Source organism: Chaetodon auriga, chromosome 21 (assembly GCF_051107435.1).
Source record: "Chaetodon auriga isolate fChaAug3 chromosome 21, fChaAug3.hap1, whole genome shotgun sequence".
NCBI classification, from domain to species: Eukaryota; Metazoa; Chordata; class Actinopteri; order Chaetodontiformes; family Chaetodontidae; genus Chaetodon; species Chaetodon auriga.
This window is the reverse complement of record NC_135094.1, coordinates 21,297,651-21,369,739: the sequence shown is the minus strand read 5'-3', so window position 1 is coordinate 21,369,739 and position 72,089 is coordinate 21,297,651. Positions and strand designations below refer to the sequence as shown.

The 72,089-nt window shown below is 42.2% G+C and overlaps 1 protein-coding gene across 1 annotated transcript; it reads right to left on the bottom strand.

The window, feature by feature from the left end:
* Positions 1-39,063: 39,063 nt before the first annotated feature.
* Positions 39,064-70,722, bottom strand: cnn3a (calponin 3, acidic a). The gene is made up of 7 exons (XM_076721464.1): positions 70,477-70,722; positions 44,875-44,996; positions 44,675-44,741; positions 44,120-44,257; positions 43,886-44,002; positions 43,471-43,617; positions 39,064-40,193 (listed from the first exon to the last, which is right to left on the bottom strand). Exons 1-7 carry the CDS (start codon positions 70,531-70,533, stop codon positions 39,852-39,854), a joined length of 990 nt encoding a protein of 329 aa, XP_076577579.1. The 5' UTR covers positions 70,534-70,722; the 3' UTR covers positions 39,064-39,851.
* Between the last annotated feature and the right edge of the window lie 1,367 nt (positions 70,723-72,089).

Here is a 72,089-nt window from a genome sequence, read left to right as displayed (position 1 = left end):
AATGGCACAGCATCAGGGATACTTCGACATGCAGACTGCCAAGGCCAGGGATTGAACCAGTGACCTTTCTTTATGTATGCTTCCTGTTACGGTTCGAGCAACGATAAACACGGCCAGGACCCAGGTTGCAGTGAACGAGTAACAGAGTTTATTTTACAAAAACAAAGTGCAAACAAAGGGCAATGAAAATCACCGCTAGAGGAAAAAGGCAATGTAGGCTGCAAAAGACAAAAACTCAAAATCACCACGATGGGGAAAAAACTAGAAATTCTCCAGAAACAAAAACTCACCTTCTCAGGGAAATACTATGAATAAACAAAGAACTAAATAAACTCGTGAAGACGCTGGAGCAGGGAGCGAGGAAGGAGGCAAGGCAGACAGCGTGGTGTGACACGTGTGAGCAGACCAAGGAAATCTTCCAGCACTGAGCAGGTGGAAGAGGTGGTTGAAGTAGCCAGCAGCTGATGAGCTGATGCCACTCAGGTGTGTCTCCAAAGTGGCCAGGAGATCGACCACGCCTCCTTCCACACTCCAGCACTGCAGAGAGGGAGAGCAAGAGGGGAAGGGAGAAAACAGAGGGAGGAGGACAAACACAGGCAGGGCAAGAGACAAAACAGTGCACAAAATCGAGACCACAACACATCCCTTCTAACAATTATTCACATTATGTTGTTTATTCTTCTCATTCCTGTTCTTGGTTTTTAGGAGGTGGAGTTTTATCAGCATTGAGTGTATAAAACACCCCTATACAATTGAGCATATGTCTTACTTTCCCTTCTAAAGAATAATCGTGTATGGATTTGTGATTCATCGATATAGTTACCAAAATGTAATAAAATAATTGGTCACAGCAAAAAATGAGACAAACACTTTAATTAAGCATATTTCTGTAAAAGCAATATGGTCCACTGAATGGATAGTAGAAATCCAGGCTTTACCTTGTGTTCTTCCTTCAGCACTTAAACAGAAGGCAGGAAGGGGTTTGGGGGGTTGGGAGTGGATGTCTGAAAGACAAAGGCCTGTGAGACTTGGCGTCATCCAAAACTTCCTGTTTTGCTACCTTGTTAGTTATGGTATACTTACTGAGAGCCAGAGCAGCATTCTCTATGAAAGAGTGTGGACATCTCAGCGCTCTGTGCAGATGAATTTGTAAGTCACTGCACTGGTTTTGCTTTTAGAGTTAAGAAAAAGGTTGGATGAGTTCAATACATGTATAACCTGTATAAATCAGAGATATAATTAAGGTTGGGTGCATGTTGGGAAATAGTAGAATGTGAGAAATTACATGAAAAAAATTATATATCTCCCCTAGTGACCTCCAGCAAGGGAAAGCGCTTATTTCAAATGAGGTTTTTTTTTCATAATTTTTAGTTAACCCACATTACGCCTCTCTGATTGGCCATTTCCTCCAACATTCCTAGGAATTTTATTTGGATTTTCACTGCCTCTCAAAAAAGATTGTTTGGGCTAATTACACTAAGTATGAATGGGAAGGAGAATGAATGGCTTGGGTTTTCAATCCAAATGAAACATGAAAATCAAACAATATACACAAAAAATATAGTGTATATAGTGTGCATCCAATAAAATGTAACAGGCAGGTGCCTTGGAAATATGCATTTTGTGAGCTGGAGCCAGCTGGGAGTCAATCAGCTGCCAGAAATAGTGTTTACAGTCAGCCTACTTATCAGCCACCTTAGATAACAGCTAAACACTGGGTACATTCCTATGATAGAATATAGCTCGAACACAAATAAAGCAGCCACTCATACAGTACAGGAAAACTTTTTATAGCCATCTTCATTGGCCACAATTTGGGGTGTACAGATTGATCTGGCCATGATGGCTGAGAGTTCAATGCAGAGACAAAGATGCAAATTGACAAAATCCAAGCAAATGAAGAAAACCCCTTTTGTTCAGAGTGGGTGAGCATGTAAAATCCATTCTATAAATTGTATTTTGCATTCCATTGCAGACTGTATCTTTTTTAAAAAACACGATTATAATATACTTCTAACTTTAGCTAAGTGTCTTAGTCACTTACTGTACTTGTGATCATTTATTTAGTATAACCACAAGTTTCCTGTAAAGTTAGATGTAAAGCTGTGCATTAAGGGGTTACCACATAGATATGGAGCCCAGGCATATGGCCACTGTAGGTTACATAGTAACTTACTTCTGCCTCAAAAATTCTACATTGCTACATTTCGGGGCATAGGAAGCTGAACATGATGCAAGAGAGATAAGATAAAACTGTATTTATCCAGAGGCAAATTTTTGTGCAGCTATTGCAGTACATTGTCAGAAAGAGTGTTAATACCTTTAGTACAAATAACATACACATTATCCATAAGGTGCGGACCAAGTGTACACAATGTCCAAAATGTAAGCAAGTTAACTGGACATAATATAAATATAAACTGGTTAATGGTAAAGTGAAAAGCTGAACTATATATTCAGTGCCAAAGAAACAAGTTAACAGTAATGGTCACAAAAAGTGAGCAGGTTTACGGTGAGGTGCAGATCCAGGAATACAGACTATGAAAATGTGCAGAGATTGATAATAGGTAGCATGGGCTCTATTTTCGTCCCCGCCGCTGGCGAAGCGCAGGTTGCGCACCCCGCGCAGTGGTATTTTCGTGCAGCGCAGGCGGGCGCGCAGCGCACTCGGTATTTCGGTTAACCGAGGCGCACAGAGGTACGCCAGGATGGGCGTTGCGGCGCAGTAGGGGGAGGTGTCGGCAGGATAAGCCGGCGGATTTGGATTTTCGGTCCACGCCGGTGGCGTCAAAGTGCGCTGAAAGCTCGCCACTCCAGACCTGGTTTAACTCTGTGCACCGAGGATTTACCATCTAAGGACCTCATATTTAGACATGAGTGAGTAGGAGTGCAGGTGGGCCACGAGAATAATGCCTTCGAGGATGACTGAGCCCGCAGGCTCCACGGCCTCCTCCTCCTCCTCCTCAAAGCAATGATGTACTCGATCTTTGTAGATAACGTTAAGCATTACAATGATAACATTTGAGTTTGGAATGAAATGACGCGGGTAATAGCGGACAACGATCATCACTTACGTTATTTCCGTGTGTCTGTCTCTGGAGTGCTCTGAGATAGATGCAGGATGCCACGGCTGTTTCTGGTTGGCACAGCGTCGTTAATTGATAAGTTTGCATCCCTGTTTCACCTGTGTACATTCGGTCAGGTTGAGTGACCATTACGCGTGCCGAATGCGCTTGCGATGTGGTCAGATGAGATACTGATCAAAATATATAAATTTACATCTGAGTATATGTACTATTGATCGCAGTGAAATGCCAGACACTGTGGAAACCTGCCTGTGTGGTATTGGTGACGTGGGCGAAAATCCACTCGCGCAGGAGCGCGCCGCTGGCGCATAGAGTTGACCAGGTTTGGGTGTGGCGAGCTTTTAGCGCACTTTTACGCCGCCGGCGTGGACCGAAAATCCAAATCTGCGGCTGATCCTGGCGTACCTCTGTGCGCCTTGGTTTACCAAAATACTAAGTGCGGGGCGCAGTGTGCGCACCCCGCCAGCGGCGGGGACGAAAATAGAGCCCATTGTGTATATGCTAAGCGAAGACTTTGGGAGGAAGACAGAAATATTTTCAGTTTCAATATCAACACTGGGGCGGCACGGTGGCGCAGCAGGTAGTGCACGTGCCTCACAGCAAGAAGGTTGCTGGTTCGGGCAGGGCCTTTCTGTGTGAAGTTTGCATGTTCTTCCCGTGCATGCGTGGGTTCTCTCCGGGCACTCCGGCTTCCTCCCACAGACCAAAAACATGCTCATTAGGTTAATTGGTCTCTAAATTGTCCGTAGGTGTGAGTGTGTGAGTTGTCTGTCTGTGTGTCTGTATATGTAGCCCTGCGATCGGCTGGCGACCGGTTCAGGGTGTACCCCGCCTCTCGCCCATTGCTAGCTGGGATAGGCTCCAGACCCCCGCAACCCCGAAATGGGATGCGCGGGTAAAGAAGATGAATGAATGAATATCAACACTCCACTGCAAATACAGTTATAAAGGTAAGTGTCGACAGGACATTAAAAACTGAGAACAGAAATAATAAAACATTCCATTTAGAAATCCTGGTTAAAAAAAAAAAAAATCAAAATGGCACTATGAATTGGGGTAAGTACATTTGTTACTTCTGGTTGTTTAACAGTCAGGACATGTTAAAGGAGACATGGCTGATTTCCTGAGATTTAAACCAGATGGTGGTTTCAGTGATATCATATTTTATGAAATGAACAAGTCTCATGTACCTTTGAGCAGTGGCTTTGTTAGGGTCTCTTGGGGCTAATTGTCGTAAATAAGTGGCCGGGGGCTCCAAGCAACTGTCTGGCTTGCCTGTCCGCAAGCCCCGCCCCTGCCTTTGAGGACAAAGCCCTGCCCCTCACGGAAGAGTGCTCTTTGTGATCTGAGTGGTCTCTCAGATGCTCTCTCTCTTTAATACTCTGTATATAGGGGACACAGGACAGCGCTTCAGGAGAGATAAGGAGGGATATTGATTCTGTATTTAATTAATGTGAATTTGGTAAGACTACAGCAAACAACCCCAGAATGCAAATGTTGCATGTAAAAGGAGAGAAGGTGGCAGGTGAACACCAGCAGTGACTACGTTTACATGCAGTCAATATTCGGGTTATGGTCAATATTCTGGTTTCTGAAACATTCGGAATAACCTGCTTACATGCGTGAGCAAACAGGGTTAGTCCCGATCCCGATCAAAACAGCGACGCACGGACAACGTGTTGACGCACGGATGCGCGTCATTTCAGCTTCGTTACTTTTCGCTCACCTTCTTGTATATCCTGCTATCCCGGTACTTTCTACCGTATACATAAGATATGATATTCATGTCTTTCACCACACTTACGAGGTGACTTGTCTCCTCCTCACTCCAAAAGTGTGGTGTCCTCCGTTTCACCAATATTCAATATTCGGGTTAGAAAAGGAGTAACCCAGGGGTCATATTCAAGGTGTTTACATGGCCGTGCGCAACCCGGTTATTGCTGATATTCCGGTTATGAAAGGATTACTGACTGCATGTAAACGTAGTCAGTCAGTCTGAAAAAATGTGTAAGAATGTTATTTCTTTATGTGTTCTTAGATTAGGAAATTCATTGCAAATAATGCAACCAATGCCTCCATGTGTCTGACTGTGCAGTTACAACGGCTGGAACTTAACAGGTTGGCAGAGCTCTGACTAATAAAGCACCTATGTGGCACTCTCATCATCCATTAACTTCCACAGAACAGAGAAGTATGGTGCTGCTACTGCAGAGCTTTTAACCTACAGGGAATGGTTACAGACAGCAATGCTCCACAAAATCAAGCCCTATTCCTGTGAAGCTGGAAGTGCTGATGTGTTAGATTCCCTACATAGTGATAATGACTGAATGACGAGCTGCTACCAGCTGAAGTTTAAGAGCAGAGGGGTCACCAATCAGATAAACTGTGTGGGAGGCCTCATGTACATCTCCCACGCTGGAATGAATACATCCACTTTGAGGTAATTAGGTTCTGTTTCCAGCCGACTACACATATTTGCATGACATTTTATTGTCATTTTCTGTCCATGCTTTGGGAATAGTGTCAGTTCATTCAGTAGTTTTGGACTTTGTGTTGTCCTTCACTCATTTTGATTTTCCCAGGTTTAGAAAAAAGAAAAATTGTCACAATACCATCTGGCTATGTGCCTGAATATTCTTACACATATGCATATAGGCTTGCATGTGAACAGGGTGGACAACATTAGGAACACCTCAATATAATGCAGTCCAGTCTAATATCATCACTAACTACCACCTCAGTAATAACAGAATGCTCACCTCTGTGTCAAAAACTGTTTAAAAAGTGTATTACAGAGTTAATAAAAGTATTTAACTCTATTTTACTTTTTGGGTAAAACCAGGGATTTCATTAAGCACAGTGTCAGAACGGGGGCTTCTTCAAGTCGCTGGGATGTTGGGCTGGCTGGGCTTCCTGCTGTGTTTATAGGTCAGGCTTCCTCTTTGTGATTTCAGCCTCCACCCATGCATGTAAACACAGCCAGGAAGAAAGTGATCTTCTCTGAGGGACCAGAATCTGAGGCCACACATTCAGTAATACTGATACGTAGTTTACATCAGTTGCTATCAGTTAGTCAATTTAATCACATCATCTAACCTCCACAAATTTCAAGAAGCTCATCTTGGTCTTAACTGATGGATTGTATTAAGAACATCATACATAATGAGACACCATGATTCAAAGGAAAATGTGTGTTTCAATTTACTTGGAGTTCTTTAAACAGTTTTAGTCGCTCTTCTTATCACAGAAAGTGTGGGTGTATTTGTCACCGTCACCAAAACAGCAGTAAAGTCAAGTTCATGAGGTTATGGTACTCATGTGTTAGTCAAACACCCCTTTCCTGTTAGGTTTTGCATAATTTCCTCTTTTGACACTGGACAGCCACTGTTGGTACTATTTATACTTCCATTATACACTATTTATACTTCCATTACACACTACCCATGCTATTTTGCATCGGTGCTGTACACTAGTATTAATAGGTAGAGATGAATTAATCAGAATCAGAATCAGAATCAGTAACAGTAAAGGTAATGAGTTTCATGCAGACAACGCTTCCTGTAATAACACTTTGTACTGAAAACATACCTGGGTAACGATCCTGTCCCATTCTCCTGCCAGTTCAATTAGCAGGCAATTGTACTCATGAAATGCTACTAACAAATTACTGCAAGTGTTGTTTCAAGGGGGTGACTGTGTTATTTAAATACAGTATGTTCTGTGCTGAGGTCCAAGGCTGGCACAGCATTTATTCTGCTGGTCATCACCACTTGAGTGTTGGGAACATACTTAAGGAAACAATAGCTTATGTTAACCGAATGGTCTTATGCACAACGGCTCTTTGTAGTCATGACTCACATGGAACAGTGTGAGAAACTATAGCACCAAAAAGGACCAGTGAATTTCCACTGTCACAGACTGTATTGGTGTATGATGCCTCAGCTTGCCCAGGAATGTTGGGAAGGGTGTTTGGTATGTTCATATGAAGGATGTTGCGAGAGTAGATGTGGGATATTCACCTGTTGGAACACGACTCTGCACCTTATTTCCATGAAAGCAAGAATAGGATCAGATAGAGAGATAGGTTTGTCCTCTAGCATGACTGGGCAGAGCACTGGCATCTGTAGACCCTGTAGTTAAAAAGAGTTCACCCAAACATGCTCAACAACTACAGTGCCCAAATATGCTTCAGGGTAATTCCAGCTTATTACAACATAGGTCTTATTTTCATAGTTTTGTCCATCATATCTATTGTTGCTCTCACCAAGTTAATACTTGAGATCTGGGAATACAGAGACATCAGGAGTCTGATGGGTCAAGAAACATGAGCAGTCAGATGATCCGATAGGTTGGAAAAACCAACAGGTTAGAAAAACTTATTTGGAAAAGAAAACAGTAGTACTTTAGATTACGGCTTGCAATGTACAGCATAATTCTTCCCAATTTACAGTATAATTACTTGTGCTAAAAGTGTACCAGTACAGTACAAACTGATGCATACCTGTAGGTACAAGGGAACAAGGTGTGAAGTTAGGGTTAGAATTAGGGTTAGTTTGTCGGTGGTAACAATCTGGGAAATTGAAAAGAATTCATACTGTAAGTGTTATAAACTACCGTGTATCTTGCGCCTAATATTATGGCTTACAGTATGACCATTACTGAGCAACAAAGCTCAAAGTTTTGGGGAAGATGAAATAGTTAGTTCTGTAGCATTAAATCTACTGTGATTTATTAAAATAGACTACATACCAACACTGGAGGGGTAAAGATTAAAATAAAATGAGGATGGGCAAATTACATAGTTCCTGGGAAATTTGCATTTTTACACTGAATAAACAGGTGTTCAAGGAAGTATACATTGTAAGGAACACACTATTGGCCTATAGGCTTTATGTAAGGAATAATGCCCAACAAGGTGCCCATTTCCAGGAATGAATGGATGACAGGGGGGCCAGAACTACCCAGAGTCCATTAATTCCTGAGCCATTAGTCATTTCATTACTTTCAAACTCAGCAAATCTCTTTCAAACCAACTTCAAACAATTTCAACTTGCATCCAAAACTTGGCAGACCTAGGGCTCTATTTTCATCCCCACCGCTGGCGGAGCGCAGGGTTTCGTGCAGCTCAGACGGGCGCGCAGTGCAATTGGTATTTTGGCGCACAGAGGTACACCAGGATGGGCGTTGTGGCGCAGTAGGGGGAGGTGTCAGCATGATCAGCTGGCAGATTTGGATTTTCGGTCCATTTCGGTCCACGCCGGCAGTGTAAAAGTGCACTGAAAGCTCGGCACCCCAGACCTGGTCAATTCTGTGAGCCAGCAGCACGCCGCTGGGCAAGTGGATTTTCGTAAACCAGCGGAGTCGTGCGCCCACGTCACCAATACCTCACAGGCAATTTTCCACAGTGTCTGGCATTTCACTGCGACCAATAATTAGCAACAGCCACGATTCAGGGCAACTACCTGAGTCAGCTCAGACAGTCAGACCTAAATTTATACCAACCTGACCGAATGTACACAGGTGAAACAGGGATGCAAACTAACTAATCAATTAACGTCGCTGTGCCAACCAGAAACAGCCGTGGCAACCTACAGAGCGTATATACTGCATATATCTCAGAGCACTCCAGAGACAGAGAGAGACGGACACACGGAAAAAACGTAAGTGATGATCGTTGTCCGCTATTACCCACGTCATTTCATTTCTAATACAAATGCTATCATTGTAATGCTTAACGTTATCTACAAAGGCCACTGCGAGCCTGGACCTCCCGGACCAAAACGTCAGTCTCTTCCTGGGAGAAGTTTGGGCGTCGGACAGTTTCCTGCGTGGGCTCAGTCATCCTCGAAACTTGCCATGCGCCTCGCCAGCAGCGTTTTTAAAGGTGAAGCGAGGAGCTGGTGTGATTGGTGAAGATTGGACTCGGCAGTGTCAAACCCACTCCACGCCTTCTCCCCTCCCTCCTTCCAAGTTGCGCCGCTGGGTGGGACTGAGATGAGAGAGGGAATATTTTCGCCCGCAGCGCAGTGCACGAAAATACCAAAGTCTGCGCCACCACGCCCCATCGGCGAAGCGCACCTGGCTTTGCGCCACACCTCTGCCACGCCGGTGGTGGAAACGAAAATAGAGCCCCTAATGTCAAAACCACAGGCAGGAGTGATACAAAATATGTTTATCCCTTAACAACAGTTTCACACACTTCATTAGCAAATTTTGTGGACACTCATTCATGACCTGTGTGCATCTCTCAAGGATGGTCATACTCATATTAGAATAGGTACCTGGTGGCTAAAAATACTCAGTATAGAATTTCCTCTTTCCTTCCTCCGACTGTTGATCATAGGTCTTACTGTACCCCATGATAATAGTAACCCATCAGTTCAAAAATACAATATTTTTAAGTTTCCATACTGTTACACCCTAACTGTCCTGTCTAACTTCACAACTTGTTCCCTTGCACCTACATGTATGTATTGATATGTACTGTACTGGTATATTGTTAGTACAAATAATACGATAATCCAATTACCGTGAGCACATGCAGATAAGAAACCCAAATGCATGCAGAAACACTGATAATGGATTAAACTGACTAATCTAAAAAGTTCAAGAGAAAACAAAAGTGAACAGTAAAATTATGACCCGGCAGGCATGACCCCCCAGGCATTTTAGGACATGACAAAAAACAACATATAAGCACATGTTCAAGTGCCGAAGCCCTCTACTGGCCATAGGAATATGACTCTTGTCTGTCAGGAGCAAAGGTGATGTTGTCGAGCAACAAAATCTGCGTAGGGAGGATGTCGGAGTGAATGGAAGGGTCAACAAAATGTCAGACATCAGATTTCAACACCAGAGATCGCTCAACAGAGTAGCTGTTATTGTATCTATGACAACAAACCTTTTCAAATTAGTCATATTAATCCAAAACAAGATGTTTTCTGAGTGTAATTAAATGTGTATTATAACTGCTGACATGACTTTTTGTTGAGAATAATGACTCAAAAACAAATAATTTGAACAGAACTCCCTGTGCTGTGACATGTAATGCCACTAGTTTAATTACAGCATGCTTTAAAAGTCAGCTTGCAGAAAGCACAGACTTTCTTAAGATAGATAAGCTGTTACAGTGAACATTGTGTTGCTGAATCAAGTTTCTTGGTGTTACATCTATTTGCTTTCTCAGGGATGGACTTATTGATTTGGGGGAACAAAGAATTTACGGTAATACTATACACATTAGAAAATAAGGGCTGATCCTGTAGACACTTACTTTGTCTATTAAATGAATACATAATAAGGAAAATATTCTTGTCTATATGTGGGTATATATACCCACATTTTTCATTGGGCCTAAAGAAATAATACATTTGCCTAATGCATAGACCGCCCCCTCGTTTGAGGCCATGACAATCATCAGAGTTTGGAGTATCCCAATAGCAATGTTTCTCATATCTGCCAAAACATGCACAACATGTTGATGGGAACTGGCTGGAACCTACAGTCACTGACTATCACGAAATTATTGTCTGTCATCCCCAGTTTGTTACAAGTTGTAAATATCTCAGTACTCACAAAGAGAAAGAGCAATGAACACTAATTCTAAACTTAAATTGTAACTGATAGGGAGAATATCATATTTGAGCTTTGACCAAGCTAAATGATTCATAGCTCCAGAGTGTAGGTCAAGAGTAAGCATGTGTGTGTTTTTTATTTTAAAGGAACAGGAAAGTAATTTGCCACACTCTGATGTTAGATATGTCTGCCCCCATACTGTATGAGATCATATCAATGCACAAAGCAAAGTCTGGAAGAAAATGCAGACACATCTAGGCTGCCTGACTACACAGATACAGAGCACAGATACAGACAGAGATAGCACCTATAAGCATTCACAGTGGACGAGACATATTTGCTTTAGTGTCTCACTGAATGTGTTATCTGCAATGAACATTCATGTTGGGAACATTGAGAGTTGCTGTGAAACCACTTCTGCTTAGCCCTGCGGTGAACTCATAACATAATGGATGTGACTAAGAAAATGGTTGGTGTGTGGACACTGACACATAACAGAGGGCTCACTGGCAGTGGTGCAGAATACAGGAATAAAAACCTTCAAAAATAACCTGCAATTGATTTGTAATAAACCCTAGCTTGGTTTTTAGATTACACTGAAAGGGGAGACTTTTATTTTCTGACTTTCACTATTATTAGTTTGTCAGATAATTGCGTTTTCTGATTGCAGTGACTCATCATCATCAGTATAGCTTTCCCACAGTTTCCTTTCCTTCAGAATTCAGACTGGATCAAGATCTGCTGCCAATGGGCCGATAAAACCCACAGACGTGTATATCAGCTGAACAAATAAACTTGACCTCTACTTAAACCGCCTCTTTATTCACCACTTCTAAGTATGTTTCATAAGCTTCTTTCCAGCTACACACTGGATCTCCAGATGGGAAATGTTTCGTTAAGTGAGACTAGCACAAAATAGTCTGATTCAGGGATTGTGTGGTTCCTTTATATGTCCAGACAATGACATACAGTAGCAGACTGTAAGCTTTTTGACTTTCTGTGAATTCTGCTTTAAAAATGGAATCAGGCTTTTTAGTGTCAGTATCTATATGTATTATTGGATTATTTGTATTTGTATTATCACATTGTTGATTCACTCTTTTTATTGTTATTCAAAAGACATTCTGCAGCACAGCTGAACTGTACGCTGCCATTGTAGTATGAGAATTAATTGGAAGAAACAGCTGCAGTTGAATATATGATCCAGTTATAATACCAAAACACCATTTCAAGGTCAGATTTTACATTTAGCTAAAACAGGTTGTGTGGTAGTGCTAAGAAGACTTGGAGATAGTGTCTTTGTTTCAGTGCATATGATAGTCTTCACTATGAAAATACAGATTGGGTGTTTGCATAGTGAAGACAAGTCATGTGAGCACACTCATTCTAAAGATAGAATAGAATAGAATTTATCCTGATTTTCCACCAGTGTGGAAATTTGTCTTCGGCTCACTAAACACAAGAAACAACAATTTAAAAAACAAACAAACATGGGACGAAGGACTTCCTAAATACATTCTTAGTTGCCAGAGGGACCTCCACCCCAGAGCTCTAAGGCTCAAGCTGGCTGACAACAGGATGGCAGCTATCTGTCAGGATACAGGATGCCTTTTTCCTTGCCCTTTCTGTGAAGAGCTGAGTTAGGTGCTTTTGGGGTTTGCCAATTATTTGCTTGCCATTGGTATAATCCTACAAAGTTCATTCTTAGATGTACAGTTTCAGTGACCATACCAGGCAGGAAGGTGAAAAGTTTAAATACTCTCAACAATAGATTTGTACTAGCTTTAAAATCTGCTGATTAACACCGTGGATGCTGTTTTATAAGAAGATGAAGTTGCAGTGAGCATCTCTTGAAAATGTAATCTGTATTTTCAGAGAAGTTGTCCTGGGAATCCTGTTAGGATCTGGACTATTTAGTTTGTTAGTTCCTGTTTTACTTTGGTAGCCACCCCTCATGTGTCTAAGTTTACTTTACTTCCTGTATGTTTCCCACCTGTGTGCAGGGGCGGGGCTTGCGGACAGGCAAGCCAGGCAATTGCTTGGAGCACCCAGCCACTTATTTACAACAACGATTATTGATAGGCCTGGGCTTTCAGGGACCTCTGTTGGTCCCTGGATCTCACTTTGAGAACCACTAATCTATTTTTTCAGTGTTCATCTCAAATGTCCCAGAAATTATGCATTTATGTGTGCAAAAAACAAATTTTTGCAGAGGGCACGGTTGGGGTGGGGGTCCAAGGGACATCTTGCTTGGAGCCCCAAGAGACCCTAGCAACACCACTGCCCGTGTGATTGTGTTCACCTGTGTCTGAATAGTCCATTTAAGTCTGTTTGTTTCCTTTTGTCTTTGTGGCATCATCCTTTATGTGTGGCTTTCCTTGTTCCCCGTGATTCTAGTGAGTATTCTAGTCTAGTCCCTGGTTTCCCTGTTTGTTCCTGGTATTTGTTTTGTTTTTGGATTTTGTTTGCCCTTATTTTTGTTTAATAAATAATTTGGACTGTTCATCTCAGCGTTTTGTAAAGTCTGCATCATTGGGTTCACTCCTTGCCTTTTGCTCAGCCGCAAACCATAAGAGTTCAGAGCTGTACCAATGTATTTAAAGTGCTGGCCATCAAGTGAAACTGGCTGTTTTCGGATCTTGCATTTTACAGATAATTGCTTCTTTTGTCTTGGACAAATTGATTTCTAGCTGGCCAATGTGACACCACACGTTTGAAGGGCCTTAGTGTGGGCCAGATGGGTATCATCACCTAAAGAGTCTGTTTGTTGTTTGTATTTTTTTGTTGTTGGGTGTGCCTCAAGGAGAGGACATAGTGTGATTTTGATTCTGCATGTGACATATAATAATCAGTTAATAACCACTTCACATCTTCACAATATGGAAAAAAACACCATAGGTTAATACAGTTCGGCCAACTAAAGCAGGGTACAGTATAACTTACTCTGCAGTAATGTACTGTATTCTAGTTTATCAGCACCAATAAGACACGAATAGGTCAAACAGCAAAACAGCCTATAAACACACAACTGTATGAGCATCAAATCAAAAGCAGACAACATCAGGCTGCCTACAAGGCATCCAGTCCTCATCAACAATGGTTAAAGTTACCACAGATGAGCACTATCATTTCTCTGTACAAATACACCAATGCGAGGGTCACGTAACAACAAACCAGCCTATAACAACACATACAGTTTACCTGTTAACGTGAGTGAAATTTGACATTGCGGTGTCACGCTTCGATGGTGATTGCAAGAATAGCATGCATGCTGGTATCTTTATTAGAGTGAATCCACCTCATGCATGAATCATACATCAATAATAGTCTATTTAAACGCATGATCAATGACAATGACGATACAGAAAGATGGAAATGCATGGCAAAAATAGCATATTAGCAATATAGCTTAGCTCCCCCGTAGTTCGCACCCTGGTTGTCTATCAGCTGTAGCATGTTGGTTGGCTTAGCCAGGTTAGCCAGGTTAGTCAAGTTTAGGTAGTGTTGCTGCCTCTGCATGGCAAATGCAAATGAGAGACCAGAGGTGGAGGATCCTCTCATGATATTTAGATCCATTTTATGGGAGCATTACAGTTTCCTGGTTAGTTACAGCAGAAATGGGTAAAGTAGGGTATGTTTGAGGACACACTTCAAACATGTCATTTACAACAGCATCACCAAAATTTGTCAATTAGCAAGAAGCAAGAACAAGACAAAAAAAGGAAAAGAAGGCAAGTCCTTCTCTCCACAGCATTCAGGCTGCAGATTTGAACCGTGCCAAAGACACAACTAATGCAATAGGAGTGTCTAATGTGTTAGAATATATTATTCAAGATGACAACGCCCACTGTCTGTCTCAGCCTAATCATCTGGGATAACAAAAATGCTGTTCAAGTTTAAATAAAGGTATGTGTTTGTTATCTCTAGCTCCTCTAGGACTGCAGAGACCTCAGCCCAGCTGAGAGTTCACTGATTTATTTCTCCCTGTGAGGACTCAGAGACCCTTTGAAACATTGAAAACACTGGCCACTTTATTTCTGTAATAGTTGTTTTCAGATATACAATTTTTACAATATTTAAATTGTTATATTTTATGCTCTTATTTTAGTAGATGTGTCATGCACCAATTTCACCAGAAAAAATTCCTCGTATGTGTAAAAGCGTACTTGGCAATAAAGCTTTTTCTGATTCTGAACAGTCAAAAGAACAGAGTTGCATGAATGTGTCATGAACATGGATGACTAATTAGACTCCTCCTGACATCTCTTCTGGGTAAAGGTACAAGTAACACAGTATTGTCACTCACATTACTATCCTATTGGAAAGTCCCTTTCAGACATACACTAAAAACACACTCATCTAAATGTCATCACGTGAATGAATTTCACCTTCTCAAAACCATTAAATTACTAATAAAAGTAAACTAAATTTATCAGCAAATCATCACTCTGTATAGATACTGAACTTTCATTTCTATTCAAAAAGATGCTTTATTCACAGCATTCAAGAATCAGTCACAACATTTTCTAAATTGTGTATGGATGTGTTGAACTGTAGCACAAGGAATTTTACTTAAATGTAATTTAATACTGAGACTACTTAATACGTTTCCTTTTTAAATTCCAAAAGGACAACATTTTAATAGATGTTTCAGATTCCAGATTGCTTGTCAGAAAGACACGGAAACACTGAATTTAAGTCAGTGAGTTTACTTTTACATAAATATGTTTTTAGATTTGCATTGAATCTGACTATATTTTAAAGGTCATAAAGTATAGTCTGTTTGCTATGGAGGCTGCTTAAAAACTGTAGCAGTACTGTGATATTATGAAAGCCTGGATTTCATTTTACTGCTATACTTATCAGTTAGTAAAGACTAAAAATTGTCACTGTAATCTAATTTCTTAAATGGAGAAAGAAAATTTTGAGAAAAAATGTTAAATAAACAGCCCAATTCACATCAGTTACACATCTGCTGATATCTGCTGATATGACAGATGTGACTGATGTGTTGATTCATGAAGATGGATTGAAAGCTGAGAAAAGGCCAATAAATGAATCTATCACTACATACTTAACCTCACTGTGCTGTCAATCCAAATGCTCCAACCACAACAAAAAAAGAAGGAACTTAAAAATAAATTACAAAAACTAAACCAAGGGACAGGGAGAAACCAGTTTACTGTTGTGCTGCATGTATATAGATGTTTACAATAACCAAGTTATTACAGTGCAGATGAAAGGGCTGACCGATTTGAAGTAATCATTTCACCAAATGGTATTTTTAATTGACAGGTATATTTTGATGATTTAACACCTGCCTGTGTGAACATCATCCAGCGATCCAAACATGGGTCCTGTGGTAACTCTGTTGTTAAAAAAAAAAAAAAAACTCTTCATTCTTCATGTTTTTTTAGCCTCTTGGAGGCTACCACTGGCTGTCACTGGCTAGCAACTTTCTTAAACATTTGCAAACAATCTCATCAACATGTGAGCAGGATACTATCACAGCACCCCACTCCCTTCCCTGACAGAGCTCCACAATGCATTTCCTGTAATCTGGCATAGTTGTCATAGCAGGGTCTGTTGTTCCAGATGTCTGATTACTAAATGAGCTGTGAGACAATAAGGGTTGAGAGCTGTGATCTCTGAGCCAGAACAGAGTCCAGACCTTATACGGGTTGTTCAGGGGTCATTTGAATAGTTCTGTGAAAGTTTGGAGATTAATCAGATGCAAAAATTCTACATTTTGTTCATCAGTATTCTCATTCTTTTCCAACCCTTCCAAAAAGTTGGGATGCTAAGTAAAGCATAAATGAAACAGAATGTGATAATTTGCTAATCCTTTTGACATACAGGCTTTTGAAAACAGCATAAATATAAAATATTTAGTTCTTTACTTCATGACTGTCATTGATTTTTGTAAATACAGTGTATGCTTATTCTGAATTTGGTAACTGCAACAAGTATCAAAAAAGTTCAAACGACAGGAGCAACAGAAGACTGGGAAAGTTGTGGAATGCTCCACAAACACCTGTCTGGAACATTCCACAGGTAAACAGGCTCACTGGTAACAGAGCATCATGAAGGCATTTTTAAAAGGCTTAGTTCTTCACAAGCAAGGATGGAGTGAGAGTCACCACTTTGTGAAACACATAATTGTATAAAGAATATCATTATATGGGTTGAGGAACACTTTTTAAACTGTTGTTGACAAACACAGTTGTGTTTGGAAATGACTGCATTCTATTTTGATCTAAATTTTTGATGTGTGTGTGTGCATTCTGAACAGGTTATTAATGGAGCAGATGAATGAAAGAGAGAGTGCATAGCAAAGGGGATTAAAGTAAAGAAAAGAAAAAAAAAGAAAGAAAAGAAAAGAAAAGAAAGATTAAATTGAAAGAAGTGCTTGAACCACTGCCCACCACTCTGAGTTGTCCCCAGACCCTTAAAGGAGAGGACTGGTCCATTGTGGGTTTGATCTTGTATGGAACTACTCCAGTTTGTTGGGGCTTGCCAGTCAGTATTTTTATGTGATGAGAAGTGAGGAAATGAGGGAAAAATTGCCCAAGCCTTCCTTCCGCATGCCACCTGATCCAGAGAGAACTGTCCGGAATCAACACATTGAAGTGCTTCACTGACAATATTGAGTTCGGGTTGTACTCAAGTCCACTCTCAGTCTCAAGTCCTGTATCTACATGATTTTTCTGCTCTCTCAGAACTGTCTCTGTTTTGTCTGTTTCGTGACATGGTAAAATTCATTGTAAAAGCAATGGCAGCAACCCATACCTGTCAACATTGGAATTTGAAAATAAGGTATATTTTCTAGTGCCCTGTCCTGGGCCATCACACTATCCTTACCATTGTTCACATAGCCCTTACATTTAGACAAGTACAGTCAAGGGTGTGGAATGGAAAAGGGGCAAAAGTACTGTTGCAGCGGTAGGCGGTGCCACTGCAGGTGTGGTTTGGGCTTTTCTTGCCACTTGACCAGCTGGTGGAGGAGGGGTTTCCCTTACCAAGGGCAACAAATCATCATCTGATGATTCGTCTTGCGTTACCAGCTGGCCAGGTGGAGTGGGAGGGGAAGCAGAAATGCTGCCCGGAGAAGCAATCCCAACAACGTCCTTAAGCAGTGTTCGGTGCACCCGCTTGACCTTGGTAAGGTCATCTACTGGTGCAACTGTATACACAGGACATTCTCCAGGGGAAGCCTTGAGCACCCTATGCACAGCTGGATTCCCCTTATCCTGAATCTTGCAATGACCTCTCCTGCCAAAATCCCACAACAGGACCATCTGGCCATCTGACCTTTAACCTTGAACACGCTCAAAAGCCAGGTGCAACCAAGTCTGGTGCTCTTGCACCTAATCATTTACTGTGCCACCAACTGTGAGCCTTGCCTCACTGCCAAACATGAGGACAAAGGGCAACTCCCCAGTCAATTGGTGGGGGATGGTGTCATAAGCATAAAGTACCTGTGGTAGACACGAATGCCAATTGCATTTTCAAGAGGCTGGAAGGGTGTGCAACAGGTCGTGAAGTGTGAGGTTAAACCACATTGCCCATTCCCTGCTGGATAGTACGGGGCGGTTCGGGACTTTTCAATCCCATAAAGTCCACATAGCTGCCGAATGAGCGCACTTTCAAAATTCTGACCTTGATCGGAATGTATTTGTGCTGGAACACCAAACTTGGAAAACCACTCAGTGACTAGCAACTGAGTCACAGTAGAGGCTCTTTGATCACGGGTGGGGACAGCGTCAGTCAGCACAAGGACATTCTCAAGCCCGTTAGTTTGGTTCCAGCATGATGTAATCCATAGTCAAAAGTTCATTTGGCTCTGAGGTTAGCAGATGTCCCATGAAGCTCCGGGCCAGTGGCCGTGAATCCTTGGCCAGCTGGCACCGCTCACAGGTTTGACACCAGTGCCTCACATCAGAGGTCATCCCTGGCCAATAGCACCGCTGCCTGAGTAATTCCAAGGTCCTATCTACACCTTGTTGGCCGTGGTTATGGTGAACCTCTCCACCATCCGGGCGTAAAACTTGCCTGTAGACCACTCCAGCCCTACAGCCAATCCTGCTGTTTGAGGAGCACCAAAGCTAGATGGGATAGCTGCTTGTGCTCCTCATGATCAGGGTATTGCTTCTGCCTCCAAAATGCTAACACCTCCCGGATTACAGAGTCAGCCTGCTGAAGTGTACCAATGTCAGCAGGTAGATGCTGAGGCAAAGCTAGGACAGCAGCCTGACAGGTTTCATGCCCCCAAGCTTGTAGGGCTTGCTTCAAGGGTAGCGGGAGTGACGTACCAGAGGCTACAGTGTTGAGGTCCACTGCCACCGGTGGGTGCAGGCAGGACAAAGCATCCGCATTTGTGTTACTCTTACCGGAGTGGTAGCGAATCTCAAAATCAAATGCTGCAAGCTGGGCTGTCCAGCGCTGCTCCAGGGCACCCAGTTTAGCGGATGACAGATGGCTAAGAGGATTTTTGTCCGTGGAGACAATACACCTGTGACCAAGCAAATATTCACAGAACTTTTCCGTCATAGCCCACTTTAATGCCAAAAACTCCAGCTTCATGGAGCTGTAATTGGCTGGGTGGCACTCTGTCGGCCTCAAACCTTGGCTTGCAAATGCTATAGGCAGGACCTTCCCTTCCTGCTCTTATGACAATAGTGCGCCCAAGCCTCCATGACTTGCATCCACCTCTAGGATGAAGAGGAGGGAGAAGTCAGCATATGCAAGCACGGAAGCATTGGTGAGCTTGGATTTTAAGGCCTCAAAGCTCTGCTGGTGTTCTGCTGCCCACTTTTCTGAAATCCGGCCTTCAGACCGCTTGGACTTTGAACCCCAAGTTCAGCCACAAGGCGGTGTAGAGGGGTAGTCAACCTGGCGAAACCCTCCGCGAAGCGGCAATAATAGCTGCTGAACCCAAGAAAGGACCGCAGGTCCAAGATGGGAGTTGGGGGCTGCCAGTTGGCTACCACCTCCACTTTGCCTGGGTCAGTAGCATGCCTTCAGGCCCTCTCGTCGCAACCGCTGCAGCACCACCTCCAGCCCCTCTAGGTGTTGTTGAAAGTTGGAGGAGAAAACCACTATGTCGTCTAGACATAAGAGCAAGGACTAACATTGCTGGTCTCCAAAGATCCTTTGCATGAGCTGCTGGAAGGTGCTAGGTGCATTACACAGCCCAAAGGGCATGCGGTTCCACTCGAACAGCCCAAAAGGAGTGCAAAAAGCTGTCTTGGGTTGGTCAGCCTCCCCAACTGAAACCTGATTGTACCTGCTGGCTAAATCCATAGTGGAGAACCAGCGGGCTCTGGTCAGCGCATCCAATGACTCCTCAGTATGAGGAAGAGGGAAGGCGTCCTTCCTGGTCCTGCTATTAAATTGTCGGTAGTCTACACACAAGCGCAGACTGCCATCATTTTTCTTAACAAGCACAATTGGTGAGGCAAAAGGACTGCTGCTTTCTCGGATGACCTGTGCACCAAGCAGCTGGTTGATTTTGCTCTTTGACCACCTCATATTCCTTTGGGGGAATACGCCTGTAGCGTATCATCCAAAAGAGGAAATTCGTGGGAAATCAAGTTAGTGCAACCCAAGTCACCATCGTGAGACGAAAAGACAGTGGCATGTTTCCGAAGAAGACCTTGCGCTTCCTCCTGCTCTTCAGCTGACAAAGCCGACAGGTCTACTGCATCCATCGTGTCTGACAGCGTGAGATGGAACCTCCTCAACACCAGGAGGCAAGCTCACCACACAAACCTCACTCAGGGCACCTACCACTGTTCGAGGGTAAAGCAGCACATCCGAAGAACCCACAATCACAATGGGGATGTACGTAATACCCAACTCAACTCAACTGACAGCAGTCTAGCAGGAAGTCCCTGATCAGAGGGCTCAAAGAGCACAGTAGTGCCAGAGTACTGTGCCGAACATGTAGCTAGAACCACCTGCATGGTGCAACCAGGGATGCGGCAAGCCTTCCTGCTCGCACCTTGACCTTACCAGTGGCCTCAGAAGGAGGGCCTTTGGAGGCCCGATGACACCTCTGCAATGCCTGCACCACAGATTTTGGGGCTTCAGTGACAACGGGTAGATCAAACAAGGCAAGACCATGTTGTCCGACCAGCATCCTGTAGCATCTCTGCAGGATGTTCATCCCCAAAACACAAGGTACATGAGGAGAAGCATCAGCCGGAGGGTCCTTGACCACCAGCAACCCACACCCTGGAAACAGCCTGCCACAAAGCTCGACTTCAAGCTCCAGATAGCCAAGGTAGGAGATGGGCAGCCCATTGGCCGCTTGAAGCCATAGCCAATGACAGGACCGAAGCCTCTCTTGGCCCCAAGCCTCAAAGTGCTGCCGAAAGAAGCTCTCCGTAATGGTGGACACCATAGACCCTGTGTCCACCAGACAAGGAACCACTACTCCCCCCATGACCACATCCATGTGTGGACAAGCAGCAATTAGTTTGGCTTTGTGCCCATCCCCGAAAATAACTGGTGAGCCGGTGGATGTTCCTCTCGAACTCTGGCTCCGCAGTTCGGCAGGTGCTAGTTTCCCGGATGCTGAGCTGAATCAAGATGCATGCCCAGCCGAGAGGAAGCGGGCACTGAAGATCTAGGGCAGGGAAGAAGAGCATGCCCTGCTTTGCACTCCCTGGCAAAATGATCAGGTCATTGACACCACATGCAAATTACTGGACCACAGTAACAGTAACTACCACCACTCTCTGAGCTGCACTGCTGTTTTGGTTCTGTTTCTTCTTTTTCTTTTGTAGTTTTCTTTTGTTTTCTCTATTTAGTTTCGTTCCTTTTTGGCTCTGTCTCAGGAGTTGGCCGGGTTGGAGCGGACTCTGCCTTGGTCCAGTCTGGCTGATTGCCACCTAAGTCCACTCTGTTTCAGAAGCTTATGTGGCACAAGCCGCTCTGGGATCTGCAGGATTGCTTATGCCTCGTGACACGGGCCCACTGTTTTTAAGCACTTATGTACTAAATTGTTTCCTTTTTTGGTTTATTTAATTATGTGAACATTTGTTTCATTGATTGAATTGTTTATGCTTAAGGAATCTAAAATAATTGAGTAAATGTTTTTCTGTTGGTCTCAATTCAGAGTATTGAGTCTGTGATCCATGATTTGTATTGAATTAGGGCAGCCCAGATTATTGTGGCATGGATTCAAATGTCGCAGATTTGTCAGATAACAAATCAAATCAAATCAATCTTTATTTATAGAGCACTTTCCATACACAAAATGTAGCACAAAGTGTTTTACATGTTAAAAGATGCCTCACCATGCGTTTGTGTTTTTACTCTGGGATAAGATAAAAGGCCAGTGTCGGAGGACCTGAGGGGCCTTGAGGGTATGTAAGGTAAAAGCAATTCTGAAAGATAAGAAGGCCCAAGACTAGTGATGGCAAACTGAGGCTTCCTGAACCACTGAAGCTTCGCAGCCCATTGGTTTGCCAGAAGGTTCACTACCCGAAGCCTCATTCAGTTCTCACTAGGAACTCACCTGCTGTGCAAAGAAATAAAACTAATTTTGCTCATCACCTGAGTGGACACTTTTTCTGTGGTTGTATATAATAAAACATTAATCTTTGTCACAGTTCTCTCACACGCACATGTTTATGCTCATTTGTAAAATATTTTTTTGATTACAGATGCCTGTATGAACACCATAAATAAAACTTTGTTTTTGTGCCAAGTCCAGGGATGTGGGACACAGGAAACACTGTTTCATCAGGGTAGTGGATGAGAATGCTCATTGGTTTTTATTTAAAAACAAAAGTTATATGGCCATATTGTGATGATGTGCAAATGAAATTTAATCATTCACATATATGTTGTTGTGAGCAACCATGTCAAAATACTCCCAGACAGGAGAAGACTTCCTCTTTCTTGGAGGCTCCATAGAAAGAGAGGATGAAGCCCTCCAGCTTTGGTGTAATTGTACCCTTACTAAGAGAAGCTAATACTACTAATAATAATTGTGATAATGGCACTAGTACTGATCTATCTATCTATCTATCTATCTATCATATATTTCACTCACTAATAATCTACTTATATAATTTACTGGACTCTCTACCAACTCGCTACTGACACGCTGAAACACTCCACTCCATGCCACCATAAATGCCGACACACCCACAAAGAAGCGTGAATTTCGAACCCGCTTTTGTCATCAGTCACGTGATTTCCACAAGAACAATCCATCCATCCATCCATCCATTTGCACCCGAGGATGCCCCCGGGGCCGGGTCGCGGGGGCAGCAGTCTGAGCAGGGACGCCCAAACTTCTCTCTCCCCGGACACTTCCTCCAGCTCATCCGGGGGGACCCCGAGGCGTTCCCAGGCCAGCCGAGCGACATAGTCACTCTAGCGTGTCCTGAGGCTTGTATTGTTCTTGTGCTCCTCCTTGAACCGCCACCTTATCATGGTGGAGGAGTTTGAGTACCCAAATGATCCTAGAGGCTATGTTGTCCGGGGCTTAATGCCCCTGGTAGGGTCTCCCAAGGCAAACAGGTTCTAGGTGACGGGTCAGACTAAGAGCGGTTCACAAGCCCCCATGGATAGTAAAAAAACGAGGATGTTCACGTCGCCCGGATTGGCGTCACCGGGCCCCCTCCCTGGAGCCAGGCCTGGGGTTGGGGCTCGCAGGCGAGCGCCTGGTGGCCGGGTCTTTGCCCACAGGACCCGGCCGAGCTCAGCCCGAAGGAGCGACGTGGGCCCGCCTTCCCGTAGGCCCACCACCCGCAGGAAGGACCAGAAGGGGCCGGTGCTTTGCGTTTTGGGTGGCAGTCGTGGGCGGGGGCCCCGACGACCCAAACCCTGGACAACGACTCTGGCTATGGGGACATGGAATGTCACCTTGCTGGGGGGGAAGGAGCCAGAGCTAGTGCGGGAGGTTGAGCGGTACCGACTAGAGATAGTCGGACTCACCTCCACGCACAGTTCGGGCTCTGGAACCCAACTCCTTGAGAGAGGCTGGACTCTCTTCTACTCTGGAGTTGCCCGCGGTGAGAGGCGGCGAGCTGTTGTGGGCTTGCTTATAGCCCCCCAGCTCAGCCGTCATGCGTTGGAGTTCTCCCCGCTGAGCGAGAGGGTCGATTCCCTGCACCTTCGGGTCGGGGACAGGTCTCTCACTGTTGTTTCGGCCTATGGGCCAAACGGCAGTGCAGAGTACCCGGCCTTCTTGGAGTCCCTGGGAGGGGTACTGGAAAGTGCTCCAACCGGGGACTCCATCGTTCTGCTGGGGGACTTCAATGCCCACGAGGGTAGTGACAGTGATACCTGGAGGGGCGTGATTGGGAGGAATGGCCTCCCCGATCTGAACCCGAGTGGTGTTCTGTTGTTGGACTTCTGTGCTAGTCATAGTTTGTCAATAACGAACACCATGTTCAAGCATAAGGGTGTCCATCAGTGCACGTGGCACCAGGACACCCTAGGTCTGAGGTCAATGATCGACTTTGTAGTCGTATCATCTGACCTTCGGCGGTATGTCTTGGACACTCGGGTGAAGAGAGGGGCTGAGCTGTCAACTGATCACCACCTGGTTGGATCCGCTGGCAGGGGAGGAAGCGGGACAGACTTGGCAGACCCAAACGTACTGTGAGGGTCTGTTGGGAACGTCTGGCGGAACCCGCTGTCAGGGAGGTCTTCAACTACCACCTCCGGGAGAGCTTCGACCAGATTCCGAGGGAGGTTGGAGACATTGAGTCCGAATGGACCATGTTCTCCACTTCCATTGTTGATGCAGCCGTCCATAGCTGTGGCCGTAAAGTCGCCGGTGCCTGTCGTGGCGGCAATCCCCGAACCCGGTGGTGGACACCGGAAGTAAGGGATGCCGTCAAGCTGAAGAAGGAGTCCTATTGGGCTTGGTTGGCTCATAGGACTCCTGAGGCAGCTGACGGGTACCGGCAGGCTGAGTGGGCAGCAGCTCAGGCGGTTGTAGAAGCAAAAACTCGGGTCTGGGAGGAGTTCGGGGAGGCCATGGAGGAGGACTACCGGTCGGCCTCGAAGAAATTCTGGCAAACCGTTCGGCGCCTCAGGAGGGGGAAGCAGCTCTCCATTAATACTGTTTACAGTGGAGGTGGGGAGCTGCTGACCTCGACTGGGGATATTGTCGGGCGGTGGAAGGAATACTTCGAGGATCTCCTCAATCCCACTGTCATGTCTTCTGCAGAGGAAGCAGAGACTGGGGACTTGGAAGTCGATTCGTCCATCACCCGGGCTGAAGTCACTGAGGTAGTCTGCAAGCTCCTCGGTGGCAAAGCTCCAGGGGTGGATGAGTTCCGCCCTGAGTACCTCAAGTCACTGGATGTTGCAGGGCTGTCCTGGTTGACACGCCTCTGCAACATCGCGTGGCAGTCGGGGACGGTGCCTTTGGACTGGCAGACTGGGGTGGTGGTCCCTCTGTTTAAAAAGGGGGACCGGAGGGTGTGTTCCAACTATCGGGGGATCACACTCCTCAGCCTCCCTAGGAAAGTCTATTCCAGGGTACTGGAGAGGAGAATCCGGCCGATAGTCGAACCTCGGATTCAGGAGGAACAATGCGGTTTTCGTCCCGGCCGTGGAACACTGGACCAGCTCTATACCCTCCACAGGGTGCTTGAGGGTTCATGGGAGTTTGCCCAACCAGTCCACATGTGTTTTGTGGACTTGGAGAAGGCATTCGACCGTGTCCCTCACGTCATTCTGTGGGAGGTGCTCCGGGAGTATGGGGTTGGAGGCCCTCTGCTGAGGGCTGTGCAGTCCCTGTACAACCGGAGCAGGAGCTTGGTCCACATTGCTGGCAGTAAGTCGGACCTGTTCCCGGTGCATGTTGGACTCCGCCAGGGCTGCCCTTTGTCACCGGTTCTGTTCATTATTTTTATGGACAGAATTTCTAGGCGCAGCCAGGGATCGGAGGGGGTTCGGTTCAGGAGCCGGCAGATTTCGTCTCTGCTTTTTGCGGATGATGTTGTCTTGTTGGCTCCATCGAGCCAGGACCTTCAGCGTGCACTGGGACGGTTCGCAGTCGAGCGTGAAGCAGCTGGGATGAGAGTCAGCACCTCCAAGTCCGAGGCCATGGTTCTCGACCGGAAAAAGGTGGCTTGCTCCCTCCGGGTTGGGGGAGAGATCCTGCCTCAAGTGGAGGAGTTTAAGTATCTTGGGATCTTGTTCACGAGTGAGGGAAGAATGGAGCGTGAGATTGACAGGTGGATCGGTGCAGCGGCAGCAGTAATGCGGTCGCTGTATCGTTCCGTCGTGGTGAAGAAGGAGCTGAGCCAAAAGGCGAAGCTCTCGATTTACCGGTCAATCTACGTTCCTACCCTCACCTATGGTCATGAACTTTGGGTCATGACCGAAAGAACGAGGTCCCGGATACAAGCGGCTGAAATGAGTTTCCTCCGCAGGGTGGCGGGGCACTCCCTTAGAGATAGGGTGAGGAGCTCTGTCACCCGGGAGGAGCTCAGAGTAGAGTCGCTGCTCCTCCACATCGAGAGGAGTCATCTGAGGTGGCTCGGGCATCTGTACCGGATGCCCCCTGGACGCCTCCCTAGGGAGGTGTTCCAGGCATGCCCCACCGGGAGGAGGCCCCGGGGAAGACCCAAAACAAGAACAATACAAGCCTCAAATCGGGGCTTCATCTGGCACACCACTTTTGCTCAACAGACGCCCTGATGCCTTGAATCATTTGTCCCATCATTACCCCTAAGACATTTAAAAACCATTAAGATAACCTCAAAATCGATCCTGAAACACACAGGAAGTCAATGCAGTGATTCTAAAACCGGTGTTACATGAGCCTGCCTTCTGGTCCTCATAAGCACATGTGCAGCTGAGTTCTGTAGAAGTTATTAAGTTAACTCTGGTCCAGCATACTATTACAAAAATAGGTTTATGCAGACTTCATACCATAACATTTCCTAACTTAAAATTAGAAACATCAGACAAACTTTGCCTCTTCTTAGGTAGGAGGAGTGAAAATTAGTCATCCTCAATATTTGTTTTGTTAACGTTACAGAGTGAAGAATGCACGTCTATTTGCAGATTTGGAAATGCAATGTTGGCTGGCAGTCCAGGCAGGAGCAGGGCAAGTGATGATGCTAGTGGGGTCTGGAAGCTCTGGTCATGTCTATCCAATGGGAGCATTCTGGGAGTGGCCTTGGAAGGCAATGCACAGTGCACTCCAGTTGTTGAAGGTTTTCTGCCTTTGAGCAAAAGGGAATACCTCAGCCCTCAACCCCTGACTGTTTTCTCGGGTCACATAGCACTGATTTTAAAAATATTTGCACTTTTCTACTGCATAGACAGACCAGCTTTATGACAATACCATCTTTCAAGTGAGGTATGAAAATTGTCACTTGCCACGCTCCAAAATAGCACACTACAAGTGAATTACAGACAGTTCCGAAAAAGCCCATGATTATAATCATGAAAATAGTCACTATATAATCACCATATTCACAGTAGATTTGATATTTGGTTCATATGACATAAATGTTTTAATATGGTAAATCCTGCATGTGTAGCTCTGTGCTGTCCTTATGTCTCTCCAGTTCTAGTGCACATACTGTTTTCATCAGGTGGAGGGAAACATGAAACAGCTCCACATTCACTGTTGGCAGCCTGCTGATAACATCGCTGCATTCTTTAGAAACTTGTTGACTGTCACCAAGCAACACTAAAACTAAAGACCTAGATCACCCACATGGCTGCAGCTGGCAGGGAAACTAGGAACCAGGAAAGCTGCTTTAATGTAGGGGATTAAACGAAAGAACGATTTTGAAGCCAGAGAGTGGTAAGGGGACATTGTAATGTCATTTTGACAGTGTTTATAATGTTATTCTGTTATTATGACTCTGATATTGGTCATGCTAGATGCCACTACAGGGGCCCATAAGTAATGTGAGTGTATCTGGCAGTTAAAGGCCTGTTCAGTGTCTCATGGTTTTGTGAATTGCAGGACTTTGCAGTTCGCTGAGTCAACAGCATGAGTTGAAGTGTTTGAAGCCTCTGATCCAGGTTGTGCAATGTGCCCCTCTGTGTGGGAAAGCTCCTCCTTCCTCCATCACTTTACTGCCACCTCCTTTCATGGTCATATGAATGAATGCAGAGTGTGATGTCAGGGGCGGGAGGCAGGTCCAGGACAGGCTGTGCCTCCTTTTAGATTGTATACAGTACATGTGGTTCTCAGGCTGTATTCACATCCTATAGGAAAATGCAAGTTACCTCTGCTTTCAGGTAAAAACACAAAACTAAGTTTTTAGATGGTAAATACTGCCATAATCTATCTTTGTACAAAGACTAGAAGCAGCTGAAAAATTAAGCTCGCTGAGTCAAAAGTCAAACAGGAATGTTATACAACTCCAAAGTTGTACAGACACACGTTTCAACCTGCCTGAAAACAGGAAACGAGACAAGGGGAAGTTTATAGGGAAAATTAGTTAAGAAGTAAAAATCTCAGAGCTTAACTTCTATGATTATGTAGAGTTCCTTCTTTTTATGCTTTGGTGTGGTTTGGTTTAGTTAATTACAGAATAGATTCTATTCTATTCTATTTAACATTGTACTTGATGTTAGAGCTAATTTTAAGTAGTTAAACTCACAACAGTGTATAATTATTTTATTTATTTATTTATTTATTTATTTATTTATTTGTGGATTTCATATAACTTCCTCCAACTCATTAAAGAAAAATCTGAAATTGTCTAATTTGGGTCATTAAACTCAGATTTTAAAGATCAGTTTTATAATCTGGTACCTTGTTTCTAGCAAGTGTCCAACATGTAGGCATTAAAGTCTCTCTTTTTATCATTCTCTGACTTGGAGAAAGTTTACTTGGTTTACTCATTTTTAAAGCACTCTACAGTTTTGGTATAGCATACAATTGTGAACTTTTGAACCAATACTGTATGTACTCACAGTCAAGCCCAAATTTGTTTTGCTCTGATTTGCATCATATTTATGGATCAGCAATATAAGGCAATTGTATGTTTTGTATGCAAACTGTAAAGTCACCAGTAGGTTGTAGTATAATATTTCTGAAATGTAGTTTAGAAGTATAAAGTAAACATTGAAATACTTAAAGTATGGGGAGGTCATGCTGCATCCAAGCAAGCCAAAGAGACTGGTTCTACCTTTCATACTGTACTGTATGTACCATCAAATGTTACATCACAATGACATTGTTCAATGTCCCACATTAAGACAAAATAGTGAATTGTTTGTTTTGACAACTGGCATTTTTACTCATTGCTATCATTGTGCAGTTCCATTACTCTTCTGTTCTCTTTACATTACTTGCTTAAGTATTTGTAAATACAAGTGCACAAAGTCAGAAATTCAGTGGTCATGTTTAGCAGACGATGTTCATGAGTTGTGATCACAATACAAACAGTGAGGCTGGGAAAAGGGCCTGAGAAGACAAAAACAGCATTCAAACAGGATGTGGATCAAGGGTTGATCTCACGAAAAGCCAGTCACTCTTAAGTTTCAGTCACAGAATAAACCAAATCTTTTCTAATTTTTCAAAGCATGATGTTTACTTGAGTAAACAGAAATATATCAGAGGTGACTCTGCATTTCTATTTTAGTCTGTCCTGTCTCTGTGTCACAGCATTCTGACACACAACTTTGAAACAATCCATCCTTAGAAAACTTTGAAATAAACTGAAGGCAGCCTTAATCCCCGCACCCTTTCTCAATGAATTAACCCTGATCTCTTGTCTTCATTAAAGGTGTTACTGAATGCTTTTCTCCCACTGTGACTGGTCAGCTATTGTATGTATTGTTCAGCTGTAGCCAATGAGTCAACATCACAAGTCATGTTGCTGACTGAATTATATCTTCTTTCAACTGGGTTCACTTTTTCCCAAACTGTCAGCACAACAGAAGTCAACACGGACAGAACTGTAGCTCACTTTTCATCACTCTCACACAAATTATCTGAACACATATTTGAAAATTCATGAACTGTTTTCTCACTCAACCACTCTATTTTGCATGTTAACAAATTTTCAAAACCTAACATAGCACAAACTTAATGTGAATTCACATTCCTTGATGACCTCTATGAAAGACCTGTGTCAAGTGAGGAAAGGGGGCAAGCAAGGAAGAATCCAGAATGTTTTTTAATTGCATGGAATGGTTTGGCATTTCTTTCAATCACACAGTAATTTATGAGTGCACTGCAAGGTAGGAAGCCTGTCATTATCATTGATGGGTTTTTTGTTGTTGCTTTTATGAGTGTATGTATGTATGTATGTTTTGTCCATAACAATACATAATGTGTTGGAGGTGTGGCCGAGTTACTTAAATTATCATATACATGACATCAATTTGAACGTGGTCTCAAAGCTCAGGAGAGTGTTTCTCTAGTATCCTAAAATGATAATATTGGATTGGCTTTTTGATCCAGAATTTTAAAAGTTTGTCTTAACAAGGACTGTAGCGGTTTAATGTGATTGTTTCCCCTGCCTGAGTGAAAAGTGTGAGTGTGTCAGCAAAAGCTTTTGGTTAGTCATGGGAAAGACATCTTCCATTTTGTCATCTTCAAATAGCGAATAATTGCAGTAATAGTCAAATAGCAATCCTGTAGAAAATCGACAGGAAGTCATCACGTGGCCTACAATTGTTTTTTCCCTGTCATTCAGTCAAATTTCCAACATGTGTGCATGTGCACATTTACGGCTGCAGGCAATTCTGCTTTTTACTTTTTGAAATATCTAATATTAAACATCTCTAAAACTACTTTGATTAAAACATATCAGGCGGATCCACTCACGCCTCTGCCGAGGGGTTGTATTGCTTCACATAGAGAGAAGTGAACCAAAGTGCTCTATCAGTCAAGTTTTACTGTTCAAGTATTCCATGTATGGAATTCACTGCCAGTAATATGTACCTATCTGCATCGATTTTCTGTCAGCAAAGACAGCTTCCTGAAAAGATGTATTGAGCCTGCAAGCACTTAGGTTTTTAGTACTCACTTTGATTGTACCAGTTGTGGAGACAGAAAATCTTACTGTGGACAAAGAAAAGCTGAGTGGAGCTGAAATTCTGAAATTTCAAACCAGCATGGCTGACTGTGATAGGCTGAAACTCCTATCAATCTAGGAGGTGCTTCATTACTGTCCTAATGGAAGGTAACATGTTCCTAATGGAAGATAATAATATGTTCAGTAAGGATGGTGTTTATCCTGACATTGTATTTTGAAGGACAAGTTTTGTCTCACAAAAATACTTTCTGAATAGAAGTCAATACACTGAACAATTTCCAGTCAGCATCTAGTAGGAACTGCAGCATAAGCCACTTAAGGGATCTTACCTGTTTCTTTTAACCTATTTACTACAAATCCCTTTATATTATACTTTGCATCACGTTACTATTTTGCAGTGCTTAGTTTTAGGAATTAAAATGCACTGTTCCTACTAATCCTGGCATTTCCATCTGATATGGAAATTGATAAGTATCTTCTCAATAGGATATTACCTCATATGTAAATGCAGTGTAGATCTTTCAAATCTAAATAAAAAAGGTCTAAAATAGCACAGCATGCTGTCAACAATAGTCAACAAAAAATGATTTTGTAGTTTAGGTTTAAAAGTGGTCTTTAAAGTAGAAGTGGTAAACACACTGGTATACTCATTTAATCTTTGTTTTGACATCAACACTCAGCTGTCGTGGCTGCAACTCTCCAATACTGCCATAAGTGAGCTCCAGTTTTGTTTGGGGCATAAGACCAATATGTTCATTTGAACAGTTAGCTACATCCTGTAGTATGGAACTTTGATGGCCATCAGCAATTGTGATTTCTCTGTGAAACTGAAGTTCAGTGCAATCAGCCTATGCTGTCCTGCTAATCATTCCCCCTCATCAAGTCCAAAATGCTTTTAACTCAACAATGAGCCCGAGTGACAACCCATTTCCTTTTCACCCTCTACAAATCAGACTTCAGACACAACACTGACAGCTGTCATCTCCAGAAGTTCTCAGATGATACAGCCATTGCTGGATGTGTATCACAGGGAAACGAACTCAAATATGGGGAGGTCATCACCAACTTTGTCCAATGATGTGAACCGAACCACCTGCACATAAATGTCAGCAGGACAAAGGAAATGGTGACAGGGTTTGGGCATTGAGATTGTGAATCAGTACAGATATCTGGGTGTTCACCTCAACCACAAACTGGACTGGACTAACACAGATGTTCTGTGCAAGAAGGGCCAAAGTCAACTCCATCTGCTGAGAAGACTGAAGCTCTTTGGAGTATGCAGGACACTGTTAAGAACATTTTGTGACACTGGTGGAATCTGCAATTTTCTATGTAGTGGTCTGCTGGGGCTGTGGTGGCTCTGAGAGGGACAGAAAAAGACTGAACAAACTGGTCCAAAGAGCTGGCTCCCTCCTGGACTGCCCCCTGGAAACCATCAAGGAGGTGGAATTGAGGAAGATGTTAGCCAAGCTGACATCAACCGTGGACAACCTCTCTCACCCCCCATGCATGCACTCACGCATGAGACAGTGGGGGTTTAAGCAGCTCCTTCAGCAACAGATTAATGCATCCACTGTGTAAGAAGGAACACTACCACAGGTCCTCCATCCCAGTGACTGTCAGACTGTTCAACTCCAACATCATTTAACATTTAACTGTCAACATCATTTAACATAGGACTGTCTTGATGTTGTTTCACATTACAACATTACAAACCTGCTGTTTGTATTACTGCGTTATTTATGTTTATCATCTTCTAATATCCGTTACATCCATGCAAATAACTGTGTTATACTGTATTATACATTTTCTACTGCACAATCGTGGAGATCTGCAGTCTCCCCTCCTTTTTGCCCTTTGTACTCCTGTGTTTCCCCCTCCTTTCATCTCCTGTCTATCTCTCCCCTGTCTGTGTCTGTGTTGCTGCAGGGCATGGTCGACAGGTGGGGCCCAGCCTCCTTCCTCCTGAGCAAGGGCGGGGCTTGCAGACAGGCAAGCCAGGCAGTTGCTTGGAGCCCCCGGCCACAAGGGGGGCCCCAGCCACTTATTTACAACAAAAATTATTGATTGGCCTGGGCTTTTGGGGACCTCTGTTGGTCCCTGGACCTCACTTTGAGAACCACTAATCTATTTTTTCAGTATTCATCTCACATGTCCCAGAAATTGTGCATTTATGTGTGCAAAACCAAATTTTTGCGGCGTGCACGGGTGGGGTGGGGGCCCCAGGGATTTCTTGCTTGGAGCCCCGAGTGACCCTAACAACACCACTGTTCCTGAGCACAGCTGCGATCAATCCAGCAATCAAGACTCACCTGCCTACACAGCATATAAGCATCACGATTTCAACCAGTATTCATCGTATTTTACTGCTTTGCTGCGTGGTAATGACCAGACTTAAAGAAAGCACTAAGTTCTTTGTCAGTATTTTGTCTGGTCTGCTGCCTGCCATCCTGAACTGTTTTTCCCTGTCTGTGCTCACGTGCCTAATCCTCACCTGTTGTCCTCCATGACCTGCCTGTCTGCTCTCACAAAGAACTTGGACCTGTCTCAACTCAAGCTCATGTAGCGTCCATAGTGCTAACCAAAAGCAGTAATAAGACACTAACATCTAACTAGGTCCAATGAATGGTTTTCTTGAATATTGAATAATTCATGGAGTGAATTAATATATGGTTGAATGGTGACAATTTATTGCCTCACAAATTATACAAAACAATACACAAGGCTTTATTTTTGAAAGAATGGAAAATACAATAATAAGAAAATAAGAAAATCAAAAGAACACTCCGGAACGCTGCAGCGCATGTTCTGACAAAAACAAGGAAGAGAGATCATCTTTCTGTGATATTAGCCACTCTGCACTGGCTCCCTGTAAAATTTAGAATAGAATTTAAAATCCTCCTCCTTACTTACAAAGCCATAAATGATCAGGCACCATCTTATCTTAAAGAGCTAATAGTACTTTATTACCCCACTAGAACACTGTGTTCCCAGAATGCAGGCTTACTTATGGTTCCAAAAGTCTCCAAAAGCAGAACGGGAGCCAGAGCATTTAGCTATCAAGCTCCTCTCCTGTGGAACCATCTTCCAGTCTTTGTCCGGGAGGCAGACACTGTCTCTACATTTCAGAGTAGGCTTAAAACTTTCCTTTTTGATAAAGTTTATAGTTAGGGCTGGCTCAGGCTTGTCCCGGACCAGCCCTTAGTTATGCTGCTATAGCATTAGCTGAGGTTTCTGGGGGCTTCTGTTAAAAGCCACTGTCGCCAAATGCTTGCTCATGAGGGAATTGTTGGGTCTCTGTAGATAAAAGAGCTTGGTCTGTCCCAGCTCTAGACCTCCAGTGGGATATTCTTCAATTCACTTGTTCCTTTAATCTACATGTATTCTCTATGATTAAAGAGCTCAAGAGTTCAGTTCAAAGTTGTTTCTTGTTGTTTATGTTCCAAGTGTTTAATAGTGTCGCTGTTATTACTACCCATGTAGGATAATTAGTGTGTCTGCTTCTTCATCTGCTCACATACGTCTGCTATTTTGGGAGTGCCGGTGCGGTAACAGGAAGAGGTCACGAAGCCCCCTCAACATTATAGGCACACAGTCTATATGTGCCCCCTCGTAGGAACAACTAAATTTGACTCTGCCTAGTCTGGACTAATTCTTTGCATTATATTCATTAAATTGTTGAAACTTTCTTCCGCCTCTGCCTCACCTGTCTGTGCCTGGTGTTTTGGGTCCTGTAAATTCAGCTACAATACAACAGCAATAGTACAAAATACTGTATTTTATTATCCATATCTCACCATGTGCAATTCAAATATTCAAGTCAATATTATTTTTCTACTCTTTGTATATAATGTACATATACAGTATACAGCTGATATTTATTTTGTATCCTTTTTTATTGTCTGTTTTGTTCTTTTTCTACATCTCCTTTTCATTCTTGCTATTATTGCTGTCTGTAACATCTTTATTTCCCCAGTGTAGGATTAATGAAGTTGTATCTTGTCTCTTCTTCATGCATACTCACACACTGATGGCACAACATGGAGAGCATTTTGGGGTTCATCTTGCTGAGGGACACTTTGACATGTAGACTGCAGAGACCAGGAATAGACTTTCTGATTAGTGGGTGGCCACTCTAGTCCTGAGTCACAAACATTTACATCTTTAGAAAGATCAAATTCCTGGTCATGATCCACATTGACATGCATTCATATTTGATTGAACTAACTCATTTTCATGGGCAAATGATAGGCCATGTGTACTGTTGGCCACAGTCTGAAGTGTTAAGATATGCTTTTTGTCTCTCCTAGTGTTTTTCTCATTCCCCTTTTCCTTAGTGTTATTTGTCTGTTTGTGGCCCCTGTCTGTCTGAGACTGGGCGTGTCTTCCACACTCACTGCTGGCCCTGTCTAATTACCTGTACACCTGCAGTGTGTTAGAATCATCATGTCAGCAGCATTTAAGGGAGACTTTCTGGAGACATGGCTGCCAGTTCATCCTGATCTCAACTGGGTGTTTATATATATATATATATATATATATTTATTTTTTTTTTTTAATCTTTTATTTATTTTGTTTTATTGTGTTCGTTTTACTGTACAGCACTTTGGAAACCTTTGTGTTTATTTAAAATTGTGCTTTATAAATAAAATGGATTGGATTGGATTGGATATACTAGAAGAACCGTTGGAAATTCCTTCCATCAAAGATTTTATGCAAGAGTTATTCTTGTGGATTATGTGTGTTGAGCCTTGGACTCTATGCTAACTATGTTCTCTGTTTGAGTGTTCTCCAGCCTCATTCAGTGTGCCACTGCCGCAAATTCCACTCAGTTTGAGTCTGTTTTGATTTTCCTTTTCCACTCTGTGTGAGATTTTTGTTAGTTTTGTTCATTGTCAATAAATTTATTCTTTGCAATTGCCCTGGTATCATTCTGCTTTATTGAGTCCTGAAAGAATAAGAAGAAGAAGAAGCAGAAGAATTATATTTAAAGGCTAAGCCTTAACATGAAGTAGTTTGTTGAAAAGTAAATGGGATGTGAGATGATTGCTGCTTATGTTACACAAAGTATCATCAAGTTCAGAGGGACAGTGTCCTTTTTGCAGATTGTGTGTTACAGTCGCCATCTTGTGGTGTTCAAAGGATGAGGTCCAGAGGGACTACACTGTCTTCATAAGATAAATTTGACCTTACGATGATAATATTGCTGTCATCATATCAATGACAAAAGTCTACATTATAATTGTACAGAATAAAATCTGTAACAAACCTTTTATTCCATTTTACCATTTGGATTTTATGTGTTGAGAAAAGTTCATGAGGAATCAACTGCTATTCGGGCATGTGTTGATGACAAACTGCAAATCACTAATATCTGAGCTGCTAATGAAGTGATTTTATGTCACTAAATCTTATGTTTGAAGTCTTACATCAGAGGAGATGTTGAGAATTTTTCAAAAGCAGCTGTTTGACCCTCTCACACAGAATTTTCTGGAAACGGACAATAACTCACTGAGTGAAGCATGAGGTCCACAAGTAGGCAAAACAAACATTACAGCAGGGTACAAGCTGTTTACATGCTTTAAGAGTAACTGAGATGGGAACTGTAAAATGCATGCATTTACATTAAACTTAAGGAAGCTGCTCATCATGGTGCAAAGACTGAAAAGAGTGAACAAGAGATAATTATGAGACACACTGCATTCCAGACATGTCGGAAAGACAGACATTCTAACTTTCCACTGGGAAAAATCCAGTGAAATTGCCAAGTAGACACTCAGATTTCACTCCAGGATTTTCCAAGATGCAATTAATGTATCCAAATGTTGTCAATATGGTAGCTTGCAATGGAAACACTCTTTAGAATAGCTAACATGTTGAAAACCCTCAAAATATACTTGAGTTTGATTCTCAGCAACACATTACTTCAAAACTTTTATAGCAGTCATCATCTGGTGATCCAATGTTACCATAGTTGTGCAGTGGAACAGTGAAGCACCTTTCACAGATGACACGTCGCATCTACACAGGCTAATTTGGACAGTAATCTCTCCAGTGTCTCTTTGCCTAAGAGTCAGTAAGAGTAATGAGAGTTGTGCAGGCCAGATTCACTCTTGGTTCTCTGATGCAGACGTAGTGCTAAGAAATCTTTCTTGTCTTGGATACAGGCATAAGAGAGACATTACTGGTCATAATAAGAAAGGATTTAAGAAGCTACAATACATTTAAAACCAGGATTAAGAATGGATATCACATCTTCCTTCGATTCACACATCTATCTTAGGACAACTCTTAGAGTTTTTTCAGTGCTTTCAATAGTTTGTCTAGTTATCATTCTGTTAATCATGTCTGCTGGCAACTGAAATAATAAGTGTTTGAAGAACCATTAAGAGTTTTTTGTTGTTTTTGCTTGTTTTTGAGTGATGGTGTGGCACAAAGTGAGCAGAGGCACTCATGTCTCTTTGTGAAGAGTGGATCAAAAACATTTGTGTCTGTTCTATGGCTTCAGGCACAGGCCCCAGGCACCCAGTGATTTCAGAGAGTTAAAGACAAAGAGTGAGCAGCCAATGGGCTTCATGAGAATGTAATGGCATCCTCCCCCTCCCCCCCCCCGTTGAATAATCACTGCTTTGTGCAGGACTGTGGAATCTAGGGTCAAAACGCAAGAGAGTCCAAAAAAGCATGGTAACCACAGCAACCAGAGGGTCCTTAGAAGGGCAGGCATAGAAACACAACAAATTCTGCGGGCCTGACTTGTTGCAAGGAGAAGGTACTGGTATCACCCCACCCCATGCTTCTAGGGGCCAAGAACATGTTAAAAGGTTTTTATGCCAAGAACTTAGATTTGGTGCAGAGTATCGTTTTCATTGGCCCTGTGGACTGCCACAGCACTAATCTATATCTGTGGTGTCAATCATGAACAGTTAGTAACACTGATTTCTCACCAAAATTGATGAGATATATGTATGAATGTGGAGATTTATGATGATGGGTTCAACCACTGGAAAAGGAGACAGCTGATCATTTTTCTTCATGAAAGATCTTTAATCAGTGCTCACATTGCAACCTCTCCCGTGTCACCCATCCTGTTTGAACTCTATTTAGCAAGTTTGTCCTGGTTTTCAGTTAGAGTCAGATCCTACTCGTACGAGAGCAGTGTAGTCCTTGGAAACACTCTCAGCCTTGAAAGCCTGGACTTGATTTGCATGGGAGTTCCAGCTGTCTTCCTCAGACTGCAAATCAGCCTTCTCGTACATGGGACTGGGACCATGGGAGGACAGAGGCAGATATATGATTTGAGCTGACAGGCCACTGACCATCATGAGCTACAGGCCTGAGCTATGTTCCATGCTGGCTGAGATGCAGGCTGGACGCCAGGAGTAATGGGAGAGCAGTTTCACCTGCCATAAAAAGGCTTGCAGTTGCCTAGCACACACACACACACACACACACACACACACACACACACACATATATACATATATATATATATATATATATATGTATACATACAGCCTCAGGTCAACACAACAGGTCAAGTGTGTCTGTAAACTCTTAAAATCTTGCTTCAGTCTCTTAAATTTTGACCCTGAGAAAGAACCCAAATTTCGTACCAGATACAACAGCACAGAGATATAGCTGTACAGAGAGCGATACAGGGCATGATTACAATATTAGCACGGACTAAAAGCAGTATGACAATGCTAACCTATCTCCATCATCATCTCCATCATCATCAAATGAAAAATACACCTTTCGACATCTCCAAAATTAGTAACCACTGCACCCAGTAGTGTGTGTGTGTGTGTGTGTGTGTGTGTGTGTGTGTGTGTGTGTGTGTGTGTGTGTGTGTGTCAAACACCACTAATTAGCTCATCTCAATCAGCTGTGCGTTACCAATTGCTTGCTCAGAGAGTTCGTTTCATAGAGACCTCTCATTCTCCTGCCTGTACCTCACAGACAGTAACTCCTATCACCTGTATGGCATTATTGTAAGACATGGGCATTTGGTTAGCACCCATGTCATTTGGAAGCTCAGGGAGCCAAAAGTATGAGTCTGTTTTCATTTGTCATTATATGTCTATGAATGTTTGAAAGTTTGAATGGAGATTTCATGTAAATGTTTCTTATCTATAATCCACTTTGTTTAAAATGACTCAGGTCATACAGTCGATTCTCTTCATTTCAGTATGAGTGTTCTTGACTGTTTCTTACCAGTCTCCAAGTTGCTGTTGGTTATAAGGAATTAACCACCAGCTTCAATCTTTCCACTCCATAAAATGTAGCATAAAATGACTATAGATGTTCGTGATGTTAACACACTGAAACTGCAGCACTGAAGGTAGAACATTCTTGTGGCTGGACATGTGATATGTTTGTAACAGTAGTATGCAGACAAGCTTCCAAAATTGAAGGACTTGAGGCTTTATTTATAACATACCATTTTCTTTACGGACCCTATGCATAACAGTGGACTGTTTTACAATGAGGGTCACTGCAATAAATACAGTTTGGGAATAAAAGACGAACAATATGAAAATATGTGTCGTGACGGAACAAGGAGGCCTAGCTTTGAAACAGAGTCAGCTTGGGTTTGACCATCTGTACTATATGAACAGTCATCCTGCTCATAAGGAAAAAAATAGTGATCAATTGTAGTACAAATTTTAAGCACTATCTGTATCACAAACTCTGGCTGGGTATATGAATACACCCAGCCAGTACCTGCTTGATTTATGTACCTGTATACAGGTACATAAATCTGCCTATTTTGTAAGAGTGTATATAGGAATTCTTTTCACATTGATCATCAGCACAGCTTCAGTCCAGGAATACAAAGATTGGAATGCAAAAGTTTCACCTGAAGCTACACCAATGATCCACAAAGTTATCACTACTTTAGTGTTCCATCATTAAGACGTCTTTTAAAAAGTGGGTATTAAAAGGAATGCTCTTAAGCTTAAAAAAAAATATTTTCATCACTTTATCTCTGTATCTCAATATTCTGTGCAACTACAACTTCATACAACCTTTGCTGCTCAGATCAAAGAGTCTACGTGAAGAAGGAAAGCATTCAGGGCAACATTTCATTTTATGCTTCAAGAGAAGAAAAAGACTGGTGAGGACAGCAAAAGACTTGCTCTCTTGTCTAGTTGAAATACACTCGTTAATACTGCTCTGGGGGTGGAGGTCTCCATTAATAGTCAATGCCCTGATCATTGTAATGGGAATTGTAGTCATCATGGTAACCTCCATGGTACTCATCCTCGTGGAATTCACCCTGATAGTCACTGTCGCTGATCTCTGAGCCATTGGTGCCGGTACCCTGGCTGCCATTAGTGTGGATGACCGGCTCTGTTGGGGGGGCACAGTATTTGGGGTCGTAGACCTGTCGACCCAGACCGTACACGCTCATACCCCTCTGAGATGCCACTTTGTTGGTGCCCATCTGGAGGGAGATGGTGGAGTTGTCAAGTGGCTGTAGTGCCACCTTCTGGTCATAGATGTCCCTGCGGGTACCAGGGGCTGACATGCCCGCCTGCAGCAGAAATTTCACATCATAAAGACACTTATTCTCATCTTGTATTGAATTCTCAGTTCTGATTTGACAATAATTTTTGGAGTCACAAAAAGAGTCACATTATTGCATAGCTTAAGATGAACCCGCCCACCCATCATGTGACTCTATGGGGTCATGTGAGTCCTGGTGTGAATGGCTGTCAAGCTGCCTGGGTAGAGGTCTCAGGACTGCATTGTTGGTGGCTGATAAGTGGTGTCTTAGACCCTTCCAGTTTGACATGGATTATTTCACTCCTCTTTCAAAACCATCGGTATTCCCTGGCTAAATATGTACATTATTGTCCTCAAAGGGATGTCCCTTGTTCTTGAGATGCAGGTGGACTGCTGAGTGTTGACCTGAGGTTGTGCCATGTACTTGTGAAGCAGTTGCTTTGTTTGCCCAATGTACAAGTCTGTGCATCCCTCGCTGCATTGCACTGCAGAGCAATGTAGTGCATGCAAACTGAAAAACATCACATGACCCCACTGAATGACATGATGGGTGGGACCCTAATGACTCATATGATGCTGGACAGAGCTATGATCCTGCAAGAGGACAAATGCCCGGGGCTCCCCATCAGTCAGTTAGAACTGTAGAAGCCTTTTGGATGAGAGGCGAAACATCTTCTCGAACCATAAGCAAGTCCAGTTGCCTTTGGAAGCACTTAGAAGTACCATGACCTGGATGAACGAGAATATTCACAGACGTATTTCCTGATTTCCCTCTGCTAGAGTCTAGCTCTGATATCATAGCTAGACGCTATATGTCCAGGGGCCACATGCAAAAAACTGTGTAGATTCATGACTAAAGCTCTTTGTACACCAAAACCAAAATTCTGCAGTCATGTTCTTTTCAGCAGATTTATAAAGCCACACATACTTCTGATTAAGTTTTATAAATAAGTCATTGCAGAACAGGGTGCACATCCATGAGCTTCATTTCCACTCCCACAATTATTCACAAATGAATGTAGAAATGGCCTTACACTGATACCATCACTCATTAGACCTGTCAAAGAGAAGAAGGGCACAGAAGAAACGGTAGAATTTAACTGATTGTGTTTCATCAGCAACAGTGTCAGAACAGCTGGCAATATATGCCACCATTACACACAGCTTTGGCTATTTATAGTGCCCATGCCATTAATTCATGACATAAAACCGTAAACCATGATTTCTCAGTCATCATTATTACAGCTGAAGTTGCTAAAGTTGGTGAAACCAGAAAAAGTAAACTGGATTTTGACAGTATACAAATGAAAAATCCTATCTCCTCCCTTCATGGCTCCCTCCAAAGCCACTCCCCCAAAACACATAAAGGCACACTGCCTGACTACTGTTGGAGGACAAGTGGTGAGAGGAGAGGAGTAGTGATTAAACACCAGCTGTTTTAACAAATCCATAGATAAACGACTCTGTTAAATGGCACAATCTCATAAACACAAGCAAAATAGCTGTCATTCAGTCTTTCATTGTTAATTTGCTACGTGGCCTGGCAGTGACTGCTCATTGCTGTGGGTGTGTGCTTTGTGCTACTGGAGCTACTGAAAAAGAGTCTATCAGCTCACAGAGGGTGTTTTTCTTTTTCTTTTTCTTTTCTTCTATTAAACTTGAAGCATGAAATTGAAGTCATCATTATATTGATATATGTGAATAACTTCCAGTGAGAAACGCAGTTGTCACTAGCATGGACATATGAAAATTGTCAACAGCAACAGCAAAAGGCAGAATGGAGCAGAAAGCCTCCTCCCATTTGATGAGATACTTGCACAAAGTTTAGACTTTTTGGCAGGTACTCCATCCCTCTCACATTTAATCTTCTTCTTGTTAATCTTATTCTTTTTCTGAATGACTCCTTGTCATTACATATTACAGTTAATGTTCTACACACTGCCACCTGCTGTACCAGAGTGGAATGTAGTAAACACAGAAAATAGGCAGCTATCCTCTTGTCGATTTTTATTTTTATTTTTTTAAGAATAGGGGAGATTCATGAGAAAATATTTAAATAGGAAGAAAATGGGGGAAAACATGAGGGTTGACCGGAACGAATGCATGAATAGATCACTGTGGGTGGACCCTGTAAATGGTATCCACTGTGAAGCAGTTACAATCCAGCAGATGGCAGTAATGCAACACTTATGGATGACAACCACCACAAAACTCAACAGAAGAAGATGGCAGCAATGGGCATTGGACATCAACATTTCTCGTCTATATGTGTTTCTTGTCAACACATCTGTCCCAATAAAGTAACCTGCTGTGAGAGATGTCCAAAAAACATTAGACACTGAACAGCTACTTTCACATTTGGCCACAGGTGTGTTTTATATGAGTTTTAAGAATTTCAATCCTCCAGCATAAGCTATTGCGAACAAACAAACTTCTCAAAATGAAACATCCAGTTACCCACTTACTAAGCAAGTTGAATGAACAATTGCAATTTCTGTGTGATGTTTTTTTCCTAACATGTCATAAGGCTAAGCAGGCACATCCTATGTCTTCCTATATTCGAGTGAATGTCATCTCCTAGTACTCACCTGACCACCTGACTACAAACATTATGTGCACGGCAAGTCACTGCAGCGACTAATCACATGCATGTATGGGGTCTGAGTACCCTTCATATTGATGGATCTGTTATTCCAACTGGGCTTTCTGAATCATATTTAATGTCACAGTGGTGTCTGAAACAACGCACCTCCACCAACAACATGACAAATTTCAGTCTCATTATCCAGTTTCTCTACATAATCAACCAATTTTCACTGGAACTACTTTCTACTGAGGAAACAGTCCACATAAAAGCTGTAAACATGTTCTGTGGATTATCCTGAGTAACAGGGACACTGTCTATGGATAGAGATGAGGTTGATGAGTTCCTATATGTATTTTTTCAATGCTGTAATCAGCCTTTCAAGATAGATAGATAGATACTTTATTCATCCCCAAGGGAAATTCACAAGTCCCATTAACCTAAATTATACTTGGGTGGAGGCAGAAATCTCAGAGACAGAGGTCTCAAAACTCGGCCCAGGATGAGATGACAGTGTGGATAGGATAAAGGACAGGATAAAGTATGTGGCTTTAACACCAGTACGGCCACTTAACAATGTGACTGTGTCCTGTAGCTACCTCAGGCTTTGGATATGTAGGAAATATTTTAGTCATGTTAGGTATTAAATTGCTGGCTTTGGTCTGGAATTGGGTAAAAATAAAAAGATAAGAGCAGCAATAAAAGAGGACTGGGTTTTGACCTGGCTGGCTCCTTTGTTGGTTCCCATCTGCAGGCTGATGGTAGTCTGGTCGTATGGTTTGTCAGTCTGAGTCTTTGGATCATACAGATGTCTTCTGGTTCCATAAGCAGTCATTCCAGCCTGACTCGCACACTTGTTTGTCCCCATCTGAGGACAAAAAGCCAGCAACAGGTTCTCACCAAATCCAATGACATATCAGTCTAACCTGTTTAAAATAACCCTAAAATGTACATTTCAAATGAAGGTTATTGAAACTTGTGTCAGTTTCAGTGTATCAATTTTGAAGGAACTGTTTCCTGTTTCAAGGGCAGTAATGGCACTGAAGAATTTACTGTACATTTAAAACTACAAACAAGCATCAGCCTGAGGATATCATATGCTGGCTCAGAACCACTTAATCAAAAGTCATAGTTACCTGCAGTCCAATGACACACTGACCAGCCTTGATCTTGTCATCATCAAAATGTCGAGCTTGTTTGTCCGCATATTTCACCCCAATATCAATCTTTGTGTCCATGCCTTTGGTCTTTGCCTAAAGGAGAGCATGACGCTGGTCAAAGGACTGATGTGACATGTGATTTGCTTCCTATAATAAAAGAAAATGTGTTCCTAAGTCGACAATAACCCTCTGTGCTGTGTGTTCACTCACCATGCTGGCCAGTGCAAGCAGTGTAGTCTGTACTTGAGTCATGTTCCCATTTTCAAACAGGTCATTGGCCTCAAAGATGTCATTGGGCTTTAGGCCATACGCCAGGATAGCTTTGATGAAATTCCCAAGGTTTTCCAGCTGCAGAGAGCAACAGAAAAAAGAAAAATTGTAATGGGCGCTGGGACAGGGACTTTATCATAACCAGGAGGAAGCAAGTAAAGCTGTTCGTAAAAAGCAGTGAAAGCTTCATGGATGAGTCCACTGTTCCTCAAAGCCTGAGACTGGTCTTAAAGGAGCTGAATGTCTTTTTCATGATGCTGACATCTAAGTTGCTTTCTTTGCAACTGTGCAGTGCATTGAAAGGCTGCGCAATACAGAGGTCAATCTGGCAGTGATAGGCTTAATCAGCATTGTGTGAACTCGCCTAGCAAGAGTTTGACTTTTACAGCCTTTCATTTTTATGCAAAAGTCCCACACTCCAGGTTTAAGTTACTTTTTGATATCAGCAGAAAATTTGAAAGCCTTGCAGTGTTTCCAGTTCAGAGCAGGCCTTACCTTGTGCCAGTTCAGTTGGGAGAGGTTGATTCTCTTTACTGAACCAGGTTGCAGCTTATTAATCAGTCTAAGAGTGCAAGGAAAACACATGTATGAAAAAAAAAATAATGTGATCTGTCATCTATGGAGAATAAAGTATGCGTGCGCGCACACATACACACACACACACACACACACACACACACACACACAGAACTTACTCGCAGAGGATGACTCCATCCTTCAAGCCTTTCTGGAAGTTCTCTCCAATGGACATTCCTGTTACCTCCTCAATCCAGAAGCGGAGTTCCTCCTCCTTCTGTGGGTCATATTTCTGAGCAATCTGAAAGATATAACATCGTGCTAAGTTTATATTAATAAGTAATTTTGGGGGAAAAAAACTCTAAATATGAATGAGAACTAATATGTTCAAGCTGCAATAGGCCACACTGTGTCAGCAGCTCTATATGATAATGAGAGGCAAGTGAATTTTGAGCCCCAGAAATCTTTCTCATGTGACAGAAGTAAAATAATATATTTTATACTCTGTTCGATTTCCATCAGAAACCCGGCTGGTATTTCCTGACTCTGACCTTCAGTGATATGAGCAGGAGTAAGACTAAGTCTGAACAAATGATGTTTTTTTTTTCATATTTATTTTTTTTCACTAGCCAGTATAGTAATAGATACTCATCCAGTTTACTGATTGATGACAGACACTCCATGAGAGAGGAACCATCTGGTAAAGAGACAGATGACAGAGGGATGATAGGAGATGCTTGCATTCATCCAGGAAATGACACACAGACAAGAGATCCACAGCATTAACAATGGGACCCTGCCAGTCCTGATTAGACTGAATAGGGGCCAATATTCAACCCTACCACGTCACAGCTGCATCCCTTTGCCAACCAGTAAAGTTGCAGCCATCTATCCAGACACATCTAATATATGTAGTAAAGACTTTGAAGGAATTTAATAGAAGTGTATTTTTCAAAATGGAAGTTAATATTGACATGTATGATTCCAGTGAATAATTTCCACTGAGACACATACTGTCTTCACTACAATCTATTTTTACAGAGGAGTACAGAGGACTGATAGAGACCTTCATCACATGTATACTGAACACTCAAAGTATTTTCCAACACTTTCACACAAATGCATAATTTGGGGTTCACCATCTTGCTCAGGAACAAGGAGCAGAGGATCAAATCACCAACCCAATTAGCAGACAACCCACTACTGCCTGAGCCACAACCAAAGTAGACAATAGAAAAATGCCTCAAATATGCATGTTGCTGCACAGATGCAAAAAATTCTAAAAGGTGGATGTTTCACACACATCTTCAACCCAGCAGCAGAGAAAATCTATACAATCACCACAGTTTCAAGTTGGACACAAGATAAGTGTCACCAATTCAGTATCTGACCAAATGTCACTGGATGTAGGGAGGCTGGCCTTTTAGACTTGGACTAAGCAAGTCTTTGTTGCTGTGTAACTCAAACTTAAATGAGTGTCATAGCTAATCCAAGACTGGCATCATTATGTGGACAGTTCTAACAGTTAGGTGAAACCAGCTGCTGGACCTGGATGCTCCAGTCTGTCGGGGACGTGCATGCTCATTTAGGTGGCACTATTGAATTTCACCACTGAGTTTGGATTTGTGTTCTTGTGTGAATATTAACAGCTTGTGACAGTAACCCTAGAATTTAACTTGTAAAATGATAAATTTGCAGTTTGCATTGGTAGGCAATGGACTGCTCTTCTCTGTTACAGCCTACTGTAACTTCAACTCCACTGTTTAATCTTGCTTTGACTAAACTGTCCAGCTGTTACTTTGGCAGTCTCACATCATTACACATTGAGACTAAAACAATTTAATTCTGGTAAACACGACAGACATAAATTCAACAACATCCTTGGCAAAAGAACACATGCTCATCTATTCTGATACAAAAAAATCTGTTGTTGGGTAACAGCAAGATGCAGAGGGTTTACACAGGTTTAACCAGATTATGAAAACCACTTATTTGGAAGAGAAAACAAAGGTGACTGCTAAAGTTATTACAAAAATGGCCATTTCAGATAGAGATGGGTATAAGTAATTGACTGTTTGCAAGTCTGTGCCAATTATTTACCAATTCTATTTTCTGTTCTTATTTTTAATGAATATTTTGTGGGCATGCATGCAAGCAAACACAACATTAACAGACATTGCGCCAAACTGTCCCCAATGAGAGGACAAGAAGACTGCCTGTCAAACACAAGGCTGTGGTTTTAAGTTAAATATAAACCAGCTGGACCTGTCCCATTCTTATCCTAAAATCACACAAATGTGGCTAGTCCATTATTTCAAATTATAATTTCATTGGCCACTTAGAGATTCACTACTTTATTGTCATGTTAACATAAGTGATTGGAGCATTCCCTGACACGTGTTGGGACTTACACAGCAACATCAAACCACCCACTAAACAAAGTGTTTCAAGCACTTTAAATAAATCTGCCTTACTGCATAAATTATTTAACCTGCCAAGTGGTCTGCAGTGCTACGTTTGTGTAAAGAAAGTGAATAGCTTCAGGATGGAACCTGGATGTTCTGGTCATAATGCTTCTTAGTCTTTTGTGAGAGGGTAGGAAATTCAAAATATTGTTAGCTGGATGAGAGGGGTCCTTTAGAACTCAAGGCCCTTTTTCTGTAATCTAGTCTTACAGATTTCCACTAGGGGTGGGAGATCACATCCAGTAATAGTGATGTTGCACACATCACTTTATCTGTCTTCTCTCCTCTTCTCAGACGCAATTAAACTGCAACATTAACAGACTTGTTAGCTCTATTTGCAAACTGTTCATGTTCTACAACAACAGTGCAGAGATGGTTATGTACAAGGCATTCAAACACTGTCACAATAATGGATGTCAGAGCAACTGAAGGGTTTAACCTCGTGTTCCCTAAAATTAAAATGGTCTATGTGAGTAGCAGGCTCTGATTCACTAACAGAACAAGGATGTGGGTCTGCTTTAGTATCAAAACAGCAATAAAAGATATTCGGCTCATAAGGCCAGTTAGGTACAGTATATGGGGTGACATTAACTGTTTTGTAATTACTTATTAACTGAAAGCCCTGCCATAGCCTGCTGCTGTCCTTAGAGTTAAGCTTGTTTTCTGCTTTGAGTTATATTCTGTTTAGCTAACTTTACCTGTACTTGGGGGCAGCAGAAACAAGTTGTGAACACGACACTGACAACAAAAGCAGACTTCCTGTCAACTGACAGAGGCAACACAGATGAAAAAAATACACAAGAGGCTGATCAACTAATGAAACACACGTGATACAGAAAATGGGCAAGAGACCACATAAAGACAGGAAGTAAAAACAAAATTGAGACATGACAGTAGCCTTCAAAATAAAATGGGAAACAGACTAAGTAAAAACTCAGACACAATAACATACTGGGCAAGTGGTGTACAGTAGGTTTTTACAGCCAAAAATGCTGCTATGAGAATTAACCAAAACAGTAAAGTTGCAGGCCAGAAAACCAAAACAATGAGTTGAAACTCTCTATAAAGCTCCATAAAGCTGTGGACCAGTGGATCTACTCCATGCTCCCACCACATGTATGAGATCCTCACCCATCTCTTAGGATGAGCCCAGCCATACTGCAGAGGAAACTCACTTTGGCCACGTGTATCCATAACCTAATTTTTTGGTCACTAACAAAGAACATGAACATAGGTGAGAGTTGTAGCACAGATTGAACGGTAAATCAAAAGCATTGCCTTTGGGCTCAGCTCTCTCTTCACCTTAACATTTGCCCTTATTTGTGAACAAGACCCAGCGATACTTGAAGTCTTTTGCCTGCATCAGTAACACTCCCAACTCAGAGGGAGCAATCTACCGCTTTCTGGTCAAAGGCAGCTTTATTGTCAATTCTTCACATGTACTAGACATACAAAGGAAGCGAAATTACGTTTCCCACTATCCCACAGTGAGACGAGACAAGAAGTGCACAGGCACAAAGAATAAAGACAGACATATCCTAACACTACAGTAAACAATAAATGGAAAAAAATAAACAATAGAGAATAGGAGTTCACAGTGTAATTGTAGATGTAGCAGCAAAAAGTTTTATATATAAGTTAGAGGACTGTAATAGTGCAAAGACAGTCAGTAATAGCAGCAGAAGCTTTCTGTTTGACATAAGTGTGTAAGTGGCATAGTAGTGCAAAGACAGTCATTTATTTGGGTCAGAGGGTTCAGGATGGAGCTGAGGGTAGAGAGGGGAGAGAGTATAGCATCCTAACAGCCTGGTGGATAAAGCTGTTGGTGAGTCTGGTGGTGCGGGAATGGAGGATCCTATACCTCCTCCCAGGAGGCTGAGCAGATTGTGTGCGGGGTGGCTTGCATTGCTCAGAATTGTGATCGCTTTGCAGGTGAGGCAGGTGGTGTATATGTCTTGCAGGGAGGGGAGTGGGGCACCAATGATTCTTCCAGCTGTGTTCACTATGTGCTGCAGGGCTTTCCTGTTGTAGTCAGTGCAGCTCCCGTCCACACAGTCATGCAGCTGGAAAGGATGCTCTCAATGGTGCCTCGGTAGAATGTGCTCATGATGGGTGGTGGAGCACTAGCCCGCTTGAGTTTGCGCAGGAAGTAGAGGCGCCGCTGGGCTTTCTTTACCAGTGATGTGGAGTTGGTGGCCCAGGAGAGGTCCTCACTGATGTGCACCCCCAGGAATTTGGTGCTGCCCACTCTCTCCACAGCAGCACCATCGATGGTCAGTGGCAGGTATTGGATGTGGCCTCTCTGGACGTAGACAACAATCTCCTTGGCCTTGCTGATATTCAGCAGGCCTCCACAAGATGTTACCCTTACAAGACATTAGCAGGTGGTGATCAGTTAACAACTCTGCTCCTCTCTTCACCCAATTGTTCAAGGCATACAGCCACAGATCTGATAATATGACCACACAGTTGTGTTCTCTGTTGTTGTGACCAATCCATGACTAGTGCAGAAGTCCAATAACAAAGCACCACTCAGATCAGGCAGGGTGTTCCATTCAACCACCCCCCTCCAAGTTTATCCATCTTGCCCACATGTGCAAGTTCGACATAACCGCAGAGGCTCTAGGAGATATTCCTCGCAGGATGCCAACAAGACCAGCTACTCAAACAGTCAGAGACTTCCTCTTAGTGATTTACAGTTGCATAGGGGCAATCCTTCTGTTCTCCAGGGAAAACTAAAACAGCTGTCCTCAGCCAGATACTCATGAGTATCTCCCCACCTGTCTAGTGCATCACATCTTGGGCAACGAAAAAAAAAAAAAAAGCCATAGATCATCTTCAGCTAATACAAATTCACCTGCTCGTGTGCTCACAAGGATCAGAGGGAGAGCACACATAACCCTTTTTTAAAATCGTTGCACTGGCTACCTGTTAGTTTTACTACTGATTTTAAGATTGTGTTACTGATCTTGTGTTATCGATCTACAAATCACTACATAGTCTCTCTCTGGACTACCACTCTCTTGGTTATTCCTAGGGTCCTGGAACAGCCTGCCAGAGGACCTGAGGGGGGTGGGCAGAAAGTGTTGATATCTTTAGAAAGAAATTTAGAACATGCCTTTTTAGCCTGGCTTTTGTGTGTTTACTTCGATTTGCACTTTTGTTTCTTTTTTATCATATATACATTATTATTGCATATACATTATTACATTATACTTCACATTTATACTTAATTTTATTAATTTAAATTCGTTTCAACTCATCGATACGTTCAGCAGTTGGAGTTGCAGTTGACGTATGACTTAAATAATAAATAATAAATAAATTTCATAAATAATGATAAAATAATAATTTAAAAAGATTAAGCGATTGACACCTGTCTACATCTGTTTATGTGCAGTATATTAACCACTATCATTTTATACACACACTATATATGTGTGTGTGTGTGTGTGTGTGTGTGTGTGTGTGTGTGTGTATTAGTTTATCGTACTCTATTTTATTTTATAGATTTTTTTAATTTAAATTTTGTATTATTTCATGTCTTAGATTCTCATTTTACTTGTGTGATTTTCTCGTTATATATATTGTTTGAGCATTGCTAGAAGGAGCCTGAGAATTAAGAATTTCATTACCAGTGTCTACTTCACTGTAATTGTTATGACAATAAAGTACTTGAAGCACAGAGAGGTCAAGGAGTTGGTGGATTGCAGTCATGACTGCAAGCTTTTCTCTAAGCAACTTCCAGTGTGGCCATTCAAAACAGATGCAAGCACTCTGATTTAAGGCGTGATTGAAGGACTTTTTAAACAAACAATTGTTGGTTGCTTCAAGCATGATGAACACTGAATCATATCCTCAGTTACACATTACTCTCATGGTCTACATTGCTCTAGATAGATAGCAGACAATTAATAGACAGCTTGGCAAACTTTGACAGCAATGCTATGGAGAAGGTTATAGGATCACCATAACCAATAGGTTTTAGGAACATGAAAAAGGGATACGCTTTTTCATGCTCTTGTCTTGTTTACTAGAATTATATGCATACTTCTACTATTTCTTTCCTATGGTTGATTGATGTGGCAGGTTCTTGGGGCTCTTGAGGAGACAAACATACAAGCAAATATATTTGTTAAATTGCTGTTTTGATCTTTTTTGGCAAATGCATTATTAGAAGCTACACCAATGGCAAGCAACCCATAGGCACCACAATGGGGCTGAGTAATAGCCTATCATAGTTGTGTAGTTTTGTACCTCATTGGTAAAATTATTGCCAAATGTCTTATGCAGGAAGACTCTCACAGGAGGGAAAAAACCACAGGAAAACCAAATAAAGTTTAGTTTTCATTTAATTTTCCATTAATTATCAATATATAGTGAAACACACAGCCTCAGAGCCCAAAAGACACCTCTTCAAATGTCCTGTTTGTCTGACCAGCAGTCTAAAAGGCAAAGATATTTGATTTCCAATCATATAATACAGAAAAAAATACACTAACTGCATCCAATCAAAAACAGAAATTCTTTTCTGCCCATTACTACTAATGTATTTGAAACAAGAAATTTAGATATTTAGGTGTTATAAATGTTGTAGATTATGTTTATCCCAACTATGTGACATAAAGATGTATGGGTATGTATAATTTTCAAGCCTCAAGGGCTTTCATGTCAAAGGAAGATTGTTTCAATTCAGCTGCGGTCCATCAGGATACTGCCAAGAATTCTCAGAAAAAAATGTGGGCATTGGAAAAAGGGATCTTACTATCTTGATGGAACTGTAAAACTGAGCTTCTGAGGTAAAAATCTGGAAGGTTCAGATTTGAGCCTGATGGAAGTGAAAACTAGAAAAACTCCCTTCCCTTTTCATCTGTGAACCCAAAAGCATTTCCTGATGAGAGCACATAATTGCACGCATTTAGAAAATAGGCTCAGTGAAACCAGTGCTACTGTCCAACACACTCAGAGGTTATGTAGTCTGAACTGGTTTTGTTTAAAGGTCCCATATTATGAAGCTTTTTCAATAAGTTATATAGGTCTATGATTTCCATAAAACATGTTTTTGAAGCTGTTAGCTGGAAAAAGCTTTTAGGAAAAGATTCTCACCTCCTCTATTTCCCTCTGTTTCAGTCCCTTTCGGAATGTGCTGTTTCTGGTGTCTGTAGCTTTAAATGCAAATGAGCTGCTGCTGCCCCACCCATGTTACCGTGGCTTAGACTCACGTGTGAGAGTAGCGGACATGGTGGCAATTAACAGACGGAGTGCTTCAGTAGTTCAACCGTACAAGTTCGAACCTGAATCGGATCCTGAAGGGAGGGACGGCTCCTACAGAACCTCAGACTCAGAGAATTCAGCAGGACGCTTCTGAAAGGTTAGTCAAAAAGCATCTTTCTATTTTTTTTTTCTCTTCAATACAAGCGCCGCCTGTACGTGGGGCAGCTTGAGATGCCCGTAGTTCAGATGGTCAATGCTCACGCTAGGAAGCACCAATCCTAACATGTAACATACCAGAATGACATGGAGAAACTCAGCTAAAAGACTCAACCAAGCATTGCCACCCAAACGAAACATAATTCATACCTCAAGAAATTATGAGGAGGGGGTTTCTAAAGTGGGGGGGGGGCGCTCTTCATGTGATATACTGTCTCTGGGGGTAACTTCCTTCTGGATCATCATTGGTGTTTCGATGGTGAACTTGGGTGCTGCCCCTCAAATCTCTTGACTCTGGTCAATAGAGGTGTCGATCATCAAATTCAACCACTGGGTAGCTGAGACATTGACCTGACCCTAATTGCGCTGTTAGTTTCAGCACTCCATCATTCAAATCTAAAATGTGGGTGCTATTATTGGAAATACTGGTAAGCAAAGTTTCTTGTTTCTTTAGCTTTATACATGCATGATTTTTTTATTTGTTTGTATCAGTGCATATGTGGAAAGTGTGCAACAATGCAGTCAGAGCCTGAGAAAATATGCTGCCAGGAGGTGCCACAGGTCACATTGTCTTTACCTACACTTATGATCGCAGTGTATGATTACAGATAACATGCCACTGCAGATACTCACCTTATGTTATGCATAATACGTTACAAGACAGCTGCAGCAACTGGGTGAAAGGCCTCCATGCATGTTCGACCATCCAGGAACCTGTTTGCCTGAATGTGTTCTCGCTGCAGAACACACACAACATTTACAGGGCTGACTACGGTCCTTTACAGCTATGGGGGATAGAGCAGTGAGTTTCATCTATAATAACCTACTTAACTTCACTGTTCATACACCATAATAAACTAAATATAGTCAGCCAATGCCACAAATTCAGATCGTGTTTTTCCTTGAACATAAAGCCAAGTTTTTCCGAAGCAAATACTGTATATTACACATTTATTCACATGAAACATTTTACAGATACACAATAAATATTTATTGACCGCACTCATTAATATTTGCACATGGAAATACAGTACAAGTGAAAGATTCACTGAATCCAAATTAGAAAAATGTGAATACAGATGTTGACATTATAGAACCTGTTGACTAACATAATGTTCAATTTTCTCAGTCGTTACAGGTATTTAGCCTATAGGAGTTTTGTGAGCTGGTGCTGGGGCTTCCTTGGGCAGAAGATTTGTGTAGTCATCCATCATGCGTAGTACTTCAGATGCGTTGGGAGCTTCCTGATGCCCAGGGAAGATACGGAGGATTCAAACCGCCCCCCCCCTCAACTGAATTTTGACATGTAGCTGGCGATGACCTCCTCCTTGTCTGGATGCTCATATTGTGAAGACACGTCCAGCGGGATGTTTATCTTCAGAATCTCAGCTCTGCACAATGATGGGTCGACAAAGACCTTCTCCATGATCATGTCCATCAAATCACCAATATACCCTGTGCAATACACAGACACACACACACACACAAAAGCAAATCACTACTATCATTTAGTAGATTATTCAACAACTGTTAATATAGTGACATTCTGCATTTTGAATTGTGTAGTTTCTCAGGTATCCAAGTATGTTTTTTGATTTATTTATTGTGTTGAAAGTACCAAGTTGCAGTACTTTATGTCATGTACAATATATATGATTGTTTTTTGAGTGACAAAAAAAAAAAAAAAAAAAAAGAAGAAGAAGTTTGGAAGTTTCGTGGAGTTTGGAAAGCTCACTTTGAAAAGAGGATCCCCTGATGATGTTGTGGCTTGTCCTCTATCAGCATTCTCGCAGGACACAGTAGCGTGGACAGCTGTAAGAAAAATATATTGTTATACTAAAACATGACAGCACTGTTACATTATAAATTCATGCACTGAAGGCTGCAAGAGCTCACTGCTACACTTGATCAACAGCAGGTAACTGTAATGATGCAGTGGCCTATATAAAAAGAGAGAAGTGACATCAACCTTATCTTACATGAATAGCTATGCCAACAGCTACATACAGCATAAAAAAGGATCGCTCATAAATTAACTCCAAGAAGAAACTCATTGCACAGAATGGTTGGCTTGGAGTGTAAATAGTGCTGTGATGTAGCAGTTTCAACCATACACTCGTTTTGCCCTCGGCTTTTCTAACATTCTCCAGTTTAGAAAACATTTCCAAATGCATTATTTTCTCAAATTCCCGAAGCTTAGACCCTGCGGAGTGTCTGTGTATGTGTCACTTGACCGACTGGGTCGCTGGGTTTGCATATGGAGACCATGCTGATTGCTAACTAGAAGCTAGCGGTTAGCATTAGCTTGTGCTACATGGCAAAAGACGTTACAATACGCAAGAGTTTGTGCTACTCTACAAAAGAAACACACAGCTAATTTGTATACTTACATGTCCCTCCTCTGCAGGTATTCCATGCAAAGCTGGAAGTGACTTCTCCCTTAGAAAAAGCCTCCCGGCTAATCCTGCCTTGTACCGAGGTTGGAGAAAAAGTCCTGGAAATCCTGGAAGCTGCAGGCAGGGTGCTTTCAGAAATCTGTATCTCACTCAAAAAAGCACGGACGGTCTTATTTGACACTTTGTATGCGTGTGGTAGCACCAGAGACCCAAAACAACATCCCAAATCCCAGAAAAAGTGTTTTCATAACATGAGACCTTTAAGAATTCAGCAACACATAGTCCAATCAGGGTGACTGTACAGTTAACACACACAGTGATCAATCAGCATTAAGCTGATTGGCATTTATCAAATAATATACATGACGGAGTACTGAGCCAAGGCTGAGCAAACAGAGAGGGTGCTGTTCATTTAAGCAATACATCACAACAGGCCGTGATATACGCGTCGGGCCGAAGAACGCCCCTTAGCTGTGGTATAATGAGTGTATATCACGGACTGGAGTGATGTATTGCTTTTGTAAAACAGTTACCAATAATGGCAATATGAAAGATGAATACACAATAATTTTCAGTTTTTATTTAAACAGAAACACATATTATCTGATAAAATAGCCCCACTGTGAAAAAAATAGTCCCACCTCTCTGTACGTTAGCTCTGCATGTCGTCTATTCCTCGCCTTTTTTTCGGGAGAAAGTCACTGCTCAATCAACTCTACCATTGCTAACCCTATCTGGAGGTGAAAGTTAACCTTAAACATGTGAATTCAACTAATTTAGTCTATTTGTTAACGTTGTCAAAACACTGCAGCAACTTTTTGCTACCTACTGTAACAGTTTGTTGTCATGGATACATTGTTGCTTCTCTGACAATCAGCCCCGTAATGTAAACATGCGAGGCCCCCCGCAGTTAACTATGAGTGAGTGGTCCGGAAGAATCCACCCAAAACCCCAATGAATGAGAGTTTTTTTTAATAGTTTTAGCTTTGAGTGATCACTGACTTTATTAAGCCAATTATACGTGACATTGCGGCAGGCACCTGGAGACGCAGCAGCGGCATCTGAATATCATGACTTTAAAAGCACCAAATTACTTGCCTTAACGAATTTCGTTAGTACATAATGTGAAGATTTGCAAAATATCATTTCCATGAGGCTGTTCAATCAGACAGTAATAGATCACCCTATAGAGCCCCAAGTGTCATAGTCGCTGTGAAGGTGCTGATCCTGTGACTGTCATTATACGGGAGCTGTCCGTGGCACTCTGCTATTTGACTCCTAATTACTCATTGACGCACAGTGCAGGATTTTTTGTCTCTGTTAACGCCTTGAAAAAATAAACATCAAAACCGGCTACTTTTTGCTGCGTACTGTAACAGTTGGTTGTTGTCATGGAAACATTGTTGCTTCCCTGAAGCGAAGTGATATGCTGTGATATGCTGATATAAGGCTTATTAGAATAGTAGCTGTGGTATACGCTCATTATATCACAGTTAACAGCCAATCAGATTGCCAGATTTCACCTTCCGTTTTATAATAATATATAACTACTCTGAGTTTCAGAGACATACTATTGGTGAGAGGAGCCATGTCATCAGCTCAGAGAACATGTAGAAACACACAGGGACCAAGTTTCAGGACTGAAAAAAAAAAAAAAAATAGATTTAGGGCTGCAACTGATCTTCATTTTCACTTATTTCGGTCCTCCAGGGCATGCGAAAAAAAAAAGCATTGGCCATAAAAGGCGATGCAATCCTGAGAACCATTACTCACTCAGAAAAACTTCAGCTATTCCCTCTGCTTTTTCCTTTTCTCTATGGAATTGCCAGTCTGCTGTAATCAAAACCGCATTTATTCAAGCTACATCAAATTCAGGTCCTTGCCCTGACCGAAACCTGTTTGGTGACATGGTGTGTACCACACTCAACATGGACCAGAGGAAGCAAAGGAAAGAGTTGTCTCAGGAGATTAGAAAGAAAATTCTAGACAAGCATGTTTAAGGTAAAGGCTACAAGACCATCTCCAAGCAGCTTGATGTTCCTGTGACTACAGTTGCACATATTATTCAGAAATTTAAGATCCATGGGACTGTAACCAACCTCCCTGGACATAGCCGCAGGAGGAAAATTGATGACAAATCAAAGAGTCGGATAATACGAATGGTAACACAAGAGCCCAGAAAAACTTCCAAAGAGATTAAAGGTGAACTTCAAGCTCACGGAACATCAATGTCAGATCGCAGCATCCGTCGTTGTTTGAGCCAAAGTGGACTTAATGGGAGACGACCAAGGAGGACACCATTGTTGAAAACATATCATAAAAAAGCCAGACTGGAATTTGCCAAACTACATGTTGACAAGCCACAAAGCTTCTGGGAGAATGTCCTATGAACAGATGAGACAAAAATGGAACTTTTTGCCAAGGCACATCAGCTCTATGTTCACAGATGGAAAAATGAAGCATATCAAGAAAAGAACACTGTCCCTACTGTGAAACATGGAGGAGGCTCTGTTATGTTCTGGGGCTGCTTTGCTGCATCTGGCACAGGGTGTCTTGAATGTGTGCAGGGTACAATGAAATCTCAAGACTATCAAGGGATTCTAGAGAGAAATGTGCTGGCCAGTGTCAGAAAGCTTGGTCTCAGTCGCAGGTCATGGGTCTTGCAACAGGACAATGACCCAAACCACACAGCTAAAAACACCCAAGAATGGCTAAGAGGAAAACATTGGACTATTCTAAAGTGGCCTTCTATGAGCCCTGACCTAAATCCTACTGAGCATCTTTGGAAGGAGCTGAAACATGCTGTCTGGAAAAGGCACCCTTCAAACCTGAGACAACTGGAGCAGTTTGCTCATGAGGAGTGGGCCAAAATACCTGCTGAGAGGTGCAGAAGTCTCATTGACAGTTACAGGAATCGTTTGATTGCAGTGATTGCCTCAAAAGGTTGTGCAACAAAATATTAAGTTAAGGGTACCATCATTTTTGTCCAGGCCTGTTTCATGAGTTTATTTTTTTAAATAATTCTGTTGAAGCATGGTTGAAAAGCAATGTCTGACTTTCATTGGTTAAATTTCATAGAATTTTTATTTATTATCACTTTTGTCAGATTCAAGTTATTTCTGTGACCATTGTGAGTTTTTCTTTCATTAACCGAAGGGTACCAACAATTTTGTCCACGTATGTATTGGTCGTATATCACCCAACTGGTCTACTAGGGAACTTTATAGCTGAACTGGACATGCTACTCTCAACCATTCCTGAAGATGGCACCCCACTGTTTGTCATGGGTGACATGAATATTCATCTTAACAAACCCCATGTGGTCGACGTCCTTTCGCTGCTGTCCCCACTCCTCCCACACACAAAGCAGGCAATACTCTCAACTTAATTGCAATGTGAAACTACTGCACGGCTAAGCTAGCTGTCGCCCCACTACATGTATCAGACCACATTTTTTACTAAATTCTCTGTATCCTTACCAGAGCATCTTCAAGCTCCACCGCAAATGGTCTCCTTCAGGCAAAGCCTCTGGTCCCTCACACCAGCTCAACTCTCCAATGAGGTCTCGGCAACCATACCACTTCACAGTGTTTTCTCTTCACTCCCTGTGAATGACGCGACAGACACACTCTACTCTTCGCTAGCCACCTCTCTAAACAATCTATGTCCACTCTCATCCAAACTTGCTCATAAAACCCCCACCAGTACATGGCTCACTGGGGTCATCAGAGAGCAACGGGCGGTGCTCAGAGCAGCCAAAAGAAAATGGAGCAAAACCAGAGATCCCTCCTGTCTGCATTCTCCTCCCACCTGAAAAGTGCCCTTATTATCAGGAGGAAATGAGTAGTGGCAAAGACACTCAGAAACTATTTTCTGCTTTTAACTCACTACTCAACCCCCAATCGCCTCCATCCTCAACTTTGCTCACAGCTGATCACTTTGTTTCCTTCTTCACTGATAAGGTTTCAACCATCAGCAGCCAGTTTTCTGAGCCTGACCAACTCAGTAGGATACCACCAGCTAACAGAGCCTCACTCTCCTCATTTTCCCATGTCACACAGGAGCAAGTTTCCAACCTTCTGCTCGACTCTCATCCCACTACCTGTCCACTGGACCCCTTACCCTCCAACCTCCTGCAGGCCATCTCACCCATGCTTATCCCTGCTGTCACTCACATGATCAACTCCTCACTTACAACATGCTACCAGACGCTCTTTGTGAGAACTTTGCAGACCACTTCAGAACCAAAATCAGATCCAGTCTTTTATCCCAACAAGTTTTATCTGTTAACACACCTGAACTGTTGTCCTTGCCTGAGGAAACACTGGAGAGTTTTGCCCTGGTTGATGCAAGGACACTTCGTCGAGTTTTCTCCCAAGTAAACCCAACAACCTGCCTTTTAGATCCAATTCCCACATCACTTAAAATCATTTTATGGATTCTTTGAGGAACAGCTTTTAAACATTATGAATTGCTCTCTTCAAACGGGTGTCTCCCCCACCACCTTTAAAACAGCTGTGGTGAAGGCCCTTCTGAAGAAAAGCACTCTAGACCCCAACGTTTTAAATAACTACCAACCTGTATCCAACTTACCCTTTTTAAGTAAAAGTTTTTAAACGACATCAGGTGGAACTTAGATAACAAGAAACTCACAGTCTTGGTTCTACTGGATCTAAGCACCGCCTTTGATACAGTAGACCATCACATTTTATTAAATAGACTCAGACACCTGGTCGGCCTCTCTGGTACTGTTTTTAATTGGTTCCACTCTTATCTCACAGACTGATGTTTTTATGTAAGTATGGATACCTGTTCCTCAGGAACCCATGAAGTTAGGTGTGGGGTTCCCCAAGGCTCAATTTTAGGTCCATTTCCTTTTAATGTTTACATGCTTCTTCTGGGGGACGTGATCAGGAGACACGGCATCAGTTTCCATAGCTATGCTGATGATACACAGCTGTGCATTGCTGTGTCTCCTGATGACACAGGGCCTATAGATACCCTTTTTAACTGCATTTTAGATATCAAGGCATGGATGGCACGGAATTTCCTACAGCTCAACCAGGACAAAACAGAGGTTTTAGTTATAGGTCCTGAAGGCCAGACTGAGAAACTTTTACCAAAACTACAAGATTTTAAACCAACACAATCTGTAAAAAACCTGGGCGTGATTTTTGACTCCGAGCTGACTTTTATCCCACACATCAAAAATATAACAAAAATAGGCTTTTATCACCTTAAGAACATAGCCAAAGTCCGCCCGTTTCTCTCTCAGGCCAGCACAGAGGTGCTAATGCATGCTTATATTTCCTGTCGTTTAGATTACTGTAATGCCCTGCTCTCTGGTCCTCCCAAATAGAGTACTGCAAACCTCCAATTACATCAAAATTCGGCCGCTCGCGTGCTGACGAAGACCACAGGGCGGGCCCACGTTACACCCGTTTTACAGTCGCTGCATTGGCTCCCTGTCCGCTTCAGGATCGATTTTAAGGTTCTTTTACTAGTTTTTAAATGTCTTAACAGCCTTGCGTCCTCCTTATCTGACCTGCTTTTACCGTATCAACCCTCGCGGACCCTGAGGTCCTCCGGCATCGGCCTTTTATCCATACCAAAAGCCAGAACTAAAACCCATGGTGAGGCGGCATTTAGCCACTATGCTCCACACCTGTGGAACAGCCTGCTGGAGAGCCTCAGGTTTTCAGAGACTGTTGGTATTTTTAAAAGAAGGTTAAAGACACATCTTTTTAATCAGGCTTTTAACTGACCTTTAAATTCTTCTTACGTTCTTTTCATTTATCTTATGTTGATGCTTTTTATTTTGCTGTTTTATATTCTGTAGTATTTTATCATAATTAATCCACTTTATTTATTATTTTATGTATTTTCTTCCTTTAACTGTTTAATTTATTTTCGTTATCTTATATCATTTGCATGTGTGCATTTGTACATATGGGGGGGTGGGAGGGATGGGTTTTCTCTGTTTTTATGTCTTCCTTTATAATGTTTTTAACTGTTGTAAAGCACTTTGTGTTGCATTTTATCTTGCATGAAAAGTGCTATATAAATAAAGTTTGATTTGATTTTGATTTGAACGGGTGTGTTCCCTACTACTTTTAAACAAGCCCAGTTAACCCCACTGCTAAAGAAACCTACACTGGACCCAGCTCAGGTTGAAAATTACAGGCCGGTTTCACTCCTCTCTTTCCTTTCCAAGACTCTTGAGCGCACAATCTTTAATCTGGTCTCTGAATCCCTTTCTGATAATAACCTGCATGATCCCAGCCAATCCGGTCTCTAACGCGGGCACTCTACGGAGACTGCGCTTTTATCTGTAGTGGACACATTACGATCAACTAGGGCTACTGGTCAATCCTCTGTTCTACTATTGCTCGATCTATCAGGTGCCTTTGACACAGTTAACCACCAAATCCTCCTCTCCACACTCGCTGAGCTCAGCTTCTCAGGATCTGCTCTCCACTGGTTTGAGTCCTACCTCTCAGGGAGATCCTTTGTAGTATCTTGGAGGGGAAAAGTGTCTACATCCCACTGCTTGTCCACAGGGGTATCTCAAGGGTCAGTGCTTGGACCCCTTCTCTTCTCAATAAACACCACCACACTTGGTGCAGTCATCTGCTCACATGGCTTCTCACACCATTCATATGCTGACAATACTCAGCTTGTCCTTTCGTACCCGCCAGTTGACCCCACTGTCTCGGCTCCAGCAAAATCTGCTAGAAACTTTGGCATCATGATTGATGACCAAGTAACTTTCAAAGAGCATGTGACCTCTGTTGCTCGGTCATGCCGATTTGCCCTGCACAACATCAGGAAGATCAGACCCTACCTGTCTGAGCATGCAACACAACTTCTAGTACAAGCACTGGTACTATCATGCCTCGACTACTGTAATTCCTTACGGGCAGGGCTCCCAGCATGCTTGTTAAAACCTTTGCAGATGATACAGAATGCGGCGGCTTGCCTGGTATTTAACCAGCCCAAATGAGCGAATGTTACTCCTCTGTTCATATCTCTCCACTGACTCCCAGTTGCTGCCCGCATCAAGTTTAAGTCCTTGATGCTTGCCTACAAAATTGTCACCAAAACTGCTTCGACCTACCTGAACTCCCTCATTCAGGTTTATACTCCCTCCCGCTCACTACCCTCTGCCCAGGAACAGCGCCTGGTGTTTCCACCTCCTAAAGGCCCCAGGGCCCGTATTCACAAAGTTTCTTAGAGTCCTCTAAGAGAGCTCCAACTTAGCCTTAAAATTCTTAGCAAGGAATCTTAGCTTAAGAGTGATTCAGGAAGTGTCTGAGAGCAACTCTGAGCAAGGAGGATACAGAAACTTTTATCTTAGAGATGTGGTTGACCCCGTTGCTAGGTATGACACAGTCTTCTAAAAGCTGTGATTGGTTGTTACAAAAAAGGAAAAAGACAAAAAAAAAAAAAAAAAGCTCTCCGCACTCCTAGTAATGAATGGACAGTAAAATCAACCGATCATATAACTTGGACTGTAATAAGAAATGTGTAATTGTGACATTAATTTTATGTCATGATGATGAAATTCAACAAAATTAAATTGATTTGCTTATTGTTATGTTTGCTGTCCATGCTGGTAATTTTACTACTTAATGTATTTGATATTAATGGTGGATGCAGACTCAGCTGTCTGCAATTCCTGTGATCGCCGGCGTCCTTATAAAAAGCGGTTTGAAAGTGGACACAAGAGCCGTGCCTGCTGTTGGCACAGCTCATGGATGAAAATAAAACAATATTAAGAGGGAAATTGGGTCCCGGGATCACAACCCAAGGGAAGAGGCAGAATTGGGAACACAATGCCCAGCAGATCAATGTGTCGTTCCCTCTCCTTTTACACACGAGCAACGAGTGTGAGAAGCGCTGGTATGTGCTGCAGTCCCAAGCGAGAGCAGAGATTGATTGTGACAGACCCAAGTCATCACTGCTACACTGTTGCATTTTACCCGTGGCCAGCTATCGCAATGTTGTGATGACTTTCATCTCAGGTGTTATTGTGTTACTGCGCTGGGTGGGACAAGTAAGCTCATCCCTGATGAGGTCAACCACAAATGTTATCCCTGCCCTGTTATCCCGGAACGGAGAATATCTCTCCTTCCTCTCGGTCTTTCCACCATCTTGTCTGTTTAAGACACTCTTAGGTTTCTTAAAAGTCCTCGTCCCTCCTCCCAACAGTTCCTAACAGCTTCACCTTAGGAGCTCTCGTAAGGCCTTAGATGCTTTGTGAATAACTTTTATCTTACCAAGGGAAAATTCTAAGAAAAATCTTGTAACAGATTTACAGCTTGGGTGCTTAATACCTGCTCTGATGGCATAAACGGACATGTACTTCTGGGCCACCCTCGACATCAGAGGAAAGCAACTGAAGTTTAATTTCCACGAGAGAAGAGGATCTTCATCTCCATCTGAAATGCTGCCAAACTGCAACAATTACATTTTTTGGGGACCAACTTGCATCTGTTTTTTCTAAGTCTTTTTTGACAGATTATTTTTTGAGAGGGTAATTTTCTGACAAATTGCATTGTTTGCAAGAAGTTCTTTCATTGCATCTCCAACCACACTGACAGTTGTGCTAAACTACTACACTTAAGACGGTTATTATGTATATGCGCACACTGTGCAGCAGGATTTTTTCATGACCGTAATGAAACGGACACCGCTGCTATTTTCAAATACCCGGGATACCGCATTACTGCCCACCCCTAATCTGGAAAGCTGCATCTTGAGCTTCTCCATGTCCACTATGTGTCTGAGTCCTCCCTGACGCGCTAGTCAGCAGATGATGTGTTGTAAGATCTGCCACTTTTACGCACATGCCAAATGGTGTGCCTCTACTTCCATCATCATGGATTAGTGGGCTTCATGTGGACCATTATGGTGAGTAATCAACGTCGAACAATTCTGGAGTGGCAATACTGTGTGGAAGGAGTGTAATACCAAGTATGTAATATCAATAACACATTCACTATATGTGTAATAGTGTCTGGTGTCTTTACATTTGGCTATTTAAGGTTTTTATACCAAACACAATGTAAAATTATGCCAGTCTGGAAATGATAAGGTTGACTATAATTACACTTAGTAATTGAACTGATATATGTGCACAAATACAGTACCAATTATAGGTCAAAAAAGCTAAATTTGGCTGAATTGTAAAATCCTAAGAGCCATTTTGGGAGGTGAAAGAGTGGCTCTTATTTCTGAGCTGAGCCAAATGACTTCACTCTCTAAAAAGAGCTGGAATTCCCATCACTACTTCATGTAGAGACTGGCCATGTAAGACAGCTGACATGGTTTCACCTTCTCTCTTAAATGCTGTTTTTTATTCCGCACACAAATTCCCTCACTTTTGTGTGCACAACACAATGAATGCTTTTGAGGAGAGACTGTCAGTGTGTGTCGTTATCGCCATTTGTGCGATTCATCATGTTGAAGAAAGCAGGACAGATTGCTGTGATAAGATTGACTAAACTATCTCATGAAGACAGTCACAATGAAACATGAAGTCTAGCCTGCTGAACATGTGATATCCTTCTGAAACTGAACCAACAGCTTCAGAAAGACACTCTTTCCTGCAAGTTTATATTGGAAGCATCTTGCTGACAGTGCCGAGTGAGTAATTAGGGCAGCACTCACAACAATACTGATCACTTTGGTGTTAGCACAATACATTGGAACAGCCATGCTTCGCCATTAAGACTGTACTTCCAGTCGGTGCGAGGAGAAATTTGAACAAGAACAGACCCAGTGTCAAATATCAGATGTAGAAACAACAACAACAACAACAACGCTACTACGACTTCTGAAATCAGAAGTCTTTATAGCTGTTCTGAAGCTTTTCTAAAAGGAGCTTTAAATTTGAGCCCAGTCGAATAATACAATTTTAACCAATTCCTCAACTACTCTTAATTGTATTCAAGAGGACATTTTCACTTGAACTGTCTTGTTTCTTTAAATCAATATGACTATTTTATGTTCTTTATGGCATAATTTAACAGTTCCTGAAAAATTGGTTTTCTCCATGATTTAACTTCTGACCTTGCTGTAGTGATGAAGAGGTATCATCAAGCTGTGCAACATACTTGAGAGTGTCAGCCAGAGGGCAGTGAAGCAGTGTTTGTCAGGTTGTTCTTAAATTGTGGTTAAGTTTGGTTCTTAAAAGTCTGCTCCTGTAGAGCTCCTGCTCTAACAGTCCTTTCAGTCATTTTGACAGTCTGCCATTTGACAATGATGCAATTTGTTTTCAGCCTTTTCTGGGAAACCGTTCCACCTTGATAGATAAAAACTCTTCTTGACTATGATGAGTCACCAATGTGATGATAACAATAATAAGGTAGGCTAGATGATTCATCTGCCAGGAGGTCTGTTTTGCAGTTCTGTTATTTTACTCTCATCAGTCACAACACTTCCAGTTATGCACACACAAACACAATCTATTTACTAGTTTAATTTTTTCACAAAAGATATTACAGACAACGACAATGTACTTAGACCTGAAATGTCTGTCCACTCCCCAGGCTAGAAAAACACTATGATGCCAACTAAGCAGAGTGAAAAAGAAATGGTAGGCTGGTGGATGGGGTCCTCATCAAGAGGTTTATGCCCAAGAATTTCAGGAATGTGATGTATGCAGCTTGGAGAAGAGCATGGACGACTGATCACACTTTATGCAATGGAACCCAGATGGGGCCCTGCCTGTCCTTCCCCTTTTGTTTATGTGTACTGAGTGACAGAGGAGGTTTCACTGCAGCAACTATGGGACTGCAGTTGTGGAAGAAAACCAGAGTCATTATACTTTTCAGAAAAATGAAGAAGACAGTTCCTCCAAATAGAAAAGAGGAATCTGAACCTCAAAATCCAGATTTCTGTCAGGTGAATGTATCCAGCTCTAAGCTGTGTCTATGACACTTTATATGGATGGATAACAAGAGACAAAAGTTGACAGAGTGGCTACTGTAACTGTAATACTTTTGATGGACACTTGTGTTTTTGAAGGAACTTTCCAGTGTTTCTGTCTTAAGCCATGTTTGCAAATCAAGTATACTTCTGTATCAAAGCATTCCATGGTGTTTTGTGTTGTTTAACATACTGTCTTTGTTTCCACGTATTTCCATATTCTTTTAAAGTTCTGATCTTCAAAATTGACACGGATGGGTTGATAGGATAAGGATGTCAGTAACACTCAGCGGTGATTTGTTAGCATCAGAGCTTAACAAATCTGTTAATCTTGTCAATCGAACTCAAGTATATATATCCCTGGATCCGACAATGATGTGTGTTCTGGGTACAAAAGCTGGCCAGTTTATCCTCTCTGACTAATAAACCAGCGCCTCTATGCAGCATAATTCAAGTACAGCAAAAAGTTAAGCAAATCAGAACAGTACCATTAGGGGTTGCACATTTGGTTAAAAAATTGCAGTAATAAGCTACACTGAGGGTGTAAAGTAATGTTATAAAATAGTGGCAACTTTGATTACCACACAGTACACACAGTATCTTTATCTTTTGAATCGTGACTTTGACAATTTTTCTAACTGCACTAGGATGAAGATGACTTGGGCACCATCCTCTAATCTCTGTGTCCAGTGACCAAAGAGTTAATTTCTCAAAATGTCAGTTCTACTCCTGAAAGTTCAGTTCCACAGTTACTTTACACACACTTGAGTTTAAATGAGATAACTACAAACAGGCAATTCTACTGTATCACATCAGTCTTCTATTTCTGTCCCAGTCTCTATTTGTGGTTCTGGTTACAATGCAGGGACGGACTGACCATCTGGCATAGCGGGCATTTTCCCGGTGGGCTGACATGCTATTTGGGCTGACAGTCTGCCACTTGTTTTTTTTTTTTAAATGTTGGTCTGACTGGCCCATAATACCAGACAGTTGATCAGCGGCCCAATTGACATTGGGCTGGCCTAATCACATCGTTAAACACCAACCTCTGTCGCTTTGGTCCTGCCAGCATAATGCATTCGGCAAAAAAAAAGCCAGCACAAGAGTTTGTTCATAACCACCGACCAGCCCTCGACACACACTGGTCTGCGGCCCGTAGGTTATTTTCTTCACTGACACGTGACGGGGTTCACCTCACCCAATCACATCATGAAACACTTCCCCTCTTTTGCATCGGTAACGTAATCTGTTAGGATCTTTGAAAATGGAGAGAAAACGAAAAGGAGGTGCAGAGAAACTACGAGACAAGAAGAAGCTGGCTCTTCAAGCCAACGCTGCCAAATGCGCAAAAATTTCTGATATGTTTGCCACGGCAGGGCCTTCATCAGCTCCTGCGGCCGATGACAGTGACAGTGGTGGTGATATTTAACAGGGACATGCAGTAAAACCTGCGGTAAGCTGGACTGCTTTCAGAACACTTGTAATGAGTAAAGCAACCCAACCCCTTGGTAAATCTGATAATGATAAAACATCAATAACATATTTTTGGCTAATGTTCTATGGCCAGGTTAGTTTGTATTCTAGTTAGTTTGTAATACCTGTATACGCAGGTCTTTATAAGACATTGTGTATGTAGCCATCAGCCTCTTGCTCTACTCTGCGATGGCCCGCTGCTGCTGCATTTACTCAGTGTTTGCGTAACCTATTGGTGTGGGCGGCTGTCTTCAAAGAACCAGGCAGGAGACATAGGGGGCAGCATTCTAATTTCATTATTAGACTATTATTGTTTGTGGGGTGAGTAGTACGCTAGCCCAAGGCTAAGCTACATTTTGGCCCTGGGAAAATGTGTTAGGCAGTTTTTATGTAGGTGGTTAGAGACAATGTACAGAAATGAAAGAATACCACACTTTTTAAAGTCATATCATCAGTCTATTGCCTATGTTGTGCCAATGCAGCTGTGTGCCTCTTTACAAGAGAATCCATTAAGTCTAGGCATATTTGTAAGTGTAAATCCATCACTCACCAACATGAAAAGTGAGTCATCAGGCAGCATTCTGATTTTGTTGTTCAGCTATTAATTGTTTAACTAGTAGTAGGCCTAGGCTAAGCTACTTTTTAGGCCTGGAAAAAATGAGTTTGGGGAAGTTTTTATGTAGCCTAGGATTAGGCTGACTAAAGACAATGTCCGCTCTCACTGATTCCCGTTAACTCATTGCATGACTTAAGGTACGTGGTTTAAAAGAGTTGCACAGTTGGTATACACATTCACCGAAAAGACTGAAAAGGTCTATGTTATCGAATGTGGTGGGCCAGTCTGGTCCAAAATGACAGGGCCGATTTTTTGTCCCAGTCCGCCCCTGTTACAATGCCACAGGAATTTTGATTTTAAAATATAGCCTGATGCAGCTTTACAAGCAGAGATAAGCAGGTGAACAGCAGCAGAAGCCTTCAGTTAGTTGGAAGAATATTTGCAGATAACTCTCCTGACATGCTTGTCATGAGTGCAAGTGCCATAGTCGTTTGTTTTGTATATTTGGCTATTTAAAAACTTTCCATTGTTGAGGACTAATTTCCAATCCATAGTTTATAAAAGACAACTACTGACTCAAATTTTGCTAGAAGACTCCCTCCCAGAGACTAGACTCCATCAGTTGAGCTACTTGAGAGCATGCCTAAGCCAGCTGTTAGCCCTTCACATACAGGAATGGAATCAAATAATTTAATCAGCTGACTCTCAATGACTTTCCAAATGTTATTGGGTCTTATGTACCAAATTCTGATAATAAAAGGAGTCATTTCCGGGAGGTTGTGACTGCTCCTTTTCCAGTGATTGTGCATGGGAAAAATGCTTTCGGGGCCAGTGAGTGTCACCTGATGAATGTGGGAGTGCAATACCCTGTGCAGCCACTGAGCAAATATCATTGCACAGCCCAGCTCTGTGTCAAAGTACAGACATACCTCAGAGTCTTTGTCACGGTTAGAGAAGCGCCAGGGAAACTTTGAGACAAGCTAGTTTTGACCAGAAAAAACTGTTTTATACATATGTGTATTGCTGGAAAAATCACCTGTATTAACATCATATACCCACAAAACTTTCTGTTACTTTGTGTCCAGCATGAAGGGAAATGATTTAGTATGGAGTTCCTCCAAAAGATCTACTAGGAGAGACATGAAACTTGTCCAAGTTTTCTAACCATCACAGTGTACATCATACTGTCTGTCTTCGGTTCTTGTCAAGGTTACACATATTTGTAACCTGGTTAAGGTGAAGTGATGTAGTTGGTTAACCAATTACATCACTTCACTTCTCTTTTGCAGTGAAAGTTCATATGCTGTTACTTGTGGTAGATTACCACCAGTGATGGAAAAAACTTTGAAAAATAACTCAAATCACAGCATGCTTTAAAATGGTGAGCAGTGATGTAAAGTACATGTAATCTAATGATTGAAAACATGCAAAATCTGTGTGGCAGTCCTTTTATTGACTCTGATTCACATTATGTAATGTACGTGATGAACATGAAAGCATGTTTATGTACAATTATATACTGAGCAGATGATAGCAGGGTTGAACACTTGATGGTGTGTCCTTCAGGTATTTCCTACAACCCCAACACCCAGGAGTTATCTATAATATCTCTCTCACACACCATTCCTGTTCAAGTACAAGTTTCTTCATTTTAACCAAAGAAACTAGCCTGTTTTGCAGTGCACCCTCCAAGTGCACTGCTTGCCTTAATTGCTATTTTAATGATAGAAAGCGTTTATAATCACACTGCTGCTACGTGGCAATCTGATTCTAGAACAGCACAACGTACCAAAACATAGAGTGAGTGAATGAGTGGATATGCACAGGCCAGGGAGCAGCCACACAGCCTCCTGGAGGCTGGATGTTTCTAAACTCTTGACAAGGCAAACATTACACATTAGTACATCATCAAAGCAGTTCGTTTAACAGTTTTTACGTATGACGACATTTTAAAAGCGTTCCTGAAATCCGGTCGATAAATAAAGAGGAACGAAAGTGTGTTTCCCATCATCGAGGGCAAATCGTCCTAACGGCAAACTGTCTTCAGGCTCTTCGCTTCGTACACGGTTGGCAGTCGTACAGAGAGTTTTGAGAACCCCGTCAAAATGTAGGAGCCGGACTTAATTTGTTGCAGACTACACCCAATCCCCCAGGTAGATCTCAGTCCTCCGCTGAGATCCCGTCTGCTAAGCTCGGCACACATTCCTTTCTCCTGCCTTTGTTGATCGGTCTCATTAGTGAACTTCTGTACCAGCGAAGTGAAAAGAAGCTGCAGAAATTCGTAAACGTAAGAAAGTTTTGACAGCGTCTGCTATGAAGCTAACGGTCCTAAAACAGTCGCTCTGATGAACAGAGTGGTGTACGGCGTGTTGCTTTGTCAATGGGAGAAAGACCGAGACGTAATAGCCTGTGGTTATGAGAACAGGACGGACACAGCTGTGTTGGCGAAGCCTCTCAGAGCCTTTTAAAGCGTCTGAAAGATGTTTTCCCTCTGAGACACATAGGTACAGACAAGAGTGGAACACTTACTTTGCTCCTTACTTCAGCAGACAATCCGTAGGCTGGCCCCTTGTTAAAATGTGCCATTTTCTTGGTTTTGCACGTAAACCCAAAAGATTATCCTTAGCTACAGAATAGCACAGAGAAGGCGGTGAGAAAGTCCTTTCAAGCGGCGGGTGCTTCGGTCCCCTGGAACAGCCAGACAAGGTGGAAAGTTTTCCGTAAGCTTTGCAGAGAAAAGCACCAGAGTCTCACTCCACCATCTGCAGGACAGGCTCAGATTGCACACACAAAAAAAAAAAAAAAAAAAAAAAAAAAAAAGAGAGAGAGAGAGAGAGAGAGAGAGAGAAACTCCTCAAACGATTGGTGTAGCCACAACAGCCAATCAGAGCAGCTGTCGGAGACTCCCTCGCTCGGTCCTTTCAAAGTATGTGTCATACTACAGTCATTGGTGAATATTAATACAGATGTCTGCAGTAACAGTAACTGATGCAGATACTGATTCGTGACAACATCGATAAGCCTCCATGAACTGACATCAATGGAACTGCGGTGGCCTGTAAACTTCAGTGACTCCAACGACTGCTTCATTTCAGTGACGTCACGCTCAATGCCATTATTGTCTTAAATCTATTAACAAACACATATTGCATTGAAATCAGTGAAATGACTCAAAACTCAAATCTCAGGGTTTTGCTCACTTCTGCAGAGTGGGGAAGACTTTGCACAGTTTCTTTAGCAATCTAAGTCAGTAGGATTCAAAATGATTCAAAATTCTAATTATATGTTTAAATTTGCATTGTATGACCACTGTGAGGTCCTTGCCCATTGATAGCATATTTAATCATTTTGAAACTTGGTTCCTCCTACAGGTAAAGTACTATAATTATCCATGATAATGGGTAAATGGATTCAGGGGTGTTTTAGAATTCGCAGCTGTGGATGTTTAAGGGTTCTGATGTTGTTAGGAGGTACTATCAATTTACTGAAGAATGTGAAAAGTATCATGGTTCAGATTCTGAAGTGCAGTGAAACCTTTCATATAAAATACTCTGAAAAGCAGGCTCGTGGCTCAGACCACAAACTAGAAATGGGGTGAGAGCAGCATTCTGTCACTCTAGTTAAACTGTGAATTCTGTTTTTGAAATTGCAAAATTGAGATTAGGTGCAGCAACTTTTCTGTTTACTGACTGTGTGGCATCACTAAACTTAAACATCACTGAACTTAAACATCAGTACTCACTGCGTACTTTAAAGTATTCATGAGCAATCGATGTTGACAAAATTATTTTGTCATTTTGTAATCAAGAAACTAATATGCCATTCAGGGTAAGCTGCCCAATGTCAGGTTATTTATTATTACTCCTATTAATAATAGAGTCTTTAAAGAGGGTCCCTTACATATGTATACTGTAAATATATACACTGAACAAAAATATGAACGCAACACTTTTGTTTTTGCTCCCATTTTTCATGAGCTGAATTCAAAGATCTAAAACATTTTCTATATACGCAAAAAAAACCAAAAAACATTTCTCTCAAATATTGTTCACAAATCTGTCTAAATCTGTGTTAGTGAGCACTTTTTGCCGAGATAATCCATCCCACCTCACAGGTGTGGCATATCCAGATGCTGATTAGAC

Excerpts from the sequence above, each read along its gene's own strand:
- cnn3a (XM_076721464.1), bottom strand. The coding sequence starts at position 70,533 with ATGGCACATTTTAACAAGGGGCCAGCCTACGGATTGTCTGCTGAAGTA. Across the intron at positions 44,258-44,674 it reads CCCAACTGAACTGGCACAAG|CTGGAAAACCTTGGGAATTT; the intron begins GTAAGGCCTGCT and ends TGCTCTCTGCAG. Across the intron at positions 40,194-43,470 it reads CCAACAAAGGAGCCAGCCAG|GCGGGCATGTCAGCCCCTGG; the intron begins GTCAAAACCCAG and ends TTTCTGCTGCAG.